At 42.9% G+C, this 60,948-nt stretch overlaps 2 protein-coding genes and 1 pseudogene across 3 annotated transcripts; 2 read left to right on the top strand and 1 right to left on the bottom strand.

Moving 5' to 3' along the window:
- Positions 1-4,013: 4,013 nt before the first annotated feature.
- Positions 4,014-4,985, top strand: LOC310772979 (hydroxycarboxylic acid receptor 2 pseudogene; annotated as a pseudogene). Its single transcript has one exon. The product of its transcript is annotated as a hydroxycarboxylic acid receptor 2 pseudogene (transcript).
- An 8,255-nt stretch (positions 4,986-13,240) lies between these two features.
- sts (steroid sulfatase (microsomal), isozyme S) lies at positions 13,241-38,038 on the top strand. Its single transcript, XM_083633549.1, has 10 exons — positions 13,241-13,345; positions 14,852-15,034; positions 18,392-18,513; positions 19,518-19,640; positions 20,231-20,633; positions 23,931-24,067; positions 30,353-30,490; positions 32,018-32,177; positions 33,045-33,166; positions 36,367-38,038. Exons 2-10 carry the CDS (start codon positions 14,877-14,879, stop codon positions 36,759-36,761), a joined length of 1,758 nt encoding a protein of 585 aa, XP_083489675.1. The 5' UTR covers positions 13,241-13,345; positions 14,852-14,876; the 3' UTR covers positions 36,762-38,038.
- Positions 38,039-45,078: 7,040 nt separating this feature from the next.
- Positions 45,079-54,111, bottom strand: pnpla4 (patatin-like phospholipase domain containing 4). The gene is made up of 7 exons (XM_083633322.1): positions 54,003-54,111; positions 52,299-52,487; positions 51,785-51,879; positions 48,960-49,095; positions 48,132-48,197; positions 46,536-46,688; positions 45,079-45,309 (listed from the first exon to the last, which is right to left on the bottom strand). Exons 2-7 carry the CDS (start codon positions 52,476-52,478, stop codon positions 45,178-45,180), a joined length of 762 nt encoding a protein of 253 aa, XP_083489448.1. The 5' UTR covers positions 52,479-52,487; positions 54,003-54,111; the 3' UTR covers positions 45,079-45,177.
- Between the last annotated feature and the right edge of the window lie 6,837 nt (positions 54,112-60,948).

Below are 60,948 nucleotides of genomic sequence, written 5' to 3'. Positions count from 1 at the left end.
GACAATTAGTGTCTCCAGGACCACATTTTACCAAGATCATACACACACACACACACACACACACACACACACACACACACACACACACACACACACACACACACACACACACGCACACAGATACGTGACTGTTGTCTTGCATGCAGCGGCCGAGCTGCCTGTAAACTTAGGCCTATATAATTCACTGAGCATTTACGTACTAAGTGAATAAAATGTCAATTCTAGAAGTGAGTCACCTGTGAATCCTGCAGTCTTCAGTTAAAACACAGCGCGCCAGGCGGTCTAAACCTTTATTTAGGCTACCTTACAAATGTATTTAGTGTATGCCGACATGTAGCGTGCAATCCGTGCATTCTACTGATTAGTAGGCTAACAAGCTTCCCTCGTGTTTTATGGTCGGGAAGTTAAATTTTGACAGTAAGCAAGGCAACAACATTAAATGCACGGTTTTTGAATGGAGTTTGGTTATGTGAGGGTTTGGTTAACCAGACAGCGGAAGATTTGCTTAATCTGTTTCCACTGCAGTAAGACGCATTTACGTTTTATTGATACACCAACTTTACCCCAAGCGTAAAAACTTGTGTGAAATATTTTTGCTTTTTTTTTTTTTTTTTTCAAATTTTGTAAGCTTTGCACTCAGGTTTTTGATGTGCAAATCAAAAATGTGCATAAAAACAGGTGAATGGAAACCCACATTTTTATTCTGTGGCCGTGGATGTTCTGCAGTTTAAGAGCAGAGTTTGAAAAAACGAGAGAAAAAAGAAGAAAAAGGCTGCATCCCCATTATTCTTTTGAGTGTGTGAGTTTTTAGACCTGAGGGCTCTTGAAAGACATATAAAACAGTAGGGATTCTGTACTGTCGGCCAGTCCTAACCCTTTAAGAGCTTTATTACAAGGCCTTCAAAATGAGTTAGTTTGATTCTAAACAACTCCTTTTTTTCTTCTTTTGCTGGTATAATAAATTGTTGTATGTGTCCCAGACTCCAGGACACATTACTTATTGATGTGTCCTCGGACACATTCAAAGACCTGTAACACTCATAACACACCTCATTATACCATAACATTTTGTATTTATAAACCAAACTATTTCCTGGGAATATTAACATATTTATTCATCTAATATTGACCTAGACTATTAATATGAATATTCTATGAATAGGATATTAAAAATGATGTGGTCCTGCTGCTAGCTTTACTTGCATCAGCATGCATTTTGAGTTGAGCACAATGCAAAATATATTAAGGCAATTCAACGCAAATGCCTTTAAGCCCACAGCGGAGTGGGGTGGCCATTTAGCCTTATGGCACCATGCCCACTCCCACCATCCACATCCACCTAGCCACTTCCCCTACCCCCACCCACATCCACCTAGCCACTTCCCCTACCCCCACCCACATCCACCTAGCCACTTCCCCTACCCCCACCCACATCCACCTAGCCACTTCCCCTACCCCCACCCACATCCACCTAGCCACTTCCCCTACCCCCACCCACATCCACCTAGCCACTTCCCCTACCCCCACCCACATCCACCTAGCCACTTCCCCTACCCCCACCCACATCCACCTAGCCACTTCCCCTACCCCCACCCACATCCACCTAGCCACTTCCCCTGCATAGCCTGGTAAACCATCCGGTCACATGAACTCACGTTTGTCTTTCTTTCTATGAGACCGTCTGACCTCTGCCCCGGGGTGGCACTTTCAGAAATGACAAAGTGCACGGGCCAATCAGGGAGCTGCCTCGTAGTTGACATCGTAACCAGCCAATCAGGAACGGCGCTGGCAAAACAGTAATGGCTGCCTCCGTGGCTCTCCGGCTGGAGCAGTAACGTCAACGTTCGTCGACTTTAAACAGCCATAAGTGCAGTTATTTCAGAAATAGTCTCAATAACAACAGTTAAACAAGAGCAGGAGTATTTTTTTTTGTTCCGGTTGCTACTGTGCAGACTCCGGATGATGGCCAAGATGGCAGCGGCGGTACCTGGGGATTTTGGCTTCACTTTTGCATACCGGTAGGAAGTAGAGACGCAATGTCCATCTTAGTCAATGCTACTGCTACATTCAGTACCTTCAAGGACTATTTTCTGTTTGCATTCGCACCGCCAATAAGGATGCTGAAGTGACGTAAAACGGCCGTTGGTTAGCATGCTAACCGCGACTAGCTTCACAGCAAAGCAAGCGAGAGTTAAAGAAAAAACACATGAACACAAAATCATAATGTGATTTTTCACATTATGAAATTTCACATCGTGTGAAAACATGTTAAATTTCACATGTTCCACATGTGGAACACATGTGGAACATGTGTGTTGCCCATGGGAGACGTCTGGTTTTGGAACATTTTCACATGTGAAATGTGTGAAACGCATGTAAATTCCGATTCCCATGTAAATGTTGTTTCCCACATGTGCTTCACATGTGGAAAACATGTTACTATACAGCATGTGGCAAAATATTTTTCACATGTTGTAACATGTGATACCATGTTTTCCATATGTGAAAATGTTCCAAAACCACACGCTTCCCATGGGCAAAGCACATGTTTCACATGTGTTCCACTTGTTTTCACATGTGTTCCCCATGTTTTCACATGTTTTCACATTTTAGAAGTTCAACCACTGTCTGGACCACTAAAGGTTCCTCTTGCTACCTATACCGAGCTCAAAAAAAGTCCATCAAAAACGGTGTGCTAAGAACTACTATATGGTTTAAGGTGAGAGTTCCTCCAAGTCCAACTGAACTACTCCAAGTCCGGTCTGAACATGCCTTCGGGGGGCTCCAGTTCATCATAATTATTTTTCCATAAGGTTTTTTAGGTTTAAGTTCCAGTTTCTCTTGTATCACACAATTAATGCACGGTTGTAAAGTATGCATCTGCAATGTACTTAAACCTAAAAAACACTGCACAACACAGTTCCTCTTCATTAGCAACGCGGTAACGTGTTGGTGGTACTGTTTCTACCTTGTGAGTCTGTGTGTGCGTGCCATCATGGCAAAATGTGGTCCTGGAGACACCTATTGTCGTGGGTGGGAACTACCACAGAAGTGGTTTCCGCTCCAGACAGTTCCCCTTATTTATTTTTCCACAAGGTTTGCTAGGTGTAAGTTCCAGTTCCCCCTGTCTCACATGATGAATGCACAGTTCACGCTATAGTGTGCAGCTGCTATACACTTGGGCTACTTGCAGTGGATTGTACTTGTCATGTGCACCAGAGAGAAACTTGTCAGAAATTGACCTATTACTCACCAAACATGTACAAACCAAAGGAAGGGAGAGTTTCTGGAGAATTAAACTGCAATGCATACTGGGAAGACTGCTAATAAACTAAACTAACACTAGCGAGTTTAGTGAAGGTGTTCTTTCAACTACATTTTAAGTCACAAGATGTGAACTCAAGCTCATAATCAATCAATCAATCAATCAATTTTATATTTATATAGCGCCAAATCATAAGAGTTATCCCAAGGCACAAATCGCAAATAAGTTGAAATGGACAAACACATTCCATTGTGTTAGAATCGTCTACTCACAATGCTTTTACAATGTGAAAAAGTGGGGTTTTGCTTGCATGGCCAAAAGAGGGGTTTCAGCCTGACGCTGTCCATCAGCGGTGGTGCCGAACCATTCATCAATCGATACACTTTTAGAGTGCCGCACGCTGTCCTCTGTGCTGAAATGGCAACATGCTTTCTTTTTCGGTTCTTCAGAACAAGCTTGTGGACAAAGTGGCTTCACTGTATGCTTAGACATAATTTCTTGGCTCAATAAGTGAGAATTTGTGTTTATGGATAGGATAGGATAGGATATATCACAATATCGGCTATTTTGCAGTTGTTGATTTTAAGATGACTTTAACAGAAGGGCCCATCACAAATGCTCCACCCCCTCTGTGCTGTTTCTAGCTCCGCCCTGCATATTTGCAAGGGTTTGGTCTTAAAAGCATGCAAATAGGCTACTCTTCGGTGTTGCTTTAACCTGGCTGCATCAGACGAAGACGTAAATCGAAATGGAATGCAATTTCAACGGAACTCTACTAACCACTGTGCTGCCTCCACTGCTGATGACTGAGTTTGTCCTGGGTGTCCTTGGGAATGGTCTGGCTCTCTGGATCTTCTGCTTCCACCTGAAGCCCTGGAAGAGCAGCACCGTCCTACTCTTCAACCTGGCGCTGGCTGACTTCCTGCTCAACGTGGCTCTGCCCTTCCGTGCTTGGTACTACTTGTCTGACCTCAACTGGACTTTTGGAGGCGCTTTCTGCAGCATCTCTCTCTTCGTGTTGGCATTGAACCGCAGTGGAAGCACCTTCTTCCTAATGGCCATTGCTGTGGACAGGTACATGCGTGTGGTGCATCCCCATCACCGCATTAACTCTTTGAGTGTCTCCAAAGCAGCATGTGGGGCAGTTGTACTGTGGTTGCTCACGTTTGCAATGACGGCTCATCTCCTCGCTATACCACGGAGGAACACAACCTACTGTGAAAGTTTCATGATTCAGATCAAGCCCAGTCCTAATCTGATTTTGCATAAATCCATGTTTGTCTTGTCCTTCTTCGTGCCTCTGGCTGTGATTCTCTACTGCACGTTCCATATTATTGACCATTTGAGAGCGAGGAAGGGACTGGGCCAGCAGGTGAAGATCAGGAAGGCACTGGGGTTCATCACAGTAGTGGTGGTGCTCTTCATCGTTTGTTTCCTGCCAAGCAACATCACCCAGCTTCTGATCTGGTACAGGACCAAACAGGTGGCCAACACCCTCCCTGAACATCAAGTCTGTGCCGCGGTGGAGGAGCTGACCACGGCATTTTACATCACCATCAGCCTGACGTATCTCAACAGCATGTTGGATCCTGTGGTCTACTACTTCTCCAGTTCTGCCTTCAAGAACATCTGCAGGAGAGCCCTTCATCTGGGACAATCCAAGGTCACTGGGGACAGCAGTGGGAAGAAAACGCAGTCCCAGACCATCAGCCACCTGTGACAGCCGCGACACACTCAGCAAGGAGAACATCACATCAAGAAAGGAGTCAAGATTTAAACCAAACATCATAGCTAAAAGTCAGATGAAAATGTTAATTTGCACATACAGTATATGCACATTAAGGTCTAAATAGCGGCCACACAAGTTTCGAACTGGGCCTGTGCTGCATGTCATATCCTCTCTCTGCCCCGTCTCTTTGCTGTGACTGTCTAGTAACGCAGAAAATAAAAACTGAAACAAAAGATAGTTTCGTTTTAATGTTTCTTTCCTTCAAAGTTGTCATATACAGTATTGACTCTCCTTAATGTTGATTCCTTTTGAAAGGCCTATACCATTATAAACTTACCAATACACATTTAAATTGCTAATATTTCCTCAACTCCATAATCACACAAAAATAGACTGTACAAATTGTTCTGTTGGTGTCTGATGGTACAGTGAATAAAAATATGCATGTTGATAATAAAGGCAAATGTTTTCTTGGAAAGTTTTGATATGAATTTCACATATCATTTTCACTCAAATGAACCAAGCCCTAAATTGAGTGCCATGCCCCCAGGCAAAAGACAGGTTCACATTGAAATACTTACATGCTGACTCAGCAATATAAGGTGTTTGATCATGCAAGGCTCTAAAGGTTATAGCACCTCATTTCAAATGGATCTGGAATTTTACTGGAAGCCAGTGCAGAGAGGATAAAATTGCCGTAATACAGTGTGTGATCTCTTGTTGTTACTAGTTAGTTGTCGTTGTAATAGTTTGGAAACGGTCCAGAGAAGTTTTATTCAAACGGGTTAGGGTTATATAGTATAGTGTTACTATACTCTCAATTGGGAAGAAATAAAAGCATGAATAACTAGAGATTTGTCTTGCAGTGGGATCAGCCATGACGGCCGCAAAAAATGCAAAATAAATCTCAGCATTTTATGAAATGTCTATGGAAAAATAAATGGCGGGTGAAACCCCTTGGTTCATATGCCTAACCTGGAAGTGGGTGTGACTTTGGCTCTCTAAACTGCCTTGGAAGCGAGTGTGGATTGATTGGTTGGGGTTTCTGGTGAGAAGGAGAAAGTGGGAAGTGCTGAGGTTGGACCTGGAAAACAAGATCCATGCAGATATCAAGGGCTGCCTCCATCATGTGGGTTTCCTTGTTCAATCAAAGGCTCATTGATTACAAGCAAATGCAACTGCAGACACAGAAGCACTGAGCGGCACACCTGGAAATCTAGGATTACAGGGTTGAAAGTAAGACCTCAAGAGCTTTCAACCTGCTGATACACAAAGGTACTAACCAGGTTACTAGAACATAGAATCAGAAAATGTGAATATTGCTCACTTTGAGAACTTGTATGTTCCTCCAGTCTAAAGTCCAATCAATATTTGTGAACACAACCTTGGGGCATCCTTTTATATGAAAGCGAGAAAGTGGGCAATATCTGTTTCAATTTGTGTCCGAATGATGTCATAGGCACTGATGCTGTCATAGGCATTGTGATATCATCAGTGATGTCATAGGCATTGTGACATCATCAGTAACAGTGATCACATCAGTGATGCGAGGTTGAGCGATTGTGCGAGGCCACACAGCAGACGAGCTGCGGGCGAGGCCGTGCAGCGGGTATCGCCCCATCCATAGACTAGCGGAATACCCCGTCCCTGGGTGATACCCGTTGGAGCACACAATCACTGGACTAGTCAGGCCTCACTCACAGAGTTGGCATGCAGCCTCTCCTCTCTCTCCCCAGACAGTTTTCATAGTCCACTTCCCTGGTTGATTCCAACTCTTCTCAGGTGTACACTCACACCTCCACTCAGGTGTCTCCCATCAGTAGCTAACGAATGGAGCTCGCCATGGTGCTGAACCTGTGTTGACTCACTATGGCCACTAATTAAAATTTAAATGGCGTAGCTGCTCACTCTGCTGCTCACTCCCACACAGACACAGAAGTGACTTTGCATTCTTATTACAGGATGATTAGTGATTATCTTGGTAAAACTGTGATCATAATGTATCAAAACTGGATACTTTCATTCACGTTTGCCTCCTAAATCTGTATTAACAATGTATTCCAATTTGCGTACTCTCATTTGTCCGTAATAATCATCATCCGCAGTCAGTATTTAGCAATTATTTCAAGGCACGTAAAATAGTGTTAGTGTGTATAATCTTGTGATCTTAATGTTTGAGAAATCCAGCATGTATGATACATGCTGGATTTCTCAAACATTAAAAAAGTAATCTGAATACTATATTTTTTGCAGTAGGCTAATTGTAATGGATTACAGTTACCAGTTTTGTAATCAAATGAGTGGAATCCCATTCAATGCAATCTGCTTCTCTCCAACTCTGTGTCAATTTGAAGGAGTCGCTCCCTAACGCCAGAACACGGGGTACCAAGATATGATCGTCAACATCACCGAGCCTTCAAATCTGAAGCTGTTCCAGACTGTGACTCGGGAGGACGGTTTGGTGCCTGGGCCGGATTATCCATATATTGCATCAGGCAAGTGCCCGGGGGCAGCAGCCAATTTGTTATGGGGGGACCACACATTCAAACCACAATTATACCTTTATAAGCTCAAGCTCACTCACATTTCCTTATATATTAGGCCTACTCTCTGGGGGAATGAATCCATAAGCTGTCAGGCTCTTCTGAACTTGCCTGTTGGTTGAGAGATGTTTGAACAGAAATGAAGGAAATACGTTTTAACTACTTTAGATCACACCTCTGGTTATACAGTGCACCTATTAAACAATGGATGCTTGAAAAAACACATAAAAAATACAATTTATTTGGTTTTTCACATCAAAATTCAACCATGCTGAGTTTATTCATAACGATGTCTACAGTGTGCTGATGTCAGGGATACTATCAAATTTCAACCCATTTGCAACCAATAATATCATGACATGACAGCTGTGAATCAATCTTCATGGCTAGGAGAAAAATTCCGAGCAGGCGACAACTGGCTGCCTAGTGCCTACATGGGCAGACTTTTCTAGCACATAATGTTAATATAGGCCTACTTGGCCAATAAGTATGTAACATATAAAATAAAACAAATGGAAATGTCTTCATTTAATCTAGAATGCAAAGGACATGTAACTGTCTCATTAACTCGCATTCTAGGAATATTGTTATTTATGGCTCCTCGTCGCAGCTTCAAGGCGGGCAGCCAGCACTCTCCCTTGGGGAGAAGAAGGCTGGCTGTATGTGCCCGGAGGGAGCCAACCGCCGGGTCCTCTGCTTGGGGGCTTGGCGCAATGAGCCAGCCAGCGTGCAGGGCTGTAACATTATATTGTTTGCAGGGCCGCTGGAAGTCTTTTTAAGTAGGGGGTGCTGCAAGGAAGGGACAGATTATTTTTTTTACGTTATTTGAACGTCTGGATGTGTTTTAGCCATATTTAGAAGAATATCTCATTTTAAATTAACATTAGGAATATACTGTTGTGATGTCATTATTCAGTATTTTATCCTTTTCTCACTCACTTTCATGTCACCACCTTCTCTCCCTTTAGGTCGTTTTACACTACAACAGACAGCAACACAGGCAGAAACACTGCACTTATTATTATATTTTATTATCTTATTATTATAAAGAAAACATCAAAAATAACATCTCCACCCTCTTTGCTTTGCTCATAGTCTTCAACTAAAAACTAAAAACTAAATAGCACAGTATAAAACATATAAAACACATTTTAACTTTTTTTTTCATTGATGTTGCAATTCCAATACAAAACAGCAGAGCGTGCTGCAGCACCTGTAGCACCCCCACTTCCCGCGGCCCTGATTGTTTGTACATATAGAGGGGCGAATTCGCTAAAAGATTGCATGCTGTGGGAAAAGTAGCATGGGTCGACAAGACTGTAGGGAAAGAAGACTGTTAGGAAATGAACACTGTTAATGAAATATTGTTAGCATGTTCCAAAAGTAGTTTATTGTTATTAATATCATTTTTAGATTATTCTAAGCAATATACATTTGAAAACAAAGCCAAGGGAAGAGTATTCTGAAGATGTAATTTAGTAGGCTATAGCGTTTGAGCAAAGTTTGCTAAGAAAGAAAATAAAACCAACCTCAAACTGCTCATGGCTTTAACCAGTTCCTTTTTTGTGAGCACGATGCTCGTTGTCGCGTGCGACAAGCCGACACCGACAACTGAAGAAGCATTTCCCCTGCATGAGAGGTTCTGATGCTGTGAGCCTTTCACAGCGGAGAAAGATCATGACAGAAATATTGTGACTTTGATGCTCTATGGAGCTCTGCAGACCAAGCTGCCGTGCCACTGATACACAAAAGAACAACTACACCCAAATCTTCCAAATAAGGAATTATCAAGGACAAACCTATAAAACATGGATCTAACCCTACAGGATCTAACCCTACTAAGAATGTTACTGATATCTTTATCGTTAAATGCAGCCCATTCAGTATTAAACATCTATTCCTGATATGTGGACCTTTTCTTTTTTTCACATGACACATAAGTGTATCTTCTCTATATTGCTCTGCTGGCTGATGAATTCTGCAATGATTTGTGATGCCACATTTTGGAGATCTTTCCTGACTGAAAATCACTGCCATTGACCACAGTGCAGTGAAATCAGCCGAGCTCTTGCAGTGGTGGCTGGTGGGTGTTGCTTCCATTTGAATTTGCCTTAAATTGCTATGACCAATGTGGAGAGAAGTGAAGAAGAGAAGAGATGGGGAATATTTGATCGATTTTTTGTTTTTTATACAGCCTATGCATTTTATTCAGTATTAAGTTGAGCTTCTGCAAGTGAGGATGTCAGATGTCAGAGATGAACTTTTGCCCGCCGACTTTCGTAACAGCGGAGATAATCTTATCGCCGGGCTGCTTTTGTCAAACCCGGCTCAGTTTAAAGTCTCACTGGTTAAATGTGTCAGCCCGGGGCACGAGGGAGCCTATGTAGGCTACTGTAGAGCTGGCTCTCTCTCTCTGTGTCTGTAGGTGTGCCAGACACTATTGTATATCGAGCTGCTTTAGAGTGTCTGCAGTATGAGGGTACAGCTCACATTACCAAGCATCTCCGAAGCATCAGATCATTTAAATCTGCGCTAGGTAAGATTTGAATGTAAAAATACATTTGTCCATTATGTCACAGAGAAAAGCATGCCCCATTCCTGTTGGAAACACTGTAATCACTCTATTTGCCCAAATTAAATTCTGGCGTCATGGACACTTCTCTGTGCACAGAAAGTCAGGACAAAAACCAATCCTGCAATTCTGACCCCAAGCCAATCGCCAGAAAATGTGGCATTTACCTGTCTGCAAATCTCCAATCTGAAACAAAATCGACATTAATTTGAAAGCCTGGCGTTGTTAAACGCAAATAAAGCAACTTTGGTTAGAGTACGTTTTGGCAAGTAAAACACATTGGTTAAGGTTAGGATTATGGTTTGGGTTTAGGCTTACATTAGCAAAAATGTTAAATGTTAAATGTGACTCATGATTGAAACCTTGTGACCGTGACTGGGGAATTGTACATGGCCCTCTGGTGTGAAAGGCAAGTATTTAGGCTATGACCACAACACCCTTACTGGCCACCGCGCTATTTCAATGGCCTACATAATGAAGTCCCCCAATTTCAAACACCCCTCATGACATGCAAAGTCGCCTAGTGCGGCTTTAAATTGGATGGAGAAGGCTTGTCAGTGAAGCTGTCTTTGAAGAGGCCTCGGAGGAGAGAAAGGCTGTAATGCATCAGACGCTACAGACTGAAGAGCGCCCCCCCCCACACCTTTTTTTCCTTGTGGCCTGGATGCAGTTAAACACAAATCATTCAGCTTATATCACAAAAATCACTGTTCTCACACAACATTAATTTACTCTATGCCAATCATGTCACATGATCTGTCTAGAAAGGGACTCACAGAAGCCACAAACCTCCGTTGCAATAAGAGATTGGTTGCTGATTTACATTACATTACACATTACATTATGTCATTTAGCAGACACTATTATCCAAAGCCACTTAAAATATCACATTTTGTCAACAGTACAGAAAACAACTATGCAACACACTCAATGGCAGCTAAGACATTTTGACGGACTAGAGTAGCACTTTGTAGAAAGTGGTTTGAGAAGGAATAAGTAACATTAGTATTTTTTTAATGGAAAGATTGGTTAGATTAGTTAGATTTAGTATTGCATTTTTACAACTGTCTGCATTGTATGGAAGGAGATAGACTCAGCCCTCAGTCTTAATCCGTTTCACTCCTGTAAGACTGAGAATATTACTATTTAAATCTTTGCATAACGTTAGGTGGCGCTGTTGGAGGCCTTGCATCGGAGAACCAACCATGTGTTGTGGGCGGGCCTGCTTTCTGGGGTCAGTGACGCTCATGCAGAACCAGTGTCTCGCAAAACATCGCCGCGTTTGCGGAGAAACATATTAATCACTTAGAAACAAACATAACCTGTTAATAGGACGTGTTTCATCCGGCCCTGGCGGCTAGAGGTCTTTTCCCCAGCGATAAGCCCGACTCCCGAGGCTAACGTTACAGAGCCTGCTGATGACTCACAGTAGCAAGCGGACCACTTCCGGGTAGGAAAAATCATTGTAAAATAAACAGGTATAAACTCTCTTTGCAGCACATCAGTGTCTTGCTCTATGTTGGAACTATGATAAATGGCATTGCCGCTACCAAATAAAATTCTAATAATAAATGTAGGCGTGTCTGCTGCCGGCCGTTCTCGCCGGGCTCTGACAGACAGTTTCTGACAGTGAAATTCCCAGACGTCTGGGAGCCGAGACTAGGAAGGAGATAACAAGTGGGGAGAGTGAAACCTATAATAAAATTGTCATCCTCATACATCCTCTCATTGGGATCATTTCTAGTGTTGAGTGAAATTAAACTATTTTGCTGGAGTTCCCTGAAGGACCCCATGGAAAACTCTCATGGGATCCCAAACTCCCACTTGAGAACCACTGATTGTTGGCTAGATTCTGCAGTTTTGGACTCAGACAACAGATGCCAGTATTTCCCCATACATGCTTTGAGTCCTAATGCACCCATCTGATGCAGTATATAAACAAGGAGAAAAAAGAGAAAAAATGCATGAAGTATTTAGACAAGGATTTGAATAGCAAGGACACTTAGCATTTCTGTGGACTGAAAACATGCTGATTATGTCTGTGGATCATGTGACCATGACGTAGCAGGTTAGTTCTGAAAGGCAGCTTTAGAGGTCTGTAAGATGAGCTGGAATGAAAATGATCTAACTTACCTAGAACTTACCTTAAGAGAAGATCAGATGAAAAGATTAGATCATATTTCAATGATCCCACTGGGGAAATTGAGCTGTTGCAGCTGCAAAGAGGCGTTTAGGTAAGTGGAATACAGCAAATGAGGGTCTTATGAAGATGTGCACCTGAAAATTTCAACACTTGGACATGTTGAGTTGAAATATAAATGTAGGGGAAACGTAAAGATTACAGCATTATGGAGATATGCACACGCGCACGCACGTGCACACACACACACACACACACACACACACACACACACACACACACACACACACACACACACACACACACACACACACACACACACACACACACACACACACACACACACACACAACTGCAGTTGAACTTAGTAAGACAAGAAAAAAAGAATGCATGATGTACAATATTCAAATACAAAGATATGAAATATTAAATAAATGCGGGCAGGATGCCAGAAAAAGGTGGTCAAGTTATATTCTATTCTATTCTATTCTATTATACTGTTGAATGATTTAATTAAGATTATTAATATTCACTATTACCAGATATTCATATTACTACATATTTATTAACAGATATTTATACTGCCAGCCAATGAAATGCTTGCTTGCTAATCACATGACAATTGTAAACAAAGTAGAAACTTCAGCTGCGTCAAGCTGCCAGAGGTAGCCTATAGCTACAGTAAAACGGTTGTCGGTTGGACCTTCAAAATAAAAACACATGTTTTGAAATACACAAATTAGTGTATGAGTATTGGGATGCACAGCACCACAACTTTTCAGTAGGGGAAACAATTGTATTTAAATTTACAGCAGATTAAACTTTAAATATGTCCCCTTTGCTTCTGCTTTTTTAAATGTAGACCAGACCTAAAAAAAATGCACGTTTAGCATAATGTTTTTTCTTTTGAAAGTTGTGACCGGAACCCCTACTTCTTTATTCTAGCTAGCTTGACAGTAGTATACATTAACTACAGCGCAAACACTTCCTCGTTGCTTTTGAGAAACAGCTGCAGCAGCAGGTCCGTTTTTGATCGTAGCATAAACATAAGACAGTCAGGTTTTTCTAGAATGCATTCTTGTCAAAAAAGCTAAAGGTAAGTTTTCAAGTTGGCTGTAGGCTACAGGCTGAAACACAAAATGGGAACTAATACTCAACCAACTATCTGCATCACATTTCAAGTGCAGCTTCTAAATAGGTCCTACTTCCATCGTTACTCTTATAATTATTACAAAAAACTAGATTACAAACTAATTTGTACTCACTTTAGGCATGTGTATGGCAAAACACTGATGACGTTCTGAGGCATCTCTTTTGTCTAATAATCACCCAAGTTTATTGAAATATACAGTCCTTATTCTTTCATTCTGTGACACACTGTAGCCTACTGCTACTTTCATATTTCCTCCATGCAGGAGAATCCAAAGGTTGTGTGCAAGGGAACCAGGGAACTCCAAATCTGCACCATTACACAGTTTTAATAGTGTTGAATATTCATGATTATGTTAATGCAGATAGAATATAATAAAGTTATTGGTCAAAAGGTAAGTATAGTTGTAGCACTTATGCATAGTAAGGGGTGACAAGTTATTTTGTCAATGCCACTTGGTCAGTGTTTTGGACATTTGCACATTCCAGACTCACACAGTTCAGTTAGAAACACACACGATGTTACTTTCGAGTTGGCTCTTAATGGTGAAGCCGCAGTATTCCTGAGTTTCAGGCACTTAAGTTGTAAATGTGGGTCAAAGGTTGCATATTAAGTGAACAGTAGGTACTGTGCTGTACTGTAAGTACATTTCATTTTCTTCAGCTGAAAACTAGGAACTAGGGATGCACATTATTGGATTTTGCTGTTGCCAATATCCGATATGCCGATATTTTCCAACTCTTTTGGCTAATTGCCGATATATGGGTGCATTTTTCCGTCTATAATCTCAGAGAACATCAAGTCTCTCCTGTAGTGGAATTAACACATTTATTATGCGTGAGTGCAGACGTACAATGCTTTTCAAATGCACACATTCACTGAGCAAAATAAGATAACGACTTCTTATGTAAAACATGCCATATTTATTATTTATGTAACAACATGCCATCGGCCCTATCAAATAAATTAAAATACATTTTTTATTTCAAACAAAACAGTAAGTTTCATCCTATTTAAACAGGCTTGGAAGATATGGGCCTCTCATATCGGTGCCGCCGAGGCCGATATTTCATTTTAAAGCCTTTATGGGCAGATGCTGATGATGTGCCGATATCATGGTGCAACCTAAAAGTTGATGAAAAAGTTGAAAACCCTAATGCCCCCTGAGCAACCCCACCCCCACCCCCCCTGTGTGGACATTCTCCCACGGACACACACACACACCAGCACCACCACCAGGCACCAGCACCAGCACCACCTATGTCACGTTAAATGATTTTTACTTTGCACTTTATAATTTGTGATTGTTTTTCTCGATTTGCTCCGCCTTCTACCATATGAGCGCTGCTGCACTCCGTACTTGCACTAATTAAGTCAAATCCCTCGTTTGTAATCTAATTACTTACTGTGGCTATTCTGAAGTTCTGGTTTGACTCTGGTTTACCCTGGCAGTGTTTGGCCTGGCCTCCCTGACAAAATGAAGAGTGCATGGCTGCCATCCTGTCTGCTGCTGCTGCTGCTCTCGGAGGCAAGCTGCGTCTCTCCTCTGGAACACAGCAAGCCCAACTTCGTCCTGATGATGGTGGATGACCTGGGAATTGGGGATCTGGGCTGCTATGGAAATACAAGCTTGAGGTTAGGGGGGGGGAAATCACCCTCCACAGTTTTCGTGTGGCCTTGTGGAGGATATTTTGTAATAGTGCTGTGGGTTATGGGGTTTATTAATTAAAATGAAAAAAAAAATCTAATTCTGGCAATGTAGCCTGCAGCCTATTAGCGCTATAAACCTGGACACCCGGGAAGGAGTTGATTTACATTGTTGTACAAGGCAACATTAAACACATCGTCCCTCACAAGTGGTGACATTCAGTAATGTCGTTTTGTGGTTGTTTATTGTGTGGGACATGAATACCTGTAGGTAGGGCTGCACTAGTAGTAACCTGACTCCGCCAGATGGGGCAGTATTGAGTTCACATTTATGTGAAGCAAACGCATCCATCCGGCAGCGTCAGGTTACTGCGCTAGGGCTGTACAATTAATATTAATTATTAACGAATATTAATCACGATCACGATTTTGGCTTCCCACGATCATGAAAACAGGAAAATGGACGATCGAAATCGAGATAAAACGTGCCGCATTCCGTTTAGCAATGATGCTCTCGTTTAAATCCAGCGCACCCCTTTCCCTCGCAGTGCCCCTCGCCTTGCCCCTCCTCCAAAGCCCAAAGCCGCTGTCATGTAGTTTCAGCTCGTGTCGAGAACAGAGCGCCGTCGCGTTGGTCCGTTTATTTTTAAACCTTACTAATGGTAGAAGATGACCGTTCAAAGAAATCCAATGTTATTTTCAATCCAATTGTTATTATAAGTTTGATAAATGCAAAGAGTAATCGTGTTAAATAATTGTGATTATTATTATTTAGGTCCCCCTCTAAAACGATATGATTCGTCTCAAGGGGTTTTCCTTCAATAACGTTCTACGATTTTGACGATAATTGTGGAGCCCTAGGCAGCACAATTAATCTAAATGTAATCATAATCACAATATGGCGTATAATGCAATTTTCAAACCGCAGGAGGCCCAATTGTTAAAGGTGAAATGTGTCTTAAAATACCTTTTTAAATCCAATATTGTCGTGCTGCAGAGATGTTCTGGCCTACACGTCGTTATTCTACAGACTTAAGAAAACATCTTTGTTTGGTACAGAGCGCAACAAGAATTACACCATAATCATTTCAATGTTTTTCAATGAAAATGAGAATAATGTAAAAAAATGATAATTCCCTCTGATATCGCAATATCAGTCAAAATAATCACAATTAGATATTGCATGTTTCAAATGTTTGAAAAATGCCTGTAAAAAATGTGTTCCTCAAAAATCGGAAGTCCTGGGGAAAGCACAGTGGGTGTAGGTAACTGATCAGATCCCTGTACAACAACAGCCTTTATAGTATTCACCTTATGTTCAGTGGGCCAAATTCTTCCGGGTTGTTTTAACACTTCCGGCGGTCACGGCGTGAAATACAAAAGAACGTCAGAAGAAGAGAGTTGTTTTTGTATAGCGGACAGTGCAGGGGGTAAAACAAAGAACGTAGCCTACTACTTTGAGCTCGGTACACAGCAAGCAAGCGGAGTATCCACTGTTAGCCAGGTCAGATAGTTATCGTCGACAATGACGAGCACTTTCTTGTAAAACATACCTGGACTCCAACAAGTCTATAAGACCTGCAGACGTTAACGTAATTCCCTGGAATGCGAGAATTAACGAGCAAGTTACATAGCATTGCATTCTGAGACATTGCCGTTTGCTTTTTATTTGGTATGTTACATACGTAGTTAGATGATATTGGAGCAGCCGGCCTTTTTCTTTTTCTTTTTTTTAGCCAGAAGTCGTGACACGACCACACAACCGGGTCTAATGGGCGTGAATAGACAGAGTCAAAAGAGAGTGGGGGTCGGGGATGGCAAAGGGAGGAGGGGGCGGCTCTACGTTGTCTTGCGGAAGCCTTTCAGGATGCTCTCTGTAGATCTTTCCTCTCACGCCCACCTTCACAGAGACCAAGATAATAAGCAGGAGGATTCTGGGCTTGATCATTCTGTAAATCACACATGGAAAGAGTTCCGGCTCGTATCTGCTAAACCAGCAGGTCCAAACCTTTTCTGACTCATGGCCAACTTGAAAATCTCAAAAATGTTTGCGGCCCTGAGCTGTCTGAGGCTGGCGTGGCAGGAATGATGGGGGTCGTCAGGGGGTGCTGTTGTAGAGGGGGGTGTTCCCTGGCAACGCTGTGGTGGTGGAGCCCCCTACTGTCTGGGAATGGAAAAGCTGAGGGGTCTGCCCTGACGACCCCGGACGGCCTGTGCTGGCTGCTGGTGTTGCTTCAGTTGTTCCTCCAGAATAGACAAGACTGTTGGTGTTTTGGACTGGCTGGGGTGTCAGGCCTGAGCCATTAGGGCATCATGGGATTGAGGATAGGCATGCGTGGGGTCATTAGTGGAGTAGGTGTGACACGTCAGGTAAAACACAGTTAAAATATCCATCATAGTCTTTCTTCTTGTACTCCTCAAGGTGGGCTAGAATCCATCCAGAAGGTCCCAGGATAGACACACCGAACATCCCCAGTCCGATGACAGTTTCGACGGGGCTGAGCGTGCCCTTGGCCGGTATGCGGTAGAGACTAGCCCGCTGAGTGACGGCCGGGCCCCGCAGAGCAGGGGCCAGGCATGAAGCAACTGTCCTCAGGAGCCCAGGCATGGTTATCTGCTTTAGTCTGCTGCCTTGCTTATTATAGCCCCATCATGCAGGGAAGGAGTTATGACATCACTGATGATATCATAGACACTGTGACATCAGCAATGATGTCATAAATCACTGATGATATGACTTGTATATAGAATTGGTGATGTCACCAGTGATGTTACCCAAGCACTCGATGATGTCATCAGTGATGTCACTCAAGCAATTGCAATTTTACTATAATAATTGGCATAGACATTGATATCAAGAGTGATGTCCTTAAAAGTCTGAATGTATCTCAATTTAAGGCCTCAAAATGTATTCAAATGCCTTATGTACTTAATACAATTTTTACCTTTCATCACCGTCTATCACAGGCTTGAATTCTCGCTGTCTTCACACCTAAATCCCGCCCATATAGCGTACTGCCTCCACGCCGATTGATCGTGATCACTGACCGTGATCTCGCGAATCCAGTTGTCTCGCAAGGTTATGAGATCATGTCCTTAAACATTTCATTTCCTGGTGTCCTTTTTCTTATCCTGCTCATTTCTACTTTCAGAACTTTCGTCAGCTATGGTAGATCATAAGTGGGCGGTTTCTGACAGATTTTTTGTTTCAGTATTTTGGATGATGAATTACTCTCAGATTGAATTCCCGACAGCATTACAAGGCCTTGAAACGGGTCTTAAATGTGGCTTTCTGAGAAACTGCAGATAGCCCGTGTCAAAGCGCTGCTTTAAATGTGTTTGCAGGACTCCCAATATCGACCGTCTGGCCCAGGAAGGGGTGAGGCTGACGCACCACATCGCCGCAGCACCCCTCTGCACCCCCAGCAGGGCGGCCTTCCTCACCGGACGATACCCCATACGATCAGGTCAGTTCAGACTAGCCGCGGCTTCGCTCTGCCCTCAGGAGTGCCGTTAATTATCTTTGATGAGTGTTACGAACTACAGTACCCTGCTTTGAAAGTTTTACCATTTAGAATGAACTCTACTGTCAGTGCTGGATGAAGTACCTGGACAAGCTACACTTGAGTAAAAGTACAGATATCTTACCAGACAATGAATTTGGTAGAAGTTAACGTCACCTATTAGAATATTAGTTGAGTAAAAGTCTTAAAGTATCTGATCATATTTACTGTACTCAAGTATCAAAAGTAGTAAGTAATTTTCTGAAATTGAATGTGGCTATTGAGTATTGAAAGTAAAACTACAAGGATATGCTGCTAATGAAAAGAAGAAGAAGAAGCATCAGTCATTGTTGATTCTACTCGTGTTATTAATGTCCATCTGACCCATCTGACATGTCTGGGCTTGAGCGGAAATCTTCTTCTTCTTGAGTTTTATAGTGGTTGGCAAACAACGTTATTGTGCATTACTGACACAAACTGGAATGGAGTAACTTGCAAGCTCCATGTACAGTATGAGGAGCACTGATTCGCCAAACCTTGCTTGCAGACTAGCACATTTCTCCAGATTTTATTTTGTACAGTAGTAATGAGTAACAAAGATGCTTAGGTGAAATGTAATGGAGTAAAAGTATACATTTTATTTTGGAAATGTAGTGGAATAAAACTTGAGAGAAATATAAATACTCAAATACTTAAGCACTGTAACAAAGTATTATTACTTCATTACAGTTCATGCCAATGCCATTTGATAATAAGACACTTCAACTGCATTCTCACAAACTCATAGTCCATATGGATAGTTGCTACACTGGAAACAATATATTATGAATTCATATACGTCCACCTGTCCACTTCTTGTACTGCATGTGAGATACCATCTAATGACTATTACATGCATTTATATACATTTACAAGAATGAATGTTGTCACAAAGTTCACAACACTTTCTACTTTGTCCCGCTCAACAGGTATGGCTGGTCATGGCCAAATCGGCGTCTACATAGTCTCCGCAGCATCTGGAGGTCTGCCGAGTCAAGAGATCACCTTTGCCAAGATTGCCAAACAACAAGGCTATGAGACCGCTCTTATAGGTGTGCTCCAATTATCCGCCATCACGTTTTTTTTGTTATAGAATATTATATATATAATATAATATATATTTCGTTGTAGAATATTTCAATGAGCTCTCTCTCACACCTGCACTCTGGGCTACCACGTTTTTGGCGCTCTGTCAGCAGGCTACTTACATTCCCATCTAAGAGAAACACTTGCGTTTAATCAAGAGATTTTAAATTGCACAGGTCTAAAGAGAAACAGCATAGGTCAAGTAGAACTAAAAGCCTATTTTCAATTAGTTGGTAGCCTTTTGTTAATTAGCATATATGGTCTTGCAGCACTGCATTGTTCATTCATTAATCTGCTTTTATTGAATTTGATGTCAATTTAATTGTATGTAATTAATTTGATTTGATTATAGCAGGAGCTATAATTTCAAAATGGCTTGAGGCTTAAGAGGTTTCATTTAAATACATTATCAGGCTAATTAAGCTGTTGTCTTTAGAGTGGGCATTGCCTTACCTAGCACAAAATAATGCATATATATATATATATATATATATATATATATATATATATACCGTATATATATGTGTGTGTATATATAATAATTTTTTCCCTTCAGGAAAATGGCACCTGGGACTTAATTGTGAGAGCAGCGATGATCACTGCCACCACCCCAGCGCGCACGGCTTTGACCACTTCTACGGTGTCCCGCTGACCAACATGAGGGACTGCCAGCAGGGCCACGGCACCGTGTTCGAGGTCCACCGGCACATCCCGTACGGCACCGTGGGCACGGGCCTGCTCACTGCGGCCTTGCTGCATTACACGGGTGTGGTCACTATTCGTAAAGGGCTGGTTCTGAGCCTGGCGCTGCTGGCCGCCGGGCTCTTCGCGACGTTCGTCACGACTTACCCCAACTTCAACTGCGTGCTCATGAGGGACCACAGCGTCGTGGAGCAGCCGTTCGTTTCCGAAAACCTGACGCAGAGGATGATTCGCGAAGCCGTGGACTTCTTAGAAAGGTGCCTTTTTGTTTTTCCTGACCCCGCATATTGTCAAATGAATTGTCTGTTATTGTGATGCTTTTATTCGTGGGTTTTCACTCAGTGACATCACGTTTCTGTTGTGGCCACCATCGTGAGGACTGAACACAACTTCTTAGTACCCGTTTATAGGTCTATACCCCTTTTCGACCGACCTAGTTCCAGGGCTGGTTCGGGCCCAGTGCCTAATCCCGAAACAGTTCTTTGCCTTTTCAACAGCTAAAGAACCGGCTCTCAGCCAAGAAAACTGGTTCCAGAGTGGCCCCACTTCTTTGCTGGACTAGAAGAAAGAACCGCTTATGTCAGCGACTGGGGGGGCGGGATTATCGTTATCAAAACGAAAACCAGTGAAGCCACATACACCCTTATATTCTTTTTTTTACAATCTGCCTTGCGGGCTGAAGCGTCACTGGAATGATTTTAATTATTGCAGAACAATTTAGAGTCAGAGTGACACCTCTGCGCTTGATCTATACATCTTTGTTTTTAGCTGCAGTTTGACCGGTGTGTGAGCGGAGTGCTACCTCCAGTCTGTGGGCTGCTGTCTTGTTTCTCATCGATTTCATGAAGCTCTATCGAGTCTATTTCTTATGGCGCACTTTCAAAAGAGGAGGTGCTCTTCATTCAACTTCATTCCACAGTGCTCTGCTGTGAAGCCAACCGCTTTTCAAAATAATGGCTTTTTCCAAAAATAACGGCGGGGATTATTGTTTCTGCAGACAAAGCACGGCACAGCCGGATGGATGGAGAGATCATTACAGCGAAGCATCTTTGTATCTGAAATAATTGCATCCAAAGTCTGACTGAAACTAAAACGAGGTAGCCTGCAGGCGTCTGAAATCGCTATTCACGACGTGCACTGCGAGCACGATACCCTCCAGGGGAGAGAGGCTCCCAGCGCCTGACTGTCAGGCGGGGTGGACTGTCCTCATTGTGACTGCGGCCAGAACAGTCTGGTTTGAACGGTCGACTGTTCAGAACCGTGCCCTCTTTTAACTCTAACTTCATGCTCTGTCATATACCTGCCAACATTAGACTGTGAAAAGGAGGGAGATTTTCCGGGGTATCAGCACCCCCCCCCCCCTCCCCTCCAAATAAATAAATAAATAAATAAAATAAAAATCAGATCTGTCATGCCCGTCAAAGCAAATCAGTGATGTTCAGCTTCCCTATCTGTAAAGAGGAAACTCATGGATACCCATCAAACTCGATTTTCATTCAGATATGTTGAGGTGAGATGTCAAGGGACCTATTTGAAAATACTGTAGTTTTTTTCCTGGCCAAAATTGAGCCTAACTTTGGGGCGTTGTTTACTGTAGCCCCCTTCCCGACAAGCTTTGCATGACATGGTTGGTACCTGGTAACCAACCATGTCATGTGATACCAGATACTTCACTCTGTCTTTAAAACTGAGATTAACGGGAGAAATTTCCAATCGTGAGCACAGCAGCAGAAAGGGTTAAAAATGGTTGGCAGGGTAGGGTACTACAAACTCCATTACCATTTTAAACGGGTAAAACACTTTTATAGTATACTGCATTATTCTTATTCAGCTTTTTGATACCTTTTCCAACCTTTATAGCAGGAGTCTATATGGAGCCACCTTAGACACAATTCACTCCATGCCATATACAGGCTGTACTTTTTTTTAAATACATTCACACTTGGTAAAACTGTGACAGACAGTTCACACAACTTTAACACTAACATACATACACATTCAAACTCGTCTGCTACTTCTGCTCTCACTCACAATGTCAATATATAAGCAATGCAATGTATAGTGTTTGAGATTTATTTATTTATTTATTTATTTATTTATTTATTTATTTATTTAATATTTATTTATTTATTTATTTATTTATTTATTATTATTATTATTTTATTATTATTCTTATCTTTGTTTGTCAGTATAGTTACATCCATTTCCAATTGGGCAGCAAATAGAGGGCATCAAATTGGTCCTCAAGATGCAACAGTTGTATGATGGCAACTGAAATTGGGAAGTCATTTTTAGACTAAAAAAACAAAGTTGATCAGGATCAAAGGGCCATTTCCACATCCGAGTTCTTACCAGTGAATCACTCTGCTTCATTATGTTTTCTTTGACCTGAAATGTCAATTTACAAAATGTCATCTTGCACCGGCACTATTTTTGCCCTGGCCGTTTAAAGGCCCAATTATACTCCATTTTAATACGAAGATAAATGTGTCCGTTTCAAACGGTGTAATCGTCACTGCCCACATACTTCCATGCGTCTTTCACGTTGGTATCACTGGCGCCGGAACAAGGGGGACATGGGGACATTTTGTCCCCCTTAAAATTTGGTCCCCCTAAAAAAAAAAAAAAAAAAAAAAAAAAAAAATTAAATCTGAGGGGGCAACTGCCCCTGACGCTTAGAGCCCACTTTACACTGTTTACACAGCCTGTGATGCTTGTTAAAGCCGTGATCGTTGTGGGATTATTACACCTGAGACAGACAGACCCAGGGATCAAGTTACAGAGAGCCCACTTTACACTGTTTACACAGCCTGTGACACTTGTTAAAGCCGTGATCATTGTGGGATTATTACACCTGAGAGACAGACAGACCTGGACTCTGTACTGCACTCACTGTCATTGGCTGCTGCTATAATCGTATACGGTTATTGTTATTTTATTTTTGTGTTGAGATGACAAGTTTTGCACTAGCTGTGTTTCGAAGTGATAATAATAATAATAATAATAAGTTCAGTGTTTCTGCCTGTGTTGCTGTCTGTTGTAGTGTAATTATAAAATGACCTAAAGGGAGAGCAGGTCACCAAGTGAGTGAGAAAAGGAAAAATACTGAATAATTACATCACTACAGTATAATCCTAATGTTAATTTAAAATGAGATATTCATCTAAATATGGCTAAAAATCATCCAAACGTCCATAGAAATGTCAATTTTTCGTCGGCGCCCTTATGGGCGCCGATAAAGCGGTGCCCTTTGGGCGCCGAAAAAAAAAATATATATAAAAAAAAACAATTTTGAAAAAAAAAAAATATATATATTGTGTCCCCCTTATTGCAAACTCGTTCCGGCGCCACTGGTTGGTATCATGTTAAGCAATACATCCACCAGTGGGCAGTAGAGAGTCAAATGTGTGTGTGTGTGTGTGTGTGTGTGTGTGTGTGTGTGTGTGTGTGTGTGTGTGTGTGTGTGTGCGCGTGCGTGCGTGCGCGTGTGAGAGAAGGCTGTCTTTAATGTAGACTGTATACTGGGGCCTTAACAGTATGTTACATTTCTCCAGGAAGTCAGCGGGGCCTTTCCTGCTCTTCCTCTCCTTCCTCCAGGTGCATACGGCCATGTTTGCATCGGCGCCGTTTAGAGGGAGCAGTCGTCATGGTATCTATGGAGACGCCGTCCATGAGGTGGACTGGAGCGTAGGCAAGTGGAAGCTGCTTCATTTAATTCATTTGTTTTATTCTCAAAGGAGACGGGGGGGGTTCTTTCATTTATTACCCCTTTATTCAACCATACCTTTAACTGCTGCAAATATGGAGATGGTGAAGAGGTTGCAGCCATAATTTGGTGTGCCCCGTTTTCACTTTCACTCTTAAAGGATAAGTTCACCCAAACATATCTACCGGTACTCACCCCCAGTGACGTTTTTTTGTCCACAAAACATGCATGGAGTTCCACAGCAGAACACTCTTGCAGAATTCTCCTACACAATTGAAGTGGATGGTGACCAACTTTCAAACATGTAAGAAAAGAAGAAGAAGAAAAAAGTTCTATACTGCTCGTATGGTGTAATCCAAGTCTCCACAAGCCCTGAGATGCCCAGTTGTGACTTGAAAAGAGCGAAACAGGGTTTTGGTCTATATAGCTAATTTCCTTTCCTTCATAACAACTGTATTCACCTTATGTTCAGACGCGGGGGTGGGCCAAATTCTTTTAAAAATATGACACAGTGGCTTTGTTACAATTGTGGCTGCCAGCTGGAGCAGTTTACCATCTAGGTTATCATGACCACAAGGTTTATCACACTGTGTGGACAAGAGAAGCTTTTCCATTTGCTCTAGAGTTATATCCATAAAATCAAATTCACATGTTTTGTTATGCATAATATGTTGCTTAATTATTGATTCAGACAGCTTACCATCCACTGGCAACATTTGACTCCTTATTGTCTCCACCTTATCAATAAAATAATTATTAAAATGATTAGCTATATCTCGAGGTTTGGTGATAAATCCACCAGCTGCTTCTATAAAGGAGGGCATCGTATTCGTTTTATTCTTTCCCATGACCTCATTAAGGGTTCTCCATAACTTTTTGCTGTCACCTTTAATTTCTTCAAACTTGGATTTATAGTATAGTTTTTTCTTTTCCGAGTATTCGTTTTGGTGACTTTATTTCTCAGAAAACGGTAGGCCTGCCAATCATCTGAGCAACCTGATGCAATAGCAGCTTTTTTCAGTTGATCCCTCTCCTTCGTACAGCTTCTCAACTCCACGTCAAGCCAAGAGGCTTTAGTTGTTTTGTCCGTTCATTTCCTCATAGGGGCGTGCTTGTCACAGATGGATGAGAACAATTTCATAAGTAATTCTAAGGCATTCTCTGTGTTTGTTAATTTAGTCACAATATCCCATCGTATCTCATTCAAGTCTTCAACAAATACATTTTCACAGAAATGATTGTACATCCTTTTGCATATTACTTTAGGCCCAGCTTTTGGCAGCTTTGTTTTCGCTCGGTGTGTGTTTTCGCTCGGTACACAGCAAGCAAGCGGAGTATCCACTGTTAGCCAGGTCAGATAACGTTATGGTCGACAAGCACTTTCTTGTAAAACATACCTGGACTCCAACAAAGAAAGCTTCAGATGGTTTTCTCTCCTCTGAGCGCAGCTCGAGCCACTTACGTCTATAAGACCCGCAGATGTTAACGTAATTCCCTGGAATGCGAGAATTAACGAGCCAGTTACATGGCGTTGCATTCTTAAAGCAAATTTATACTGACTGCGGAGTGTCCGGTGTCCGCGGTGTTCACGGCAAGACCGTTCTATCCGCAGAGGCACATCCTTTTATGGTAAATGCGGTGGCAGTGCAGTGTCTGCAGAGAGCGGAGAATCCCCCTCCAGGCTCCCGTTGTGTTTTTAGCAGGAATTCAAATGTCACATCAGTTCTTCCGTGTGTGATCCTGATTTATATCGGCGAATAATCAATCCTAGTTAGCCCAGTTAGTATAAATGAGCTTTTAGACATTTCCGTTTGCTTTTATTTGGTATGTTACATACAATTGGCAAAATTATTAGTTAATTCAGAGTTAGATTATATTGGAGCAGCCAGCCATTTTCTTTTTCTTTCTTTTTTTTGCCGGAAGTCATCACACGACCACACAACCGGGTCAAATGGGCGTGGCTACATAAGGTGAATAGGGGGCTACATTTCTATATAACTCGCCCCCTAAAATAGATGATAGAAAAGGGGGTGATTGACAGATCGCCTGTCCAGTGATCACGCAGCTTGCCGGTCACCGACCAATAGCAGGCGGAGCTGCGGCTCTGGGAAACTCCCATCTCACGTAAGGTGCGGAAGGACTCAACCCATTCCCTCCCACTCTGCTGACCAAAAATCAAGATGGTGACACCCACCGTTTAAATGAAATGTAATGGGATAGATACGTCCATATTATTTATGTCTATGGTTCCCCCCCCCCCCCCCCCCCATACCCAACACCAGCATTTCACTTTGGCAAATAGGGTGCATCTACAGCCATTTACAGGATGGGATGTGATTTAGGCTGACAAGACGTCCGTTTTTCTTTTCTTTTTAACATAAAAATCAAATGTAACTGGAGCGCAGCTTTGAGAACCCAATCTAATCCCTCTTCAAATATATTTGATCAAGACAAAATAAATCCAGGTACACGTCAGATTATTTCACTCTGTGTCCTGACTTTACCTCTTCAAGTAGTCATTTTGCCCCAGGGGCTCAACTTGAATCCTCAATGCCGGTGGTGACAGCTGATTCCAAGGACAGCTAATATTGGAGGCTGACAGCTCTGGGACCTTTATGGAGGTGTATAAGCCAAACTGCAGAAATGTTCTCATCTCATTGCTCTTTCTTTCTTAAGCACATCAGGCCGTCCTTATTACCGTTATTAAAAGAAGAAGAAGAAGAAGAAGAAGAAAGACCATGTTGTCTTCCCACCTGAATCTGGAAGACGGCCGCAGCACGACATGAAACCACAGTGGACTGAATGCAGGGCGCTGTTTCCTAATCAACCTGTAATTACCCCAATTATTTTTGCTTGAGGAGCACTGTGTCAGCACGGAGGGGGCGGGGCCCTGTGTCAGCACAGAGGGGGCGGGGGGGCCCTGTGTCAGCATGGAGGGGGCGGGGGGATCGTTGTGTTTTCGCTCGCCGGATGGGAAATTCTTCCTTTCTTTTGCGGCTCTCCTTCCCTTTTTCAGCAGCTCTCATACATGGGGAGTGGTCTGTGAGCCCCTGCACTCAGTCATACATGGGGAGTGGTCTGTGAGCCCCTGCACTCATCATACATGGGGAGTGGTGTCTGTGAGCCCCTGGTGTCTGTGAGACCTTGCACTCAGTCATGGGGAGTGGTGTCTGTGAGCCCCTGCACTCAGTCATACATGAAGAGTGTGGTGTCTGTGAGCCCCTGATGTCTGTGAGCCCTTGCACTCAGTCATACATGGGGAGTGGTGCCTGCGAGCCCCTGGTGTCTGTCAGGCCCGTCATACATGGGGAGTGGTGTCTGTGAGCCCCTGATGTCTGTGAGGCCCGTCATACATGGGGAGTGGTGTCTGTGAGCCCCTGATGTCTGTGAGGCCCGTCATACATGGGGAGTGGTGTCTGTGAGCCCCTGGTGTCTGTCAGGCCCGTCATACATGGGGAGTGGTGTCTGTGAGCCCCTGCACTCCTTACTCTTTGCTGCCTGAATGCCATCTAGGAATTGCAGCTCAGCCTCATTCTACTGTGGCGCTCATTGGAAAACAATGAAACACAGATAAGAGCATTTTGTGTAAAAGTAAATGACATTTCACTGTGGCCCTGGGGGACACGAGAGACTCATCATGTCTGGGATTGTTCAAAGCTTTGCAATTATAATGTTCAAGCGTCCTTGTTGTTGGCCTTCACAAGCCTCATTTGTGACTTGTATGGGTTTGAAAATGGGGAGTTTTTGTTCCGAAATGGAGTACAGGACGGAAAGTGACTTTTTAAAGCCAGAAATCTCAGCTATTTTGTTATCTAGAGATGATGGAAGGTGTTATTACTAAATAGTAACCATCCACCCTGCTCTATATAACTCTATATAACTATAACTATAACTCCAAGGATTCTTAGGCCCACATACATGGACATGCACACACAGTCCTACCCCCCCCCCCCCCCCCGCGCGCTTTCGCAACCCGCCCTGTTCCGGTTGAGTGAACGCTGGTGCGTTTAGCTGCCGCTGCTCTCTGGTTGCTATGGCCAACCCCCCCCCCCCCCCTTTCTTTTTGTTGTTTGTCCGTGTTTTATGTCTGTCTCTGTTATGTTTTATGTTCAGAGGTTGGCCCTGTTCCGGTTGAGTGAACGCTGGCGCGTTTAGCTGCCACTGTTCTCTGGTTGCTATGGCACCCTTTGTGTTGTTTGTCTGAGTGTTTGACCCATGTGTTCTGTAAAGCGACTTTGAGTACTTGAAAAGCGCTATATAAAATAAATGTATTATTATTATTATAGTAGGGACGGGACGATAATCAAAATTCTATATTGCAATACAATAATGTAGGGATGCACGATATATCGGCAATCATATCGGTATCGGCCGATGTTAGTCATTTTTTAACATATCGGCATCGGTCCGATGTCGCAATGTTAATATCGGTTATCGGTATCAGCCAAATCCTTCACATTGAGATGAAATAATGCAGTAAATCTATGATTTATGGGCTTTTACAAATGCTTTTGAAATAAAGAAATGTATAACTTTTTCAAATTCAGTGTTTACATGTGTTTTTCAGTATGTACAAAATTTTATTATCATAGAAATGTGTTTTTATACAGATCATATCGACATCAGTAAATATTGGTTATCGGCCATAACAGCAATCTTAATATCGGTTATCGGCCAAAATTTTCATATCGGTGCATCCCTACAATAATGTGTTGTTATACCATGGTCTGAGTGAATACTCGATTCTGATTGGCTGCAAGGTGTCCATTAAAAAGTGATATTGTACAGTGATAATGGACACCTAGCTAAATGGTCTGTTCACCGTTCATATCAATGCGCCATAGTTTCATCAGTGTTATCAGGAGAGCAGTTTGAGCTCTATACCCCCGTTAAGGGTTAATATGACAATTTTGGATGTTGAGAAAAAAATTGACTCGGTCAAAGTAAGTATTTAAATCACCCCTGTGTGCTCAGTTTATCAAAAATAACTCTTATTTACAATTTTGATTTTCGTTTCGGAGATTTTTAACCTCGCGTCACCAGGCTCTTCTCGGCGAGAAAGAGAAGATTTCCCTCGTGCACGAGAGAGAGAGAGAGAGAGAGAGAGAGAGAGAGAGAGAGAGAGAGAGAGAGAGAGAGAGAGAGAGAGAGAGAGAGAGAGAGACAACTCTCTCTGCATTTCACCACATCAGCAGCACACGCAGGGCGCTGCTCTCTCACTCTCACTTCCTGAAAGTCTTCGCTCTTAAATGTTAATATACTTGGCCAATACGTATCTATCATACAAAATAAAGCAAGCTGCCAAACGGTAATGTCTTCATTTAATGTAGAACGCAAAACATCGTTAAACCTGCATTCCTGTGATAAAGTTAACGTTTGAGTCGGCTTTAAAACGGAGCGGGTGGTGGAGGTGGGAGGGACTATTTTATTTCGTGGAAGACTGATTTACAGTATGAATAACAGACATTTAGCCATTTAGATTGCTTTATTTATTACACATGGAAATATAAATGACTGGTCTTATTGTTTTGTTGGCAAGTGACCATGGTATAAGCGGGTTAATGCACTTCGAGGTGTCCATTATCACTTTTTAAGGGACTTCGCGGAGGCAACCGTCCTCGGCTTCGCCTCGGACGGTTCACGCCTCCACGTCGTCCCTTAAAAAGTGATAATGGACACCTCGTCGTACATTAACCCTTACATACGTATCGCGCAGCAGAAAAAAACAAATGTTGATAATAGCTCTGTTTTATTCTGCTGTAGTAATCACAAATGAGACACTTGACACAAGCTCTTAGATCCAAATTATATTATTTGCATTTTGTAACAACATGTTTATATTGTTTACGCCCACATTCTAGCAGCCAGTGCCATCATCACGAGAACAATTTGTGGCTCAGAAATAAACATACTGTAATTCTGCATTCAGACATGAATCATTGAACTTTTTTTCTCTCTCTCTTTTTGTGTCTCGTGATTGTATCAAATCAAGAACACCGTATCGCATATAGTGTAGTATCACGAGATACATTTATCCCATCCCTAAATACTAATTATTTTTAGTTTTAATCATTCCCTTCAAAAGTACCATACTTCTAGACGGTTTTCACGGAATTGTCAGTCCTGTCCTAGGAGTCCGGACACTCCTGTCCTACTGTGCTAGCAAACACTGCAACAGGAAGTGAGCTGGGGTTCAATTTAGAATCTTTATGTTGTCAAGTTAAAACCATCTATAGGTCACCTCAGCTCTATCCTCTCTGATCATCTCAGGTCAGATCATGCAGACGTTGGACAGACTGGGGCTGAGGGAAAACACGCTGGTGTACCTGACCTCAGACCAGGGCGCCCACCTGGAGGAAATCTCTGCCAACGGGGAGGTCCACGGGGGCTGGAACGGCATATACAAAGGTAGGGCGTGATGAGAGGTCGCCCCGGCAGCTGCCATCCTGATCACGTGACCATCACATTCTGTCTCGCTCTACGTATCCGTCTGGACTTCCAGCCACCCACAGCGATTTCAGTGGGCGGGAGTACTTATCTTGACAGACAACTCCTTCAGCCAATCGGCGTCGCCAAATCCAATCCAAATCCACACGGAAGAGCGCAAAAAAACGTCTCTTCCACCGATGAAACTCCTCTTGTTCTTGTTTAATTGTCGTTATTGAGTCTATTTCTGCAATAAGTGTACTTATGGAAGCGAAACAGAATGTGAGGTTACGTAATTAATCAGTAGGGCTGTCAGCGTTAACGCGTTAATCGCGATGCGATTAAGGGCTGGCCATAACGCGTTTTCTTTTTATCGCGTTAATCGCATGCCGCTATTTTGCTCGTTTTACTTTAAAAAACTCCCCAAATGGCACAGTGGATAAGTCAAGAGCCGTAGTTTGCACCTTGTGTAAAACGGAATTAAAATATCACCGAAGTACATCGAGTTTGAGGCGAGCGATCACCTAAAAGTAGCTAGCGGCCAGCTAGCAGCCAGCTAGCTAGCGCGAGACTCATCACTCATTCTTCCGTCAGAGTCTCGGATGCGCGGGTCCTCTAACCACTGGGAGGTCGGCTCCAATGGCTTCACGCGATATACACGTTATCAATACACAGTTTCCAATACCGAGCCATTATTCACATGGAAGTGCCAAAGTTTTTAGCTCAGACACAGCCTTCTTCGGCTGTATCATTTCGGGTTTCGACTGCTCCACAGCGCCGCCGCCGGAAGTATCGGTTCTAGATATATTTTGTAGACATTGTTACCTCCTGTCTACATTCCACTTCTATTGAATTGAAAATAAATCTAAAATTCAAGATCACAAAGTACATTTATTTGCATTAATTTGATTCCCAATCACGACACACTAAGTAAGAATGATTAATATCGAATTAAAAATGCTTTGAAATGCAAAATAATGGCATTTTAAACATGCGATACAAAGATGTGATTAATCGCGATTAACTATAGTTAATCACAAGATTAATCGCGATTAATAAAATTAATCGTTTGACAGCCCTACTAATCAAGATGTGTTTTTTTTATCATGCATTCGCAATGGTGATGCAGAGATCTCGGAAATGGAAAGGTTGGTTTATCCCGAAGACAAGCAGCAGCAAACTCCTAGTCAATGTTTGAAGACTGGCTGCCAGGCAAAAGGTTCATACAGCTCTGTCAATATACACTGAGATTTGATGTAATCCTCCTGTATGGACACAGAGCACATCTGATTGGAAGCCAGCACTGAGAGCTGTGTGAGCCAGCCACACTATTTGCTATGCTCTTTTATCACAGCATGGGGCCAGTCATTGCTTTAGTTACCAAGCCAACCCACCAACCTTTCAAGACGAGGCTCGCCCGAGTCTTATGCACGCTATTATGAAAACTGCTTCTCTGCCTTCGTGCGGCGGTGTTCTTAGCACTTCACTTACACTCTCTTGTTTGAGCAGCAGGGAAGGCCACAAATTGGGAGGGAGGGATCCGAGTCCCGGGGATCCTGAGCTGGCCCGGGAAATTCCCCGCCGGTGGGCAGGTGGACGAGCCCACCAGCAACATGGACCTGTTTCCCACTGTGGTGCAGCTAACTGGAGCACAACTCCCAGAGGACAGGTGAGCCTGCCTGCACTGCAGCTTCCACCTGCGTCAGTCACAACAGAGGACAGGTGAGCCTGCCTGCACTGCAGCTTCCACCTGCGTCAGTCACAACAGAGGACAGGTGAGCCTGCCTGCACTGCAGCTTCCACCTGCGTCAGTCACAACAGTCACAACAACAACACGTTGAAATCTAGGTCACCTTTTTTTCTCCCATTTTCTCCCCAATTTGACATGGCCAATTATTCCCCCTGCTGTCTCGGTCTCGTTGCTCCGCCCCCTCTGCCGATCAGACTTGTTGACTCGCAGATGCTTCCCCCCGATACATGTGCCGTTACCGGCCGCTTCTTTTCACCTGACGGCGAGGAGTATAGTTTCACCGGCAGGAGGTAGCGTGTGGCGGAATCACGCTATTCACCCCCAGTTCCCTGAGTGACCAGAGGAGGCGCTAAAGTGCAGCGACCAGGACTACCCCGCCCCGTAGACATGGCCAAAATGTCTCTGTAGGAATGTCTGACCGAGCCGTAAGTACCGCCACCGGGGAATTGAACCCGGGTCTCCGCGGTGGTACAGTGTGCAAATGCTTTTACGTCTACACGACACTACCCCCCGACGCCCGAAATCTCAGTCACCTTTTACGAAAGCGCGGGGGGGGAAAGCGAAGAAATGTTGGATGTTTTTTAACACACAATGGGCTCGCAGTGAGTGTGAACCAGGGTCATGTGTGAAGGAAGGTTTTTCGCAGCGGTATTGAGTTAATCCAACGCCTTTGATCAACCGCTTTGATCAGCCATTGCGATCCAGCGTAACGAGCGGTTGTAGCCAAGCGTTGCGTGTCGGAGAGTTTTTAATTTACTGTTGACTTTGGCTCTCCTGTCCTTTTAGAGAGATAGATGGCCACGACCTCACGGCTCTGCTGCAGGGAACAGCGGAGAGGTCAAACCACGAGTTTCTCTTTCATTACTGCAACGCCTACCTGAATGCTGTCAGATGGCGCCCGCAAAATAGTAAGTCTTAACGATCGTCCTAATTAGTTTCACACGCATCCTAATTGGTTTCACACAAGCTCATCAAGATCTAATGTATGAACTGTGTAAATATCAGCTAATAACTTGCCAGAGTTTTTAGTGTTGATGCTACAATATTGTGGATAACACTTTATTTGGATAGACCGCCTACAATCTACACTAGAGAGTATGTAACATTTCAACAGCTTATTAGTTGACATTAGACAATTCAACTGTTATCTATACAGTATCTATCCACCTTATTTTTGGCGGCCATTTTGCCTTACGTTAAGTATGGGTTCTATTTCCGGTGTAACCAATTTAGATAACCCAGCCCCTGACAAAAAAAAACGTCTATGAGGATTTGACCCTTTTACAGCAGAGCCATTCTGCTCTACAACCGTGTCGTTCGGGTGCTGGGATAACGTAATGCATTGTGGGTAGTCGGCTACTAACTGTGGCTAATGTTAGCGGCTAGCTAGCTATGTTACATGGCAGTAAAACGCCACCAAATTGATTTAACTTTTAACCATTTCGAGTAACACACATTTCGAGTTTCCATACGGACCTCCAGCGTTGGTTAGTTGTTTATAACGTGACTATATTTATAACTTTTATAACGGACTCCAGCTTCCGGTTTATAATTCGGGTCTGCAGCCAGAGTATAACAAAGGAAATGGCAAGCGGCAACAATGAGTCACGTTAAACCGGACCTTGTACCCACGCTTCTTTTTTACAGTGGGGCATTCAAAAATAAGGTGGATAGTACAATTCATGAGCATACTGTACCTATGCCAGGTGCTAAGATTCAGGTGTGGATCGGGAAGGAAACAATCGGTTGTTGAATTTCTGTAGAGAGCCAAAGTCACGCCCACTTCCGCTTTAGACATTATGCACCAAGACATTCTGTAAAATGCTTATAAAAAAATTACATCCAGGTGTTGAAGTAAGAGGTGCAGTTTTGTGCATGTCCGACCCGTGTGTGCGTCCGCGCGCGCGCCCATCTGTGCTGTGTGTGCGCACGTGCATTACTGGCTTGTGCGTGTTTCGAGCCGCTCTCTCCTTAGCGTGCCAAAGTCTCGCCAATGAGGAAATGAATTTGCCATTCATTTCCAGACGTAACTTAAACTGTGCGTATGTGTGTTAATGTGTCGTGCGTGTGACCGTGTGTATTACCGACAAAACGCTATCGTCTTCCACTCCTCGAGACATTACTCATCTCTCTCTCTGTACGCCTGCCCTGTGCCTCTGTCTGTCTGTGCAGACCAGGGGAGCAGGCGTGATTTCTATTCGCACATAGGATAAGCAATAACCACACGCCCTGTGGCGCCGGGATTGGCCAGGAGCATTGAAGCTTGGGACTAAAGCACCTGGGGTTTTTCATCTTTTAAAATAAAGATGTTTAAAAAACTATTGCTTGTTATATTTTCAGTGCTGTACCTTTTCTCTGGGTAAGAATTGAGCTTGAAATTAACGATATGATACCTGCTCCTGGCCAATCCTGGCGCCACAGGGCATGGTTATTGCTTATCCTATGTGCGAATAGAAATCACGCGGGGAGCAGGGGTCGGGGCCACACCCCCTTCCTTGTAGGGCTGTCACTTTTTCCCAAAATAAAGTTCGAACGAACTTCGAAGTTTTTTGGTTAAAAAAAAAAAAAATCCAGGCCAGGCCACCGGGCATCGGCTCGATGTGCCCGATTATGCAGTCCGCGCCTGCCGGTTACATCGTATAAATATATATAATATAATATAAAATATTTAAAGAATATTTAAAAAAAATCCTCCGCTGTCCTCATGGTCCAGTCAGTCAGCTCCTCCCTGCTGCTGTGTTAGCTTGGACGCTCACAGTCACAACACTGCCTCACAAACTTGGCTGCATCCAACTCAAGACAACTTTTCAGACCCTGGAGACAATCTTTCTCAGAAGAGACTAACGTGACAAATCTGGAGACTTTTTCTGACATGGGATTAACATTACCAGCAAGCAGCAGTTGTTTAATTTTGGTTATTTTTTTTATTTTTTTTTAATTAAAAAATAATAATAATAATTCGAACATGGCAAATTACATTCGAACATGCCCCTCCTCCCCCACATTCAAAGTTAAATTCACATTTCGAATAAAAAGTGACAGCCCTACTTCCTTGTCGCCTCGAGCCAGTCTCCCCCAAATCTCAGAAAATCTCTGTGCACTCCCCTAAATCCCGGTGAACTCCCCCAAATCTCAGTGAACTCCGGTGCACACACACAAAGTCACCTATAGAAGCGGCTGCACCGCTTAAAAATAGTTTTATACATGGTCAACGCAAGTGATTCAGCTATATTTAGAATCACGAGAGACCATAGAACATTTCACTCATACCAAAAGTTAAAAACAAAACATGTATATATATATATTTTTTTTAGAGAAATGAAATGAAATGTTACAAATACGTAGGCGGACTATCCAAATACCCAATAGTTTGACATCAACAATAGCAAATATTCTGCTCTATCAGTCTGTGGTCTTGTGTGTTCAAGTCTAAATCCCTGTTTGCCTGAAATTGACTTTTCAATGGTTTGGAATGTTGTTCCAGCTGGTTGTGGCTATCAAGGTGAGCCTAGTAGAGCAGAGAAGTCACAGCAACAACAACACAGCCTTGGGCCAATTTTTTATCATATCGAATATCGCAATTTCAAAAATCTGCAATCTGCCCTGCTAACAACCCTTATTTCACTGCTTCCTGTACATTATTGGTACTGTTAGGAGTGTTGTCTTTGTTGCTGCAAAGGAGAGGTAAAGAACAGTGTATCAACCCCTCAGTCCTTCATTCATACCACAGTACTTATCATAATATGTAATGTAGGTACCTGAAACATAAAACACAATAACACATAATCATCATCATAATAATAACCCGGGCGGTAAGATCGTATATCGCAATATTTAAATTTGGATGTTGCCCAAGCCTAAAAACAACAATGGAGGAAAGCAGGAAGAAATGAGAGAACAGTGAAGCTAAATATTTGTCAAGACAAGAAGCATTCAGAAACACAGTGAACCTAACTCAGCATTGCATTTGTAAAGAATTGCCTGCGCTCGAAGCTGTCTCCTTCTTCAGTGTCTGTGGTGGCTTTACGGATGCTAGTTACCTCAGCCTCAGGTGTGGCTCCCGACGTGTCGGAGTGAGAACCTAACTTCCTACGTATCTTCTCACCAGGTAGCAGTGTGTGGAAAGCCTTCTACTTCACACCCAACTTCTCCCCGGAGAATGCGACGGGCTGCTACCACACGCACGTCTGCTTCTGCACGCCGGACGCGGTGACCTACCACGAGCCGCCGCTGCTCTACGAGCTCTCCCGTGACCCTTCGGAGAGCACGCCGCTGAGCCCCGCCACCGAGCCCGCCTTCCACTCCGTGCTGGAGGCCATGCGAGGGGCCATGGAGCGGCACCGCCGCTCGCTGAAGCCCGTGGAGAACCAGGTGTCCGCCTGGAACCTGCTGTGGAAGCCCTGGCTGCAGCCCTGCTGCTCCTCGCTGGCCCAGCTCTGCAGATGCCAGCGGGACGGCCAGGGCCACCTCGGGGCCACTGCCGAGGAGCAGCGCAGTGCTTAACCATCGGCCACTCTTTCGTTTCATTGCAAGGCTTTTGTTTCAACTCGGAGCCTCACTGAGGGAGACCCTCATTTTCAGTGGGGCCAAGTGCACAATACAAATCAGTAAAAAGAAATATGGCTACAAATATTTAGCCAGACGGGCTAGTGAAGCCCGTCTGGCCAAACTAGCAATGTGACCGACATCGGGGGGCGAAACTAGAGTCGGGACTGTGATTTCGGTTCATGGAGGGACAGCTCGTTCACATGCTGTCTGCAGTTACTCTAACAGCCACCGGTGTCAGTAATAGTTAGAACTTACGATAGGACCTTTAAATGACTTTACTTTGCACTTCATAATTTGAGGTTGTTTTTCTGTATTGCTCCATCTTCTACTATTGATGTGACCGCTGCACTGCATATTTGCACGAAGTCAAATTCCTCGTTTGTAATATAATTATTACTTACTGTGGCTATTAAAGTGAATCTTGAATTTTAACACTGGTAATGATAGATTATGACAGTGGCTCAGGAGGTACAGTAGACCGGTTCGACGTCCACTAATCACTTTGCATAAAAGAGGTCGGTGGTTCGATCCCCGCCTCCGCCACATGTCAACGTGTCCTTGGACAAGATACTGAACCTCAAATTGCTCCCGATGGCTGTGCCAGCACCCTGCGTGGTAGCTTGCCGCCATCGGTGTATGAATGTGTGTGTGTATGGGTGAATGTAGGCATGTTGTAAAGTGGTTTGGATAAAAGAGCTATATACATGCAGTCCATTTACAACAATAAAGTCTAACGCTCTGATTATGACCGATTGTGAGTAGTGTGAGAGGCTCACCATGCTGTATTGAAGAAGACTTGAAAGTATAGCGACTGAGACCATAAACTCATTCGGAAAGTGTTTACAGCTCATAAATCAAGTGAGAAATAGGGTCATTTTCCCATTGACTTCCATACAATCTGACTTCTTTTTTGCAGCCAGTGGAGTCGCCCCCCTGCTGGCCATTAGAAAGAATGCAGGTTTAAGGCACTGGCTTCATTTTTCTCGAAACAGAGCTACCCCCTTGCTTGGTCACACTGCACTACTAATTCAAAATCCAAGTATGCAAATCAATATATTTGGGAATTGTTGAACTGAATGTGAGATCAAGGGATGAAAGCCATAATATACTGTGTGTGTGTGTGTGTGTGTGTGTGTGTGTGTGTGTGTGTGTGTGTGTGTGTGTGCGTGCGTGCGTGCGTGCGCGCGCGCGCGCGCTGTATCGGCTGTCTGTGAAGTCAGCCTTGGGTTTTTCTCGTTTGGTAAAAAATTAAATAAAAAATACTAATAGCTTTTCTCCTACAGCAAATTGACTTGAAAGGTTTCCTGTTTACTGTATGACTCAGATGATTTGCAGCAACTACTCACATGAACAACACATCTACAAATCTGGCTGAAAGTGTCTGACAACTTTCAAACATCGTCAGTTGTGTTGGAAGTGCTCAAAAAGAGCACATTTTCTCAATGCAATTCCTCCACGCGCCTAATTATAACTAACAGAGCTAACACTGCCTCCACGGTGTTTTCTTCCAGCAGCATAACAATGTGTGTGCCCCGTCAAGCGGGCTCCATTTCCCTCTGTTTCATTGCTTTCACCGTCCCTTTCTGTTGTTGTCGCACAGCGTTCTGCTACAGAGGGGAACACTTTCTTTGGTGCCTTTTATAGGTGCGTGGCAGGATGCCGGCGGAGAGCAGACTCCCTCAACACAACAGCCTTGTTGCAATAAGAGGTTTCATTTTTGGAACATTGCTGCTACACTCCTTAATGAAAAAACACTCTGACCCAGTGCAGCGGCCTCTCTCTTAGAGGACACTGTGAAACTTTGTTTACATTGAACTTCCTGATTCAGTCAGATAACCTCAGATCTCCACACAGCCAGCTCAACATGGCTTCTTTTTCATTGTGAGGCAGGTACACTGCAGCACTGCTCCACACGTTTTATCACCATTATTGTTGAGCGCCGCAATTTCAGCTCCGTTGGTTCTAAAGCATGATGCAAGATCGCCTAGACAGACATACCCCAAATAAGTAGATACATTATATAATAATATCAGTAATATATATAAATTATAATCATATTAATTATATCAGGATGGCTGCTCAACCATAAGGCCTATATCAGAATCACTTTTCGGTAGGAAAAGAAGTAGGAAAGATAACTAAAGACCATCACAACATTGCAACTGCAATCAAATCATATATATACGTATATATATATATATATATACGGTATATACACACAGTATATATATATACTATATATATGTATATATGATTTGATTGCACTTGCAACGTTGTGATTGTCTTTAGTACCGTGTATATATATACCGTGTGTGTGTGTATATATATATATATGAGTGGAGGAGTGTTCTGTGGATATTAAAATATGAATTTGCATTGAATTTACCTGAAATGTACAGTCTGAGTTAAATAGGCATTAAATATGCAGTGAATTTACATGGATTTGCAGTCCGAGTTCAATATGAGTTTACCTTGAATTTACATGAAATTTACAGTCTGAGTTAAATAGGCATTAAATATACAGTGAATTTACATGGATTTGCAGTCTGAGTTAAATAGGCATTAAATAAGCAGTGAATTTACAGTCCAATTAAACAGGCATATGCATATGGCTGGCCTTGTTGGAATATGAATCAAGTGTAACGTGTAAGTAAACATATCTATTACCATTCCAGAGTAAATGGAGATGCAAGAAACCATATTTTCATCCTTGCCTATATGTATAGAATTGCATCATAAATGGCGCATTTTTGTGTATTTTCATCAAATGTACAGTTACAGTTGTGGTCAAGGAGTAAGACGATACATTCAGCCACATTATTATCTGTGGCATCTTATTCACTTAGGCGAGGATGGCAGTATTTTTTTCCTTATCTCCATTTACTCTGATTGGTGCCGTGTAGGTTTACTTACACTTCATTCATTCATATTTTCATAGGTTATTACCTTTCAAACAAGGCCAGACATATACAGATCCTTTCCAAAAAATGTGAATATCATGGAAATACCATGGATGACCGTGGGCTTCAGCAGGATTGTCGAGCAAAGACGATTCAAAAATGTGGCAGAGATTCAGAGGGAGTGGACTGAGGCTGGAGTCAGCTGTACATATATGGTTGAGGAGCTATTCTGATTTATTTGGGGTATGTCTGTTGTGGCCCACCGGGACAATATAGGTCTACTGTTACAACACCGAGCATTTTTATAATGAGACCTAGCAGGCTTTACAGAAGCTCACAGAGAATTAAAGAGAGAGAGAGGCTTGAACGTGAACACTTCTCAACTGTGCTGCGTTCCTATTCCCCCCCAAAAAAACGTCCAATTTCTTGCACAAAATATATACAAAACCAAGCACTTTGAATGACCCATATGTCTATTTATACTCAAATTCACAAGAATTTCAAGGACCCATGGGAACCCTGTTTAAAACACTACAGGACTTAATGCAAATAAATCAATCAATCCTAATCCTAAATGAATGCTGTACGTCACAGCGGTGATGAGGTGTGAGCGATATATCCTCCAAGTGGATGTTATCAATCAAATGTGCAGCAGCACCGTGGCTGTAATCGACTCTGTGCTGATCGAGACCACCAGCTGTTTAGCCCCGCCTCCGCGACCTGAGACCACCAGCTGTTTAGCCCCGCCTCCGCGACCTGAGTATTCAGGTTTGGCTAGCTCACAGCACAGTGCTGACCTCTCCACCAGCAGCCCAGATGCTGGAGAGATGAGGAACACCAGCTGTATCACAGCCATGCCAACGTACTACATACTAGTACACACCTCATCCATCCAAAGCAGGACACGGCTGTCAAAGTGTCAAGCTGCAATCAGCCTTAAAGGAAAGACTTTGTCAACCAGCTTTCAGGGTTCCTACAGATCCTTAAAAAGTCTTAAAAGACTTCAGTGAATTCATTCATCTAAAAGTAAGGCCTTGATTGGTATTGAAATGTCTTAAATCAATCTGTCAAAAGTCTTAAAAATGCTACATAGGAAGTAGCGTTGTATGATTTTATTTATTTTAATTTCTATTTTTTGACGTTGCAATTTAAAATCTCACGCTGTTAAGAGTTAGCTCAGCCGGCTAACTGAGCATTAGCTTGTGGTGAGACCCCAAGCATGCTCCCTCCCTGGCTCATAAACAGCCTATCATATCCCTTGATAATGGAGTGTGCTACGAGTGACACGCAAACAGCCAATCACCAATGTTCCATTTCACTGTTTGTCTGCTCTACGTCGAACTGGGGAACGGGCACTGCACTAGGCTGGTTATAAATTGCACCTGTATTTACCCTGCTATGGCACGTCAAAATGGCTGCTGTGAAAAAGGTCTGTCCCCACTAACTGTGGATTTGCACAATTTGCCCAAGAGAAATTCTGGCGTCGGGTATGAACACTCCACAGGAACTGACGGATCCAAACTGTCCTCAACAGCAGTGAGTGAGCGCTCTGTTTAAAGACCACATGAACCGGGGCCCCGTTCCAATACCCATACTTCCATACTATTTAGTAGGCAAAAAAAGATTTAGTATGTCCCAATACATAGTATGTCAGATGCAGTATGCCAAGAGTACCAGGATGTTGTACTACATCAGCTCCTATTTCGGAGTATGCATCGATGCATGCTTTGTCAGCCAATCTTCCCCACAATCCTTTGCGCAGCAGGAAGTGACATCTTCTTCTTCTTCTTCTAATGTTTTATGGCGGTTGGCAAACAACTTTTTGTGCATTACCGCCACCTACTGGAGTTACGTCGCACTGACTGAGCTGCGTGTTCATGAATGAGATAATTAACTTTAAGAAAGCCTTGAAATATGTTAAAACCAAACAAGCATGGAGTGTGTACCAAAACATGCATATCTTGATTCCTGTTTAGAACTCTGACTTAATGTTTTTGCTTTATTTATTTTATTTTGTTTATTTGATTGTCTGTTCCAATTTTGTAAATGTTTAGTCTGAATTTTTTGTATAATGTACTGTTTGTTACTGCCAGACTTTGTTTATTGAAAAAAAAAAAAAAAAACTCAAATGTGGCGCTGCGGACGTCGGCGGAAGTGAGCAAGAGGTCGGAGTTCAGGAAGCTCACGTGACGACAGATGTAGTGTGTCCCAATAGTATGCATTTTGCATGCATGCTGCACACTACAATCCATACTATGTGAGGGCAGCGGCAGTACATACTACAAGAAAGAAGTACAAGTATGGGTCTCAGAGAGGGTCGGTGACGTATCAGGAAAGAGGGTTGAGAGGCGGGCCATAGCGTGTCGATGATTTGATTTGACAGTTCTGTGGACTGGAGTTGGCGTGTTCCGCCCCCAAATCGAGCGTGTTCTGGCGCTATATGCAAGTGTGCTCTGCAAAGAACGCTGGAACAGGCTGCCTCCGCGCGTACTGCTGTGTGAAAGCCGAGGCAAATGTGCTGCCTGCCAGCTTGGAGTGTCCGAGGGTCCGGGGTAAGACCCGCGGACGTTAACGTGATTCCTGGAATGCGAGTTTAACGCATTCTACATTAAATGAAGACATTACTGTTTGTTTTATTTTGTATGTTACATACTTATTGGCCAAGTATGTTAACATAATGAGCTTAGAAAAGTCTGCCCAAGTAGGCACTAGGCAGCCATCTTGCCTGCAGAATTTTCTCCTCGAAATGATTGACAGCTGCCATGTCATGATTGGTTGAAATGGGGTAGACATTTGATAGTTCTTCGTTATGTCACCATTAATGAAATCCTAAAAAAATGAACCTTTGATGTGGAAAAAGTGTGAAAAACTAAAGAAATGTGATTTTTGTGATTGTTGTGTGTGCTTACATGATTAAATAGGTGCACTGAATACCCAGGTATGTGAACTAAAATGCTTTGCTTGGTTTGTTGTCATTTTTGGGTTCAGCCCGTCTTTAAAGAACGCTGGACTCAACAATGTTAGATATTTTGTCTGATCTTCTGTCAGTGTGGCTGCCTGGTTGCAGTTTACTAATGTCACATTTACAGGAATTCTGGGTATTTGCAGTTTAATGCGCCCACTTCCGAGATAGACGGAGGTGATTTTTTTCCCAACACGTTTTAACATTTCAACAATTCATTGTTGAAAAGTTTCAGTCAACTCAAGATGTCAACCCACACCACCTGGGTGCAGTACAGTATATTTCATTCAAGAACACTCAAGTCATAGAATTAACCATTTATTGCATAAATGAATATAATGCATACAATTATGTTTGGCGTTGAAGGCTCCGCTCTTAGAATTAATTTAATATTTAATTTAATATTTAATTCATTTAATTCTCCCTGAACTCAGCTCAGCAGCATGCTACGCCGAGCAGGGAGCGCAAGCAGAATCCCCCATGGGAATAAAATATTCCAGATACATTTAAACCATAGAAATTAAAAGAGGGAGCCTAAAAGCAAGACATGGAAACATGTTCATTTTTTGAGCCATGCAGACTCCAGAGCTACAATACATGATAGCATTTGCATTTGATCTAAAAGGTGGAGGTTGGGGTGGAGGTGGCAAAGCGTTTGCCAGCAGCCGCACGATCCAGCAAGGATCCAGCAAGGAGGAGAACAGATCAGTGAGTGAGAGGCTGCCCTATTTAAACGGACCGCCTTGTTGTGAGAATGACTGTGATTGGAGAATTGGTTAAACGGTGAACCAAACAGAGGCTGTCAGCTGGTACAGCTGGGGCGTCGACTATGACATCATGTCTTGAATGAACTAACGCAGGCTTCATTAGTCAGAAATACCTTCATCACATTTTCCATGGATGTGTGCATCCTTGAAGGAGGAGAGTAACACACTTTTGCAGTACGGTATATAGTGAACTCAGCAGCTGAATCATTACAGAAACAAATAGGCGCCTTTAGCTGGCCTGCTTCCAGAGAGTCGTCCCCTCTGGTGTGCCATTATTGAGACCCGATGTTCCTAGAAGAGTAGCCTAAACAATGTATGAAAGCGCCAGCTGGAGATTGTCTTCCCCCCAGGTGAAACTGTAAATTAACGGGAGGCCTTAATTGAGCCTCATTATTAGGAATAGCAGGTGGCCTTGCATAATACCAGCGGGGAAATAGTAGTGCATACATTTAGGAGCGGTATATGTATGCTAAAATCATTTTGCATGTACATGTAGGCTACACATCATCAGGCACTTTTTTTCTGTATGTTACATAATGTAAACAGTTGTGTGTTCAAAGTCTTGTATATACACAGTATATCGTATTGAAGCATGCTTGTTTTATGTCAGTGAGCTCGACTATATGTGGGGACAGTGCAACATAATCAGTTTGCCTTTGCCTCATTCCCGGCACCAGCGCCTCGGTGAAGGAGCGGCGGGCTGTTATACTGTATCCTCAGAAGATCCTCAGACTTTTCTCCCGAGGGAGGTGTAGCTCACACGGCGAAAACCGATCGGCAAACCCGCTCACGTCTGCCCGACGCCGGAGGAAATCAAACGGTGACCCGGCAGCGGAGGAACCCGTCAAGGTTGAAACGTCCATTTCTTTTCAAGTTTTAAAGACAGGCGCTCGATCCATGCGTGTCCTGGAGGGCCTTCCGACACCCCATGGCTGCCGCATGTACCTCATGTGAAGTGCTCTCTCTTCCCACCACCGCTTCCAGCTGAGGGAAATTAAATGCCTCCTTGGAAAATTGATGGAGAGTCCGTGTTCACACATGACTGCTTTTCATCCAAGCGGCAACCTTCCAGGGACGAAAAATGAAGTACCAGAAACGGCAGTTCCTCCAATGGCCGCTTGAGGCTGGCTCCAAAAGCGAGTCATTCCCCATAGGCCCCCCCATGTTAAAATGCCCACATTTACAACGGAAACAAGTTTGCAGCCTGGTACCAAAAAAACAAAATGGCAAACTCCAAGTTTTAAAACAGGGGTCCACAAACCAATGGGTAATGTCACGGTGGCTTCATCCATATCTTTATACAGTCTACGTTTCCATCATGTACAGCTGCTGTCACATGACTGAAGCCCACCACTCACGCTTTCATGCTTTTCCCCCCATAAAGTCCTTAATCCTCTTAATAAAATGAATCTTATGGATGTAGTTTAAACTGATGTAGGTAAACTGAAATATAACACAGGTGATGTTCACATAATATGAGTGAATCAACAACGTTTTTCAACAAAACCACTGAACACTTAAAAATCATGTCAATATGTGTGTGACCATTTCAATCATTTTGACCACACTGCTGCTGCCCCTCACCATTTTGATGTGGGTATATTGTTTTTGTTACAGTAGCCTACAATTTGTATTAAGCACATTTTATTTTTATTTAGCTTTAAAAAAAAGGCATCAATACTGTAAAATGCACAAAATTCATAGTCTTTACATGCTTTTTGACATTTAAATCCCCCTTTTCCTCAATGCATCCAGGCCTCTTTCTTCAGAAACCTCACTGTGTCATCGAAACCCTCTTGACAGAGCCACTGCATACGAGAAGCCGGCGGAGGGAACAAGGCCTGGTTCAGCCGTACGATGTTCTCCGTGGAAAACTAAGCAAATGAGAGAAAACACAAAATGTCCAAAAAAAAGGGGGGAAAGACACAGCCAATTTCAATGGAAAAAAAGACTTGTAGAAAGCCAATGAGAGAGTGATGAACTGACAAAAGCTGTTATTTACACAGAGAGTAAAGCCAAAGGGGCAATGATTAACAGACGTGTCCTGTAGAGGCTCGTAAACATCAAGTCAAAGTCCCTCAAATAGAGACACATTACAGCCAGGGTCAGTAGTGCTTTTTAGATTTTGATACTACAGTATGTATTGTCATTTAGTTTAAAAAAAAAACATAGTTGATTGAACATGTTGATTTAATATTGAATTGTAGAACTGTGTACACTGTACATACTAGGGAGATAATAGTTGCGAGTTTGAAACCTAGGATTACAAAAGTCAACCATACATTTTGTGGTTGGCATAATTCCTAGTAAATCGCAATATTTTGTGAATATCGCAATATCAAATATAATGTATTGCAGTGAATGGTGATAATATTGCATCGTACAATATTTTGGCAGGACAGAATCACGATTTTGGAGATATTGCCCAAGCCTACCTCTGGTATCCCTGTAAGGAACCCTGAGGAATGCCGGACCCCACTTTGACAACCACTGACATACTGTCCTGTTATAGAGAGCCAAAGTCGACTTTACTTCCTGCTTCAGCAGATACTTTTCATCCGCCATTCATTTCCCCATAGACATTTTGTCAAATGCTTCTAAAAAATAGTTGTACTTAGTCAAACCAAACGATTCAGCTATATTTAGATACAGGAGAGACCATAGAACATTTCACTCAGACAAAAAAAAAAACATTGAACAAAGATTTTTTTTTATTTTTCAGAGTGAAATGTTCTATGGTCTCTCCTGTTTCTAAATATAGCTGAATTGTAAAAATCAAATAAGTAAAACAATTTTTTATAAGCATTTTACAAAATGGCTATGGGAAAAGAAATGGCGGATGAAAGGTCTCTGGTACGCATGCTGAAGCAGGAAGTGATGTTGACTTGGGCTCTCTATAGACCCTTCTCACGGGGGCCATTTTGGGTCGAAAAGGCAGGGTAAACACAGGTGCAAGCAAAACACTAATGAGGGTTTCCAACTTCCATGATTGGAATTTGGAAACCCTCATTAGTGTTTTGCTTGCACCTGTGTTTACCCTGCCTTTTCGACCCAAAATGGCCCCCGTGAGAAGGGTCTATTGTACTGACCCATAACTCACCATTACATTCATCTTGGCCACTCTGAGGTGGTTGTTGAAGCGCCCCCTGTGGACGGGGCACACGTCCTGCGGCCCGGCGAAGGGCGACACGGTAATGGTACGTCCAACCGGCAGGATAGGCAGGCAGTCGGTGAACCCTCCGTCGATCCATTTCTAACAAAACAGAAGCAGGTCCACACACAGAGGAACCCTCATTTAAAATGAGCCAGACAGGGAAAACAGAAAAGAAGTCTGCTTTACTAAGGGAGCACTAGCTGACTAGTGTGATTTGGGACTAAATTGCATTTGGGGAATTCTGCGAAAACTCAGATTCTACAACAGCATGAGTGAATACTGGATTCTGATTGGCTAGCAACAGTGGTAAATAGGCCAACAATCTACAGTTCGGCTCCAACCGCAGTATCACTCCGCTCCCTGATGCTGACTCCGCTCCCTGTGCTGACTCCGCCCACTGTTAGCCTGTCAGTCTGCAAATCTCTAACAAGGAAATGGCCGATCTCTAACAAGGAAATGTCCGATTTCGTAGTAACGTTTGATTTACTGGGTGGATTGAGTTTTGAGCAGTGGTTAGATGAAGATGAAGGTGAAGTGAACAAAGGACGACATGGTGAAATTGGGGAGAGAGAACTGGCTGAGCTTGAGTTGTCACGAGTTCGGACTAGCGGGAGGTCGGACTAGCGGGAGGTCGGACTAGCGCCCGGACCCCGAACCTGGGACTGTCAAACAAACAAACGCCCTCTGCCGTCACCAGATATCAACACACCACCACCAAAACGGGCTGCTTTAGATAACTGTTTAAATAACTGTACTTTTACAGGCAATGTATCAATAACTGTGAATCTCGTTAAGGAATAGGTTAGTTGTTTTTTGGCTCAAAGGCAACTAAATGTTTAGTGCAATCATTGATCTTGTGTATGGAACTATATTCTGTGGCGGAAGGATAAATGTATTCTGAAACCAGTAATGATTGTAAATAAATGAATTGGATGTTACAATTGTGTATTTTTTATATTATTTGGTAGCTGTTGTAGAAAACAAATTTACCACTCGAGGTCGGGGATTGTGGCCACATTTACCACTGGTACAGGGTTTATAGCACTCGGCTTCGCCTCGTGCCACAACCCTGTACCAGTGGTAAATGTGGCCACAACCCCCTTCCTCTCGTGGTAAATTTGTTAAACAGAGCCTTCCCAAAAACACGAGTCAATGGACAAGGACCATCTCAAAGGATTTGAGTCAATGAGCACAACACTGAATACCTTTCATTTCCTTCCAAAGGATGATTTCACCTCACACAGAAACATTTTGTAAGGGTGTGTGTCCATATATAGTGTTTTTTTTCCTGCATCTTTTAGCAGCTCGAGACGTCACTCCGTCGGTTGGTCGGGCCACAAAATTTCACCCTTTAGCATGCACCGTTTTTGCCCTAGGAGGCAGAAATTGGGCACGGAGGTCAAGTGTGTGTGAAGGTGTGTGTTTGTTTTCATTGTTTCACATTATGTACATGTTTTATATCATGGACAAAAGAGAAATGTCTGGACAGAAATAACACAAGGGCCAGTGCATCTTTCCGCAGCGACTGAATTAGCCAGTTACCTGTCCTTGGAACTCCACCGGTCGAACTCCAGCGTAAACAGGCACGAAACTACTGGCCAGCAGCGCCTCGGGAAATAACAAGAGAAGCAAAACAAGTCATGTCAGTAAACAGTCTTTGACCCAGAGCCCTACAGGAGCACGAGGCAGCTTCATATCTCAAGGTTTCACCTCTTTGCACCATCTATGAAAAAAGTCCTTCAACATGTTTCCATGGAGACTCAGATATCACTATGGGGGTTGACAATCTGTATTTCTGGCGTTGCCTATAGAGACATGTACACATTTCAAGGTTTTTCGTGCATAGAGACATTTTGGCGCCGCCCCCCCCAAAGAGAGTTTTAGCCACCCCCCCAAAGGCCTGGTATATTTGAGTTCAGGACAACCCTGACTGCATACTAACTCCAAATCAAGCACTTTGACTGTATCGATTTAGAGAATTTGTACTTTCAATGGCTTCCGTTCTAAAACTTGTGGTGCTGTGAAAACAGATTGCTCCATAATGTCTGACAATGACTGATATTGTGTTGAGGATAACCCTGACTATACACTAACCCAAAAGTCAAATGTACACACGCGTAGTCCCCCCGCCCCCGCCCTAAAGACCCACTCTGAGCAAGGAAAAAACATGCATTTATAAAAAAAAAACATGTATTCACTTATGTCATTTTTGAGTCAGACCAGTAAAAGCCCCGACCAGGCTGTAGACCCCGAGTAAAAATAAGGCGGTAAAGCAATGATAAACATTGAATGAAGGTGTTTTACGCTGAGAATCTTTATGGAGAAGAAACTAGGGTGTGGCCTGGCCTGGCGTCGCGCTCGGCTGCGTACCTTTATAAGCTCGTCCCTGGAGGCGAACCGGGACACGAGGCGGTTCTGGCCGCTTTTGGAGTGCGTTATTGAGACGTGCAGGCGGTCAGCGGCGAGGCTGTGGGCATCGCTGGGCAGAATCTCCTCCATCCCCTCCCTAGAGAGGAGCCAGCCACAGATGGCCCATTTGTCACGTTTTTTTGATAACGGCCCCACTGGGCGCCATAGCGCTTTTTGCAGCGACATGTAAATTATATGACACAATCTGTTGGCCGTAAACCTAGCAGGGTTCCCGTGTCATTTTCCAGGCCTGGAAAAGTCATGGAATTGCTGTAGTACAACCCTTGAAAGTTTGGGAAGAGTCAGGGAATTTTGTTCTGTGTAATGAAAGTACAAGTTATCTTCCATAGATAACCTTCCATGTAATGTAGTATAAAATCAAATGCACATGATGTTACCATCACGTACGGTTTCTTCAGTTTGTCACTGTTTGTTTTTATAATGGATTTGAGTGTTTCTTGTATTTTATATTATATTAACTCATTGAGTGCCAATGACGACAATCGTCGTCAATTCAAATAGTAACGTAGAGTGCCAATGACGACGATTGTCGTCAATTGCGTTTTTTGACGGTGGGACGTGGATCAAAGCCTGATGCATCTCCTGTTAAAGTATGTGGGATGTCGAATGTGTAGAAGCTATTTTACGGACCCATTAGGTGGCGACAGTGCTCTCCAGATTAGAGAAAGGTGAGGAAAAACAGCAGAAGAAGCCCCGTGATGAAACGGAAACCGATGAGAGCCAGAGCCAGAGCCGTATAGATTGCTCTGGCTGGAGCTAACGTTAGCTGCGAACAGCAGTCAATCCGCTCCCACAACTGAGCCCCTCTGTCTCTGCTGCATAGTTTCTCCACACGATTAGCCACCAGAAAAGCAGCACCCGACGCCGAAGGGCCAAACCATTCTCAGCAGTCCGGTTTGGCTTTTCTGTGTCGCGCTGGGAGCCGGCGCACAAAAACGGAGCGCTCCGAAAATAGACGCTGGGTGCGTGTTAGGCTGTGTGTTAGTGTGGGGATGAGTTTCTCCCAGCTCCGCCGGCATGCAGGCTGTGTGTTGGTGTGGGGGTGAGTTTCTCCCAGCTCTGGCATGCAAGCTGTGTGTTGGTGGGGATGAGTTTATCCCAGTTCCATGCAGAGATTCGTCGCCTGACACACGCAGCAGAGAGCAGAGCCACCAGAGACACTCCCACGGAGGAGGAGTTTGGAGTTGAGGGGGGTGGGGGTGCTGTTGTATTGAAGGAAATTACTGTTCAAATGTTTCAGGTCAGAAAATATTAGCTTCAGAGTCAGTGATTTGCTTGAAATGCTTCATTTCACAAAAGGCTGATTATCTCAGCTTCTAGATGGAAACGTCTGTTTTTGGTGAAATCAACCTATCTTCTCCGGCTGATAACTAAAGAACGGAAAATGATATCAATAAACTTTTTTTTGCTGATGATAGAAGATAGTCTCATCGTTCTTTGGGCGTGTTCGGTGTTTACATAGTAATATCACACAATATTCTGTGGGCCTCGAGAAATCACTGAAAACGCTCTGAAACTCTGGCACTGGGAGCATCCGTTTTCCAAAAGTGGCTGGCACTCAATGAGTTAATATTTGTATGGAAAATTATTTAAAAAAAAATTCAATAGCTTCCATGAAATGTGATGCAGTGGCTCTACAGCAGTAAAATTCAATATAAAGAGGTGTGTCCTATTTGTCCACTGTAGTAATAATGTCTGCTATTGATTCGGAGTCTTGAAAAGTCATGGAAAAGTTTTTAAATTGTATCCATGAACGTGGGAACCCTGACCAAGGCACGGGCACGCAAATCTATATATATAATGTGTCTACATTGATATGTGTCTACATTGATACAATGTCTCTACATTGATATAATGTCAAGTCAAGTCAAGTCAAGTTTACGGTATTTGTATAGCACATTTCATACACAGAGGCAATTCAAAGTGCTTCACATAAAATGGTTGACAGGAAAATAAAAGAATAAAAGAAGAGAATAAAATGGACATTTAAAAGCATCACAACAAAACTTTAAAAAAGAGTATAAAAAGTGCATTAAGCAACAGGCGCAGCAGTTGCAAAAAGAGATAAAAACTTAAAGAGGACTCATTGGGTTTGCATAATAGAATAAATCAATTTATCTATATTTAGTCCCCCGACATACTATATAAGAAGCACGGTCTGTCTATACAATGTGTCTACATTGATATAATGTCTCTACACTGATATAATGTCTCTACATTGATATAATGTGTCTACATTGATACAATGTCTCTACATTGATATAATGTGTCTACATTGATACAATGTCTCTACATTGATATAATGTGTCTACATTGATACAATGTCTCTACATTGATATAATGTGTCTACATTGATATGTCTCTGATATGATGTCTCTACATTGATACAATGTCTCTACATTGATATAATGTGTCTACATTGATACAATGTCTCTACATTGATATAATGTCTCTACACTGATATGATGTCTCTACATTGATACAATGTCTCTACATTGATACAATGTCTCTACATTGATATAATGCATCTACATTGCTATAATGTCTCTACATTGATATAATGTGTCTACATTGATACAATGTCTCTACATTGATATAATGTGTCTACATTGATATGTCTCTACATTGATACAATGTCTCTACATTGATACAATGTCTCTACACTGATATGATGTCTCTACATTGATATGTGTCTACATTGATACAATGTCTCTACATTGATACAATGTCTCTACACTGATATAATCAGTTTGGACAGTACTTACTGGAGGGTGAGCATGAAATCGTAGCCCGGCGTCAGGGCTCCAAAGCGCTGCCGCCGCACGCCGTCGGCGAACCTGTAGGTGAACTCTTTGCAGTGCTGTCAGGGAACAAAACAACCGCAATGACATCACACCTCATTGATTAATTACATTTAATTTGTAATCAATTATTCATTAATTAGCCTATTGTAGACAGCTCCTTACTTTTAGTTTCTGATTTCTGTGCGGTGCTGATGGACAGCTCCTTTTATCGTTAAAATAAAAAGTGCTCTGAGAACGCATTATTCGGCCTCTGTACTGTTTACAGTCAGATGTGGGCCACGAACATTTTTGAGATTTTCAAGTGGGCCACGAGTCGGAGAAGGTTGAGAACAGCTGATTTAAATCACAGTGAAATTAAACTTGTCCTCATTTTGCTGGGGAACCTCTTGAAACACCCTCGAGGAGCCCCCTGGGGGTTCCCCGGACTCCACGTTGAGGAACCGCTGGTCTGCTCTACACAGTTTCACGCTCGTACCTCTAACTTGTCTGGAGCCGTGATCATTACGGCAGCCACCAGGGCTCCAGCGGAGGCCCCAGCACAGGCCCTGAGGGACCCCAGCAGCCGCTCCCCGTGGCGGAGGAAGGCCCCTACGGCACCCAGGTGGTAGATGCCCAGGAAGCCACATGCAGCAAAGGACAGGTTCAGCACCGTCATGCTCACCGCCTGCACACATAGAGCTGATTAAGTGGGATCCATGGCACAACTCAAGTGACATCACTGATTACATACCGATGACATCATAATCACTGATTTATGACATCACGATCGTGACTGATACCCCCGCCCCAATTTTAACTAAAGCGATTTACCACTTTTTTTTTTTATTCTCAGGGTGGACATTTAGACAAAGTAAAAGGATGATATACCACGAATCTTCATACTACTATTACTACTACTAATGATCAAACATACCAGGCCAGATCTGGGTGCAACTCTTTGTGTGTTTCCTGTGATCTTGGTGTCGTGGAGGAGGATGTATTTCACTTTGTGTTTCATTGTCCCATGTACAGTGATTTGAGGAATCCTTTATTTGATAGAATTTGGTTGAAGAATCCGGATCTGTTTTGATTGTCTGAAGGACATTATAATGTTGAGTTGGCTTTTAGGCAAGATTGATAGAAAATGCCTGGCAACTAAGACAGCTAAGACAAGAACATCGTATCCAGTATAAATACATCCCTGTTATGGAAAGTGCATGTGTTGGTGCAATGCTCTTCTCTTGGACTCTGTACAAATGTATATACGGTACTGTTAGTATGATTTGCCATGTGGCCATCCTGGCGATTGTAGTGTCTTGTAAGCCCATATGGGCTGGGCACCTTAAACAGGTGCATGACACTTAAATAAAAATATCATCATCGATCAATCAACTAAAACGTGTTTTGCAGATAAGTATAGGCTAATTGGAATTGCAAAACAAAAACTAACAAGACATCCTAATTTAATAACTATTACTGAACATAGCCTAATGTAGCCTACTACTAACCCCAGAAATATGGCCATAAGGAGCTGCATAACGTTACATAAATAAAAATAGGAAAATATATATCATGGCAAGCTATATGAGGGATCAGCCTAGCAGCATTTTGGTAAACAAACCGCATCACTGGATGGCAAGGCAATGGAACCCTATGGAGCCCAAGTGACGCGAGGCTTGTGTGTCTGACTCTAACTCTGTTTACATTTTAAAAACTGCACAGTTCACACAACTTTAACACATGCATAATACATCAAACCCTTGAGCTAATTCTGCCCTCACTCAGAATGTCAAAATATAAGCGATGTGATGTATAGTTTTTGAGATATTAACGTTTGTTTGTCACAACTCATACTATTAACTGCTGCGGGGTTCTGCATTTCTGGGTGGCAAGTGACGTCACGCTGATTCGTCCTATTTCAAAACGCAAGTTAATATTTATGTATCATGTATCCTTGTATGAGCCCAAATACTGGATAGGCTATCGTTAGAGGAAAATCTCGTGTCAAGTTAGGCTAAATAATAAATATAAAACATATCCACGCGGGCATCTGTGGTTTCTACACATCCGGCTACAGTAGGCTACAAAGGTTTTCTATGAACCTCAGTGAACACAGCTTCATGTTTACACTTTCGTCAAAGGAAGACTTGCTATGTAAAACATGCAGGAAAAGGACAAGGTTGACAAGAAGAGGACATACCGTGTTTAGATCAAAAGAGAAATCATTTTTGGACTGGTGTTAGAATAACGTTACATGAAAGAGGTCATTGTTTACCGCAAGCAAAACGTTTTTGCTAGTACAACAAAACATTAAGCACCGTTGTCAAGGTAGACATAGTAAATACTACAACTTCCGCCTAACTTCTTCAAAATAAAAACTTGCTGTTGGTTAAAGTAACCTCGCGTCACCAGGCTCTTCTCGGCGAGAAAGAGCCTGGCTCCCGCCCACAATTGATTTTGTCACCCTACTGGTTCCCGCCTAGAGCCCGCCCTAGACCGGATGGCAGCGTTTCTAGCTCGTCAACTTTCACGTTAACTTGACAATTTGACCCAAGTATCAGAATCCTCTTTCACCGTTTTGACCGGTGTGTCAGGCGGTGGTGGCGGAGATGCCATATTGCATAAACGTTTTGTTTTATGTAACGCTAGCTTTGTTTTGATCAGACTCTAGTTTAGGTAACATCACCGCGTCAAGCTAACGGCAACAAAGACGTTGTTAGGCGCATTGCCATCCGGTGTTAATTCTGGGTCCGGGGTTTACGCCCCCATGACAAAAAGCGGGGTGGAAGGTGCCCAGACTAGGTTAAAGTGTCGCGGAGCGTAACCACACATGAACTCCGTTTAGCCAACTTTTTATGTGTAGGATAAAGTTCACTCACAGGCCTATTCTTTTTTATATTATTTAAGTGCCACAATGACACTTTTATTTTGATGGCAAAGTCACCATGCTTCCGTTATTATTGCAAAGTGCTCCCCGGCGTGTGCTACACGTTTATATTTCAAAATAAAAGCTCTCAGAAGTAAGCCATGTCTGAGATGGACACCAAGAATCTCGTCTAGTCAAATAGAAGTAGCCTAGCCTACTGTTACTTTGCTGATAATGTAAAATCATTGCTGTAAAGTATATAGTTTAGTAAGGCTACACCCCCCCCCCCCTCACATGAACTATAGGCTACAATAAAATTATTATTATTATTAATAGGCTACAGTAATAATAATAATAATAATAAAGGTAATAATAATAATAATAATAATAATAATAATAATAATAATAATATGACAGTGAACATGTTTTTGTGACTATGTGGAGCATAATTTAATGTAATTATTTTATCTGAGATTGAAAAAATCATAAAATGAAAATACCCGGCCTTCCTTGCCATGTTTCTGTTATTAATGTAACTTATCTTTTGTACGAGCTAGCTATCAACTGGCAAACTTACTGAACAACCAGGCTAACACCACAATAATTATGTACTGCATGTACATTTTTACATGCTATTATTATAGATACATTTGAGTATTTTGCCCTTTATTTGACAGTAGAGAGAGACATGATGAAGGTATGGGAGAGAGAGAGAGAGACAGGGCCAGGGGAGGACATGCAGTAAACAAACAACCACACCACCACGGGCTGGATTCGAACCCGGGTTGCTGCAGGAAGGACCAAGCCTTACACGCTCTACTTGATGAGCCAGCGGGCGACGGGGCACCCTGACAGTTAAATTGGTATTAACATTTCCTCCGCATGCTTTAGAAGCTTTGATTTGAATGCATTTTAACAGGCCAAGCCAGTTTCTCTTTTAGAATTAGCAGTAAATTATTTAGTAGCTTCAAATTTAAGCGTGCAGTTTTGGTTTCACTTGGGAGCTTTTGAAACATGCCCATCTTAAAGCATTGAGCCTTTGAACTCCTAGTGATGTTACTTTGACTTGAATATAATTTGGCTCAAAGTGGTTGGAACATTTCAGAATTATTTTCTATTTGTCATGCAACCACTGAGAGAGGTGGTTCTTTTCCGTCTGGGTATTTTGTACACTGTACAATGTACATTGTTCAGCATGGCAACAGTATTATAGCTATTACTCCTGATCTTTTTCATTTTTTTGTCTTTTTGTCTTTGTATTCACCTTATGTTCCAACACAGGGGTGAGCCAGTTACTTCCTATTGTATTTACACTTCCTGTGACAGTACAGTAGCCTAGTGACCAGGTAAAACAGACGGTGTTTTGAACAGGAAGTCATAGCACAACGGGGTCAAGTGGGCGGGGCTACATAAGGTGAATATTTAATGTGTATTTCAGCCATTGCAGTGACACGTTGAAGTAGTAGTCCAGTCACTTATCGTCCCTCGCCTGGACTACTGCAACGTGCTCCTGGCTGGCCTACCTGCCACCGACATCCGACCGCTTCAGCTCATTCAGAACGCTGCAGCCCGTCTGGTATTCAACCAACCCAAATTCTCTCATGTCACTCCCCTCTTCCGGGACCTCCACTGGCTTCCCATCTCAGCTCGCATCAAATTCAAGACACTGGTACTGGCCTACAGGGCAGTACACCAGTCAGCTCCCCTGTACCTGCAATCTATGGTCAGGTTCCAAACCTCTCACCGCTCCCTTCGCTCCTCTACCAGTGCAGGGCGCCTCGCTCCTCCTTTGCTACGGGCGCTCAAAAGTCGCTCATCCCGATCTCGACTCTTCTCCTCCCTGGCACCCCAATGGTGGAACGAGCTGCCACCTTCGGTCAGGACTGCTGAATCACTGCCGATCTTTCGGAAAAGACTAAAGACTCACCTTTTCAGGCTCCACCTGGGCCCTTCTTGATCTAACTTCTTTCTCTCTCTTCTTTCTCTCTCTTTATTTAATATTATAAAAAAAAAAAAAAAAAAAAAAAAAAAAACTCGTACCACTGTTCCTTCAGGATTTGTAGTTGTCATAGACTGTGCTCCATAGTTGATTGCTCTATTGCTGACAAAAAGTGTGTTACTGTAAGTCGCTTTGGATAAAAGCGTCTGCCAAATGACGTAATGTAATGTAATGTAATGTAGTAGGCCAGTGGTTCCCAGTCAAAGTGGGGGTCGCGACTCCCCGGGGTGTCGCGGGACACCGATGGGTGGGTCGCGAGATGATTTCCAGAATGTGGGATAAATTGACCTAAATAATGTGTGAAGTAGCCTACAGAATGTGTGGAATACAATGTAAAAACTATTTTTTTTAAAAGCTAATTTTAACCATAATTGTTAGGTTTTGTTTGTTTTGTTGACTCTATACTGTATTTAGTGCATGTGTGCGTAAACGTTTGTACCCTTCAACACCTCCGGGGATAGTGGGGGTTCGCGAGCCTCTGGAACTGTTATTTTGGGGGATGAGGGGCAGAAAATCCTCCAGACATGCTCCATCTACTCCACTTTTTAGAAAATATTCTTTATTACCTATTCATAAACTTAATATTCTTCAAACATGCTTATTCATCCACAAGTTTACTTACAGAAAGCAAGATCTTCCCGACACTTTTCGAAATTTCTTTACATTCACTTCAGACATACATTCATATCACACAAGGCACAGCAATAATAACCTCTATTTACCTTTCACCCGAACATCAAGTCATCAACACAACATTTCTTATAGAGGCCCCGTGCTCTGGAGTGAATTAAGTCTTCAACTCCGATCCATAGCTTCTCATTCACTCTTTAAAAAGCATCTTAAAAAGCATCTTATCCATACATGAACCATCCAACCATCAATCCAACTCCCTCTCTGCCCTTGCCATTGTCACGTTCCTGGTTTTTCTTTTGCCTTCTTTTGTGTGCCCTCCTCCGATCTGTGTATATTGTCTCCTTATTCCTCCATCTGCAACGCTCTGCTTTGTACCTTGTCTCCTTATTTATCTGCATAAGTCATTGTGTTAGCCTGGGGATGTCAATAGACTAATTTTCTGTTAGCCTATTGTAACTTTGTAATTTTTTTGATATGATTATTTTTTATATGATTATGATTGTACGATTATGATTGTTGATAGGGGTGGAACTCCGTACAAGCCCTGTGGGCTTCGTTCCCTCCTTGCACTGTTTTAATCTGTGCTAAATAAATAAACATAAACAAACATAAACAAAAGCTTGGGACCCCTTGTATCTGTGAATAATGATTCCTCTGACGGATAGGACCCATGAGGTGTAATCGCGGTGTCCTCTTAGATAGATTAGACCGGTGGTTCTCAACCTGTGGTACGGGGGTACCACTGGTGGTACGCGGGGCTCCCTCCCTCTCATACATTCATAATGGTGCTCCTTTCTGAAGTGTGTAAAAAGGATGAGAACCACTGGATTAGACTACAACTTGATCAGTCCAGAATCTCCGGCCACCAGACGGCCACACAAAAAACACATGTGCCCAACTCATCTTCCAGCAGCAAGCTAAGTAATGCAAGGTAAAAGACCTCACATCCGCCGCCATTGTCAATGAGAGGAATCATTTCTATCAGTGTGCCTGAGTTAATTAGCATACTGTACATGTTGTTTTCTCATGTGCTGCTGGATAGTTCTGCTTACAACAGGAAGATCACACCGGCCTTTAGAGGCTTCTATGAACAGAGCAGCTGCATTTCCAACCAATTCTGCATCCAGCAAACACAATTCTAATGAAACTCAGGCCTCCCCGAAGGCTTTCCGATCACAACGTCATGAAATATTAGCGCAAATAGTAATAATGCACTTCTGTTAGTGCTTTGTCGCTCTCCTGCCTTAAGCCCGGAGTGCACTTCAGTCAGTTTATTTCCAAGGACCCTGCGACATAGGATTCTCTTGTTTGTTTCTTTTGTTTGTTTGTTTGTTTTGCTCTTGCCCTCCTTTGCTGGCACGTCAGCACAAATTTCCGCCTTTTTGGCGTTTCTCATGATTATGTATTGCTTAGAGTGGATTAGGCGGGAAAACAGAGCCTCTCTATCAGCGTCGTGGCAAGGGTGTTTAGACCACTGAGGGATATGGGAAGAGACTGTAACACATATCCAATCTGCTAGTAGTTCCCCTTCGAAGTGGACTGCACAGGGTATTCAGCCATGTTAAGTAATATGGCTGAATAGTGAATACCCTGTCCAGTCCACTTCGAAGGGGAACTACTAGCAGATCGGAACACAGCCGTCGACTCGTGTCTGGTGGATGGAGGCAGCCGACATTTCTCAGTGTCAACTGTCACAGCCTAACTATCGCTGGAGTTGGTGCTTTAACATTGACTTGGTATAGATTATGGTCTCCACAGTCTGAGCTGAAATCCTAAAGTAAATTGTCTTTCCAATGGAGATCTCCACTGAGAAATCAATTTGGGTCCAGGGGGCCGGCCTTAAGGAGGCCATCAGATGTTTGGCCATTCAGGAAGATGCAGTAGTGAGCAAGTCACTCTCATTCACGACGACATCATGCTGAGCATCAAATTTGCCAGTGGCACAAACATCCACAACATACAACAAAGTCAAGCAGTTGTTACTTTGCTGATAAGCTCTAGTGTGTAACCGGCTTTACATAATGAATGTCTGTTACATTAAAGCCATTGCCAAACAAGTTAGTCCGCACAATGCTGACTATCAGCATCCAACACTGGCCTGGAGCATGTGCACCAGAGAGCCGTCTGGCTGAACTGGGAAGTCAGATTTGACCTCTGAGGACCGTGACAGGTTAAATTCCAAGATGGCCGCCAGTCCACCGGGTCTAGACGTTTGGTGAGCGGCGCAAACAGCGCCACCTAACCACCAAACGTCTGGGAATTTACTGTTCCAAATCTGGTTCATTGAGCCCGGCAGCAGACACGCCTACATTTATTATTAGAATTTTATTTGGTAGCGGCAATGCAATGTTTCATAGTTCCAATATAGAGCAAGACACTGATGTGCTGCAAAGAGAGTTTATAGCTGTTGTTTATTTTACAATAATATTTCCTACCCGGAAGTGGTCCTCTTGCTACTGTGAAGCGCTGTGAAGTCTGACTTCAAGTCATCAGCAGGCTCTGTAACGTTAGCCTCGGAAGTCGGGCTTATCGCTGGGGGAATTAGACCTCTAGCCGCCGGGGCCGGATGAAACACGTCCTATTAACAGGTTACGTTTGTTTCTAAGTGATTAATATGTTTCTCCGCAGATGCGGCGATGTTTTGCGAGACACCGGTTGTGCATGAGCGTCACTGCCCCCAGAAAGCAGGCCCACCCACAACACCCATGATTGGTTCTCCGATGCAAGGCTTCCAACAGCACCACCTAACGTTATGAAAATATTTAAATAGTAACAGTTACAGTAGTGAAACGGCTTAAGACTGAGAGCTGAGTCTAAACGGGTCTAATGTTCAAACACGTTTAAAAAATAGTGTAGAAAATCTTTTAAGGTGTAATTTCCAACTACGGTTGCCCATTCACTTGGTGATACTTTTGAGATTGCCAGATATATAAGGACATGCACTGAGATCAAATTGCATTAAACGCATTAAACATTATTTTGCCAATACATTTATTTGAACTTGGATAGTGGATTGGACCCATCCATGCATTATGAAACAGACCCAATCACAATGTCATTTACAATAACGTCCGGCTAGAATTTCATTGAACGGAGCAAATGGGGGCGGGGAACAACTGAGATAAAGAGATAATGCTTAGGTCTAAAATGCAGCTTTGATGCCTTCATATCTCATTAATGAACAACACTTTCACTAAAGTTAGTTGACCTAATTTACCTGATGGGCCACAGAATAAAAACAATTACAGCTTGAGTTCACCCAAAACTAGCAGCTACTGTAGTCCGACCAGCGGTGAGATATCACTGTTGGGGAGACAAGCAAACGTAGGCCGGACCACCGTGTTTATAGGTATATATCTTTAACGTTACAGTTACGGCTGAAAATGACAACCGAAATAAACAATAAAACAAGTTTATGATATCTCCACAATTTAAATCAATCGGCAGCTGTCTACCCAGAAGTACCTGTTGTTAACACAACGTCATGGTGATTCGGTCTATTGTGAAAGGCTTCTATTCTTCATGTTGCAGTCGGCATCCTTTATGTTGCATTACCGCCTCCTTCTGCATTTATCCATCCACTGTTTCCCTACATTCTCGATCAATTGTCTATTGTGAAAGGCTTGATGACGTCATCACCGATGACCT

The sequence above is a fragment of the Poromitra crassiceps genome (assembly GCF_964638095.1).
Source record: "Poromitra crassiceps genome assembly, chromosome: 3".
NCBI lineage: Eukaryota > Metazoa > Chordata > Actinopteri > Beryciformes > Melamphaidae > Poromitra > Poromitra crassiceps.
Note: the sequence above shows the minus strand (reverse complement) of the source record. Positions and strands in the feature narration are given on the sequence as shown.

Coding starts and splice junctions, on each gene's coding strand:
- sts (XM_083633549.1), top strand. CDS start 14,877: ATGAAGAGTGCATGGCTGCCATCCTGTCTGCTGCTGCTGCTGCTCTCG. Junction 15,035..18,391: donor TATGGAAATACAAGCTTGAG/GTTAGGGGGGGG, acceptor ATGTGTTTGCAG/GACTCCCAATATCGACCGTC. Junction 24,068..30,352: donor TGAGGTGGACTGGAGCGTAG/GCAAGTGGAAGC, acceptor TGATCATCTCAG/GTCAGATCATGCAGACGTTG.
- pnpla4 (XM_083633322.1), bottom strand. CDS start 52,478: ATGACGGTGCTGAACCTGTCCTTTGCTGCATGTGGCTTCCTGGGCATC. Junction 46,689..48,131: donor CGGTGGAGTTCCAAGGACAG/GTAACTGGCTAA, acceptor CTGTTTTGTTAG/AAATGGATCGACGGAGGGTT. Junction 45,310..46,535: donor TGGCCAAGATGAATGTAATG/GTGAGTTATGGG, acceptor TCATTTGCTTAG/TTTTCCACGGAGAACATCGT.